General features: G+C 31.6%; 7 protein-coding genes across 8 annotated transcripts; 1 reads left to right on the top strand and 6 right to left on the bottom strand.

Annotated features, from left to right (window-relative positions):
• LOC109346935 (mavicyanin-like) lies at window positions 6880-8032 on the bottom strand (the record flags this gene model as incomplete). Its single annotated transcript, XM_019586675.1, has 2 exons — window positions 6880-7202; window positions 7786-8032. Coding segments are annotated over 2 exons (570 nt in total), but the record flags the coding sequence as incomplete, so codon positions are not given.
• Window positions 12515-13062, top strand: LOC109346934 (BAG family molecular chaperone regulator 2-like). The gene is made up of 2 exons (XM_019586674.1): window positions 12515-12734; window positions 12836-13062. The coding sequence occupies exons 1-2, from the start codon at window positions 12515-12517 to the stop codon at window positions 13060-13062; spliced, it is 447 nt and encodes a 148-aa protein (XP_019442219.1).
• LOC109347431 (putative protein TPRXL) lies at window positions 16323-17013 on the bottom strand. Its single transcript, XM_019587281.1, has one exon. It carries the CDS (start codon window positions 16884-16886, stop codon window positions 16443-16445), a length of 444 nt encoding a protein of 147 aa, XP_019442826.1. The 5' UTR covers window positions 16887-17013; the 3' UTR covers window positions 16323-16442.
• On the bottom strand, window positions 22305-23425 carry LOC109347138. The gene has a single exon (XM_019586861.1). The coding sequence runs from the start codon at window positions 23361-23363 to the stop codon at window positions 22992-22994; it is 372 nt and encodes a 123-aa protein (XP_019442406.1). The 5' UTR covers window positions 23364-23425; the 3' UTR covers window positions 22305-22991.
• LOC109347430 (elongation factor 1-alpha-like) lies at window positions 25677-28511 on the bottom strand. The gene is made up of 3 exons (XM_019587280.1): window positions 28425-28511; window positions 26941-27413; window positions 25677-26816 (listed from the first exon to the last, which is right to left on the bottom strand). The coding sequence occupies exons 2-3, from the start codon at window positions 27400-27402 to the stop codon at window positions 25935-25937; spliced, it is 1344 nt and encodes a 447-aa protein (XP_019442825.1). The 5' UTR covers window positions 27403-27413; window positions 28425-28511; the 3' UTR covers window positions 25677-25934.
• LOC109347429 (pre-rRNA-processing protein ESF2) lies at window positions 37108-42610 on the bottom strand. 2 transcript variants are annotated; one of them, XM_019587279.1, is made up of 8 exons: window positions 42164-42610; window positions 40929-40992; window positions 40747-40814; window positions 40489-40578; window positions 40276-40406; window positions 37762-37887; window positions 37363-37429; window positions 37108-37308 (listed from the first exon to the last, which is right to left on the bottom strand). In XM_019587279.1, exons 1-7 carry the CDS (start codon window positions 42549-42551, stop codon window positions 37412-37414), a joined length of 885 nt encoding a protein of 294 aa, XP_019442824.1. In that variant the 5' UTR covers window positions 42552-42610; the 3' UTR covers window positions 37108-37308; window positions 37363-37411. The 2 variants fall into 2 exon arrangements, with proteins under 2 accessions (XP_019442824.1, XP_019442823.1); XM_019587278.1 differs by having other exon boundaries at window positions 37108-37429.
• LOC109347428 (pentatricopeptide repeat-containing protein At4g35850, mitochondrial) lies at window positions 49082-55881 on the bottom strand. Its single transcript, XM_019587277.1, has 13 exons — window positions 55764-55881; window positions 55530-55680; window positions 54964-55126; window positions 53990-54055; window positions 53792-53889; window positions 52955-53072; window positions 52662-52871; window positions 51606-51682; window positions 50888-50981; window positions 50450-50515; window positions 50282-50359; window positions 50068-50169; window positions 49082-49694 (listed from the first exon to the last, which is right to left on the bottom strand). Exons 1-13 carry the CDS (start codon window positions 55792-55794, stop codon window positions 49593-49595), a joined length of 1356 nt encoding a protein of 451 aa, XP_019442822.1. The 5' UTR covers window positions 55795-55881; the 3' UTR covers window positions 49082-49592.

The following is a 60948-nucleotide window of genomic DNA, read 5'->3' as shown; positions in this document are numbered from 1 at the left end:
TTCTTGACCTAAAACCTTAAAGCATCAGATCTATGAGTTCATTCACTTATATGATCTTCAACTCATCTACTTCTATATAATATGAGACTTCTCCTTCACACTTGAAATACTCAACAAGCTACTAACTAGCTTATTCGGGAATTGTGTGCTATGAATTAGTGTTTATTGTTATTGCATGATATATATATATATATATATATATATATGAGAGGGCCATTATTTGCATTTTCAACCTTTTAATGCTCGTGCTTGTGGCTATTGTATTGCAGTTTCTTTGATGTTGAATTAGAACTTATGTTTAGGAAGTGTGCTTGGAGTAGTGTCTATTATACATGGTTCATTGGGTAAGAGAAAATAAATGAAAAATATGACTCAATTAGAGCCATCGGAAATTATCAATGATGAGGAAGCTATAGAAGTTGTTGTTATCCACTCCAATTATAATTAATAATAAATGTGACTACCACAACCACAATTAAACAAGTACTAATGTTGATAAAGATGTACATTGTCTCCCACAAAATGAGAGAATGTGATGCAAGTACATTGTTTTTTATTCTCATCAATTCATGTTTCACTATTCATTTCTTTATTGTGAAAATAATGTATGTGTTGAGATGTATGTGCCTTTCATATATTATTTGGAGATCAAGTTAGCAACGCTTGACCTCCAAGATATTCAAGCTTAGCCTCCAAGTTTCCAAAATTCTTCTTCTACTATAAAAGGTCAAGAGTTGTGGCATATTTATTCATCACAAAATCTTCACAGTAACATCAGCAAAATACAAGAGTCTTGAATGTATTTTGGTGAGAATTTTGTTCCATTTGAGAGAGTATTTGTGAGAGAAAATATTATTTGCTCGTGATCGCCCACAATTTTTTACCTCTCACACTGAAAGACTTTTCCATGTTAAATATTGTGTGTTATTCTCTTGCTCTTTTATTAAAATGTTCTATGGTATTATTAAAAGCTAGCTGAATTGGTAGTTTATATGTTATGCAAGGATCTGTTGTGATAGGTTCAACAACTATATCTTCTTCTATGCCTGATAATGATGTCACCAAATTATGACACATGCACCTGAGCGATATGAGTGAAAAATGCATGCATCTTTTGAGCAAGCAATGTCATCTTAGTAAACATGACATCGGTAAGTTGGAGTTTTGCAAACATTGTATTTTTGGGAAACAAAAAAGGTTAGTTTCTCCAATACAACTCACCGTACCAAAGATATTCTTGATTATCTTCATTCTGACCTTTGGAGGCCTTCTAAAGTTCCTTCCCATGGAGGATGCCGCTATATGATGACCATTATTGATGATTTTTATCGTAAGGTTTGAGTTTATTTTCTACAGTATAACAATGACACATTTTCCACTTTCAAGAAGTGGAAAACTCTTGTGAAACCCAGACATAGAAGAAAGTGAAGAAGCTTAGAATAGATAATGGATTAGAGTTCTGCAATAGTGACTTTAATGAGTTTTGCACAAATAATGATATTTCTATATATAAAACCATTCCAAGGAATCCCCAGCAAAATGATGTTGCAAAAAGGATGAACAAGACTTTACTTGAGAGATCTGGTTGTATACTCTCAAATGCTGGGTTATGACATCAGCATGAATTTTGGGCCGAAACAGCATCTACTACTTGTTACTTGGTCATCCGTTCTCCACATTCAGCACTTGACTTCAAAATACCACAAGAAACTTGGTCAGGTAATCCTGTTGATTATTCTATTTTAAGAATTTTTGGACGTCTTGCTTATGCACATGTTAATTATGGTAAGTTACCTGCAAGAGCTAGTGAGTGCATATTTCTTGGTTATGCATCCGAGTGTAAATGATATTGCTTATGGTGTTCTGATTCAAAGTCATGAAAGTTAATTCTTAGCAGATATATGATTTTTAATGAGGACGCATTATTATCTTCTGGAAAACAATATCTTGTATCTTCTTCTACTAGTACAGGTAATCTGCAGGGTACTAGCGAGAATGTGGAGTTGATAGTGAAGCCTACAACTCCTAATTTTGATGTTCCATCTTCCTCTACAAATCAATGTAGCATTGATGATTGTTATGTTGATAATGATGACAATGCCACTTCTCCTATTCATGAACAGGAAGATGATTATTGTATTGTCCGAGATAGAACCAGAAGACTAATTAAAAAGCCAACTAGATACGTTGATGGTGACAATTTAATTGCTTATGCATTGTCAGTTGCATAAGAGGTAAACAATGGTGTTGAACCAGCCAGCTATACATAAGCTCTTTCTTGTGCTGATTCTTCATAATGGCTAGTAGCTATGAATGAAGAAATTGAAAGTCTTCATAAGAATGGTACTTGGACTTTAACAAAGCTTCCCAAAGGCGAATGATCACTGATATGTAAATGTGTTTATAAGAAGAAAGACAACATTCCTGAGGTTGAATATCCAAGATGCAAAGCACAACTAGTTATTAAAGGCTTTAATCAAAAGGAAGGTATTGACTTTAATGAGATATTCTCACATGTTGTTTGTCATAGTTCCATTCATGTTTTGCTTGCTTTTGTTGCTTTATTTGATTTAGAGTTAGAGTAATTTAATGTAAATACAAATTTTCCACATGGAGAGCTAGAAGAAGAAATTTACATGGAACAACCCGACAAATTTATTGTTCCTGAGAAGGAGCATCTTGTCTGCCGATTGGAGAAATATTTATATGGCCTTAAACAAGCTCCTAGACAGTGATACAAGAGGTTTGATTCTTTTATGATTGGGCAAGGCTATTGCAGGAGTCAATTCGATGACTGTATTTATTTCCAAAAATTTCTAGATGGATCTTTCATATACTTGTTACTTTATGTTGATGATATGTTAATTGCTTCATGTGACAAGTCTTTGATCGGGAAATTAAAAACTCAACTCAATAATGAGTTGAAGATGAAGGAATTAGGTGCAGCCATGAAAATTATTGGTATGGAGATTCGTAGGGATCGTCAAGCTGGTAAACTGTTCTTATCTCAAAAAAAGTATATTGAAAGAATGCTTGAAAGGTTTAATATGAATGATTACAATCCTGTTTCTACTCCACTTGCTGCACATTTTAAGTTATCTTCAGATCTTTACCCACACAGAGGAAGAGATGGAGCGTATGTCACATATTCCTTATGCTAGTGCAATTGGTAGTCTTATATATGCTATGGTGTGCACTAGATCTGATTTAGCATATGATGTTAGCATGGTCAGTCGATATATGCATAATCTTGGAAAGAATCATTAGAGTGCTGTAAAATGGATTTTTATCTAAAAGATACTTCTGACATTGGCTTGGTATTTGACAGAAGCAAGGCTACAACGATGATGTTGTAGGTTATGTTGATTCAGATTATGATGGTAATATTGATAGAAGAAGATCTCTTTCTGGTTATATCTTTACTCTCTATAATAGTGCTATTAGCTGGAAAGCTACTCTTCAGTCCATTGTTGCATTGTCTACAACTGAAGCAAAATATATTTCAGTAATAGAGGGTTTGAAGGATGTTATTTGGCTTCGAGGTTTTCTAAATGAACTTGGTCTAACACATGGTGTTCTTATAGTGTTTTGTGATAGTCAAAGTGCTATTCATTTGACCAAGAATAGTCGTTATCATGACAAGACCAAACACATTGATGTAAAATGTCACTTTATCCGAGATATTATTACTATTGGTGAAATAACAGTGGAAAAGATTCATACATCAGAGAATCCAGCTGATACGCTTATCAAGCCTCTTCCAAATACCAAGTTTCAGCATGGTCCGGACTTGGTTGATCTCTACAACACTTGAGCGCCCTTTGGGGCTTTATTTGGCGATGAGCAACTTATCAAATTCGAGTCAAGGTGGAGATTGTTGAGATGTATGTGCCTCTCATATACTACTTGAAGAGCAAGTTAGTAAAGCTTGGTCTCCAAGATATTCAAGCTTGGCCTTCAGGTTTCCAATGTTCTTCTTCTACTATAAAAGGAAAAGAGTTGTGGCATATTTATTCATCACAAAATCTTCACAACTACATCAGCAAAACACAAGAGTCTTGAGTGTATTTTGATGAGAATTTTTGTTCCATTTTAGAGTATTTGTGAGAGAAAATATTATTTTTTGTCATCATTATAAGAGGATTTGTTATACTCTTTTTTTTATAGTGTAACTTTGCTCGTGATCGCCCGTGGTTTTTTACCTCTCACACTGAAAGGTTTTTCCACGTTAAATTTTGTGTGTTATTCTCTTGCTCTTTTACTCACTTCTTTTTTGTTCCTAATTGATTTGATCTCGTGCTTCCACTTAACGCTCTATTCCTAATAGTATGTACCGCTTGTGTATAATTTTTATATAATAGCACTGCGTCATCTACTATTCAAGTTTAATCAACATTGACTTTCCAAAAAATAATAATGTAAATAAACGGTTAATAATATAGTGATTGTGTATGAATCTTTACACTAACAGTGCGCATATATTATTACACTTCTCTTTATTTGCTTCAAAATTAATTCTATATAAATATTTTTAATATCCTTTTTAATAATAATAATTAGATAAATAAAAGTGTTTAAAATAAATTAATTTGAAAATTTAATAGTTAGATTATGACTCGTGTCATATCTTATTTTCTTCTTCGAAGTGAGAAACAATTTTGGTCATTAATATTGTTTATCAAAATGAGGAGTTGTTTATCTTATTTATCAAAATGAGGAGTTGTTTATCTTATTTATCAAAATGAGAAGTTGTTTCTCAACTAATACAATCTCTTTTGTATTAATTCTTCTTATAAAATAAAATTTGAATAAAAAAATATATTATTTTGGGCATTTAGTAGTACAATTACAACTTGTATCATATCATACTTTCCCCTTTAGGGCGAGAAATAATTGTGGTTATTAATTCTACCTCTACTATTTATTACAACAAGAAGTCTGTTCATGAGCAATATGTTGAATTTTGCTATTAATCTTCCTTCAATTAATAAAAATAATTTCTTTAATTTAAAAATCAACCCATTAAACAATTTTAAACTCAGAATTATGTAGTTTTGATTTTCCTATTTGAGCAGAATAAACTAATGTGAATGTGAGACACAAAAAACATATTACTTTGTTTTAATAACTAATGTTTATCAAATAGATTAAGGGTATAAAAGTCCACGAAATTAGCAATGATACCATTTTAATAGTAACAAACGAGATGCTAATACATTCATCGATCCATAATTGTCTCTGGAGTTCAAAAGTTAGGTTCAAATACCATATTTTCCAAACTAAATATAAATGAGAGTTTATTACATTATAACTGCAAAAAAGTAATGACAATATAAAATTACTTTCATAACCTTTACATGTCCCATAAATAAAAAAACAAAAAATTAGTGTTATTAATATGATATTGATTATCATACCATTCATAGTATTAATATGATATGATTCAACAACTGCTTCACTAATTAAATCGCATATTGGTTAAGTTATATATCTATTAACTATATAATAAAATAAACTTCTTTCACGTCATCACTTGTTATTTCGTCCTTAATTTTTCGCTCCTAAAAAGTTTCATGGTACTACTATGTACCTACTCACACTATATAATCAAATCTATCGATTGAGATTAATTTAAAATCATACCTTATATAAAACAAGTTTTAAAGAATAAGTATAATTTTGCTAAACATATATAACTAAAATCACTTATTTACACCATAATCTATTAAAAAATTACTTATTGAGTTATTTGACACAATCAAAAATCACTTATTCAACTATCCTGGAAGTTGTTTGAATTTTCATATATTTTAGTATCACAATTTTGTCGCTCTCTTACTAAAAGTCATGTTGAGTTTTGATAAAGTTATTAGGTTGTATAATAACTCTATCAATTATATGAAATTTAGCCTAGAAAGAGTGGATATAAATAAAGTACATTGTTTTGTTACATGATTCTTAATGACATTAACATCGCAAGTATATGGCTTTTCGAATATATCATAGAAGAGTTTATGACGATTTTGTTTTGTTGGTGTTTTCTTTGTAACATTTTTAATATGAAGTTTCACAACATCATTGTCACTTATTTTCTTTATGTATTTGAATATGTTTGATCGATCATGTGAAATGTGCGAGTAACATGTATGTTATAAATCATCTAAATACACAGACTAACATGTATGTTATTAACCATGTAAATGCATGGGTAATATGTGTGCTTAACCATGTGAAAACATGGATAACATATATGTTTTTAACCATACGACAAAAAATTATCCTCTCATACAAATGCACATGTAACTTACTAGTTATAATATAAATATTATTATTTGTAAGATATAACTTAATTTTAAAATGATTACAAACAATTATCAAATTGAAGGTTTAAATCATTAATATGTTATTTAAAAAATATAGAATTTTTTTCATGCTCAACCCAATATTGATCCATATGATAGGACTTAACTGACGTTTTTCAATTTTAACCAATTTTAGTCACTTTATTTATATGTTTGGTATCATACTGATATGAAGATAGGTTCACCAATTTTTCAGTTTAACTCATCCATATGATATTTATAACTATGCCAAAAACATCATTGAATCGATAGTAATTTTGAATGTTACACCAAAGAATACTAGTTAGAGCATGGTGCTGCTTAAATATTATAGTTAATTATAATGGAGTGCAATACGTCAAAAGTGTAGAAATATTTGTCAAATGGGCTTTAGAAAAAATAAATACAAATTTTTGCATGCCCAAGATCTTGATCCAAGGAAGCAAATAAATGCTGAGAACACCACAAGATAATTTTTACACAAACCATGCAATATTAATCCAAGGTACTCTATGACCATGCAATATTCCTAAAGTACTTAAATGACATAGGAAACAACATATTCCAAAACAAATTGAAACAAAACCATTCCAAAGATCCTAATTGGTGAAACAGCATCATGGTACCCAAAGGACTTTGCATGATGAGGAAGAGATTCATCTTGAACCATGACCCTAACAATCATCTTCTGTCCCTTATCACAGTGCCCTGATGCACCACTTATGAAGTAGAATGTCCCTGAGTGGTTCAATATGAACACAGTGTTACCAATGTTGGAGAAGAATGTTGGGTGTGTTGCATTGCAGTCCTTGTAATCTTCCTCACTCACCTCCATCACTGAGTCCTTTTTGTAACTAAAATCTTCACAACACACATAAAATGTATTACTTAAATAACTTACAATTTCCTCACAAACAAAGCTGAATTTATTACATGTTAAAGTTATATTGTTTGTACCATATTCCTAGACAACTTTGATTTATGGGAGTAAGAGAATATGAAGATATTGTGTATTTCAAACTAGAATAAAAATATTAATTTGTGTCAATATAATTTATGTTGTCTTAAAAAATGAGTTTTATTATATATCTAATAAATATTGTAGAAATAATATTTGAAGACAACATTTGATGACGTGAGGAATGCATAAATGTACAAATAATAGTTGTCTTGGAATATGAAAGATCTATTATTTCTATATGCATATAAACTTAGGTTGTCACGAAAGTTGAGTTTATTATATACAAGAAATATCTTTTTACAATTTTTTCAGACAATATTAGAACAACATTTGATGTGTGCAACTCACATTTGTGTATTTTAAGATAAAATATAGCATTGTATGAGTAATTTTCTCAAATGTTGTTCAAATGTACTGTATATATAAGTAATAGAACTTTGCATGTGATATGCATGAGAAGTGAGAGAGTGATGAAGTGCATACGAATAGTGTCACCAACTTGGAACCTATTATTGGAAGCCCAATCATTATAGGTGTTTGTGTCATTAGGAGGTGGAACAATCCACCCTTTTGTGCCACCAACTTGGAACTCAAAAGAAGCCACATAGAAACGTTGAAGACCAATGAAAATGGCCAAGAGAAGCACAAATAGGAAGAACATGGAGGAGCAAGAAGAAGCCATATTGTTGGAAACTATGAGTGCAAGAGAGTTTATGGTGAAAATGGCATAGTATTGTAGACAAATTGGTTGGTTTTTAATGTTATATAGGTGTTGATATAAAGAGTGGCAAAATTTGTATTACAAGAGTTGGATGAGACATCATGGAGATAGTGGCCTTTTACGGTTACAACTTACACACAACTCATATCTTGGACCCATGAATTTGCTTATTAATTTGAGGGGACATGTATATATAAGAAGAAATAAGAAGATATTCAATGTAATCATGGATTATTTATAGGCTATTACTCACTAGCTGAATAAAAGTTATGTGTTTTCTTGCTTTCATTGATACTTTTCATGTTGATGTTTATCCCTTGGATTAATATCACTTCACATATTTTTGAGAGGAGATAAAACTAGATACAACTAAACCATAAAAGCTTTATAATATAAGATGATGTATATAACTATATATAAATGTTTTTTTTGTAATCATATATAAGTGTGTTTGACATTGTTGCTTTACAAGAACAATGTTTTATGGGAGTGAGACTCCTTTCCACTAATTGAGAGAAAAATGTTTTTTCTTTGAGTTTTAAGAGTAAAAGTGTAATCTCACTCTAAATAAAAAAACATAAATATAATATATGTTACTTTTTCTTTGATATTATATAGTATTCTCCTCTCTCTATTAATGGAGATGAGTCTCACTCGTTTTATGGCGTTACTTTTGAAAGCACATGTACTCATGAAGAATGTTTGGCTATTGGTCAAAGGTTACATTTCATTCTTGGTAAATTTCTCAATAGACTCATAGTCAATAAACCTCATAAGTGAAAAGGGAAATGTGATGTGATGAAAATATTAGAATGTCTATCTACTTAAGGGCATCAAGAGACTATGGTTGTATTTTGCTGGAATAATGGCATATCAATTAACCCAGAGTGAGTCTGAATACAATTATAAGGTTGCACCTACTAACCTTGTCCACTATTTCCTTTTAATGGCTTGTCCTTAAATTCTGGTTGGTTTTTTCCATGTCAATGCCATGAACAAGTAGGTGCAGGTGTAAGACAAACAACCAGTGTCACCAGATACCAAATTTGACACCAATCCTTACTTTTAGTGAACATTATTTGTCAATAGACATAAAATATTAATAGAGTAAGGGTGTGGGGTAATAAATGCACAACACAGGCCCATAATTATTCGGAACATGGTTGTTTTATATATACAACTAAACTAATTTGTGCACCAGACTTCTACTTAGTAAGGTATAGAGATAGTTGATATATGTAATTATCATTAGTAATTTGGGCAAAATCTATGTGTTCAGTCCGCCCACCCGCACTTATTGGGCAGACAGTGCATGAAAATTGTGTTCATTCACCTTAAAATGTCTGTCCAACATGCCATATTCGTCCGTAGACATTTCCAATAAGCAAAACAAATGTCATGTATGCATTATTAGATAGAGTATTGAATATAAAATATACAAATGCATATGTATTTTGTCAAATGTGAAAAAAATTGTTATATTTGTTATATATGCATTTGTATATCTAAGTGTTAAGAAAGTACTATCATTTTCTAATTATATATATGCATTTTTATTTTGTACATTATATATATATATATGTATATATACTATTTCTTTTGTATTTTATATGTAAATTATGTACTATGTATATTTTGTATTATATATTGCATTTATATTTTATGTGTATTGTTCAGTTTGTATTATTGTTTATTATGTTAAACATATTTGTATGTAAAATATATATATTATTTATTTGTACGAAGTGTATATAAATTTGTATATATTTTTTCAATTTTGTTTAGGGTGGTATGCAACTCTGCCCTACCCATGTCTAAGGTGGGCAGGACATGATATCACGCCTTATTTAAAAACGAGCATGTACATGCCTGCCCTAATTTAGTTGAGAATTGAGTGGGCACGAGCAGAGCAGTTATAATTGCCAATATTATATGCAACCATATCTTATAAGTAGAGAGATTGTTTTCAGGATTTAAAAATATGACTTTATGATTATTGAGCAACAAGAAAGTATATATAATCTTTACTTCATCATAATTTATGTGTCCATCCTCATAATAGAGTCCAAAAAGAAAATCCGTATAACTCTAGCCCAAGTATAACATTTTAGCTGTAATAATAACAAGAATATTAAGGATTGACCTGATAAGCAACAACACCTTTATAGGCATCAAATGATACAACTGCCATATCAACTATAACAGCCAGAGGAAGATAAAGCAGTCTGAATCAAATCAATTACTATTTCATTATTTCAATTTAAAATATGCATTATGTAATTTTGATTATTTTTATTGTAGATATGGTGACAAAGATTCCGAGTCACAAAGAATTAAAGATGAGCATAAAATTATGAATCTTGATTGATAGAAAACATGTTAATTTTTAGTTTTTGTGTACTTTGTGTGAACTCCAATTTAATTTTTCATTTTTCAGTTAATAGCTAGTTATTGTATTCATTTTTGTGTGAACTTCTGAGTATTAGCATGTTGTTGTCATTTTAATTTTCATATGTTTTTTAACATTTACAAACACTACAGCTTATGTTAACCCTTGTCAGTTTAAATTATTTTAATATTTTGAATGTTTTCTATAATTTTAGTCTCGGAACAGTCCCTATCTTGACTCGTCTTATTTTGGATTCATCTCTCACGCATCCCATCCTAATTATAAATGAGTTTATGTTCAAAAATTAATCGGATCAATATTTAGAAATAGATGAGAGACATACTTAACATGTCATAACTTGTCTTATGCTCACCCCTAATATTATATTATTTTGGTTGGTTCATTTATTTGGCTTTGAGAGGAACCAATCATAAAATAATTCTGTATAACGGCGTAACATCAACAGTTCATATAACATTTAAAAATAATTCAACTACTCATATAAAGAAAAATCTCACTCTAGGGTATGTTAACTAACATGGGATTGTCTTTCTCTAAATTCAAACGTGACATAATTTTATAAACAAAACTGCAGTTAAATAGTAAATTTTAATATAGAACTTTATAATTTTTTTGTTGTCAAAACATATCAGACGATTATAAATAATTTATATATTTTGTGTACATTTTAACCTGGTCATGCTTTGCCTTGTCATTTAAACATTTTTGTTGTCAAAACATACTTTTGATAAAATATGCAATTTGTTTTGAACTAAACATATATGAAGCTAACTTATAATGAGAATTAAGTAAAGTGAAAAGGACAAAATGAGAAACAAATGTGGTTTTCTTAATGGTCTACGAGATTATCATGTTATATTTATAATATTAAAGTTAATGAAAGGATATGGTTTTCAATTTCTAAAGACCAACCGACCTAATAACTAATTGATTCCATTTGAGTTAGTTCCACTAATCAAGCAAAGTTGTTCCTAAGCACTCACTCCCCATGTGCCCTAGCACTTCACAAAATCAACATAAACTATAGTTAGCAGGTAAGGTAGGTGTTTCTCTTCGTAGTTAAAACTTATAGTTCAAACTTATGAAAATTGTATCGTATCGGTCAATTTAATTAAAAAATGAGTGAATTGGTCCACATACTTATATGGTATAATAATAATATTAATCATACTAATCAAAACTGACAAAAACAATCAAATTAATTATACCTACCTATTTTTATTTAAACTATATTGGTCATACAAATCAAAATTCATTTAAAAATATAAAATTCCTATGGAAATGACTTATTTGTTTTTTTTATCAAAATAGTCTTGAGGAGAATTTAACAGAAACATTTATACTTCTAAAACATGTATTCAAGATAATCACACACTTTCTTTTACCAAATAGTTTAAATAAAAATATTTATTCCATTCTTTATAAGTTTTTAATAATAATATATTAATATTAGTATAATATAAATGTATATTTAATTTTAATAATATGTGGTTTAATTAGTGAAATCTTCTCTATCATATAAATTCTTTGATTTCTTACATGTATCCTTGCACTAGAGGCAATCATGTCCGAACTGAGAATATCCAAAGGTCTGTGGAGCTAACTCTCCCAGTGAGTATTTTTCCCCTCCACAAGACTCGAACCAAGACCTTGCTTAAGAGGAATCAAATATATACCACTTCAACCAACACTCATTGGTACGATTACCAGGTTGGTATTAATGAAACTGTTTATCTTAATATCAGTTCATATACTAATACAATTTTAATATCAGATCATATAATAATATAATTTTGAAAGACCTTTCTATGATGAATTAGGTATGCAGTAGAAAAAGATGAGAGAGAAAATACAAATACCCATATTGTCTGCATAATTATTGGTTTTCCTGTTCCCTCCTCAAGTCTTATTTTTTTGCAACATAAGGGAGGCTTGTATTTTATTCATGCTTTCTATGTCCATTGCAACCTTTATGCAACTATATATAACTCTTAGCAACATGAAAAAATATTCATTTTCAATTATTTAAGAGAGTTAAAAGAGGTTGAGAGAATAAAAAAAGAGGGTAGCAGAAAAGAAAAATGATAAAGTTAAGGTCAAAGAGTTTCTTCAAGGTTGGGAATGGAAACAAAGCAGCATCCTCAGCAGAAAAAGATTGTAATGAAATCAAATGGGAACTTAGGCCTGGTGGTATGCTTGTTCAGAAAAGGGAGAACAATTTAGGAGAAGGGGTGATCATAATTAGAGTATCAACTATGTCACATTTGCATCACATTTCTATTCAACCCACTTCAACTTTTCGTAAGTCTCAACCCATCTCATTTTATGACTAAAAAGTTTGATTTTTATGCATTATAGACATATTCCTGAAATGGGTAATTTACAAATTTTGTAACTTGCAGGAGAATTAAAAATGATACTATCACTTGTAACAAGGTTGGAGCCTAGAGAGCAAAGGCTTCTATTCAAAGGTAAAGAGAGAGATGACAATGAATTCCTTCACATGGTTGGAGTTAGAGACAAGGACAAGGTTCTGCTGCTACAAGATCCAGCTATCAAGGAGAAGAAGCTGCTTGCTATGGCAAGAAGCCAACCCATTAACAATCTTTGTTGCACCATTGGAGTATGATGTTAATTTGTTAACCATAGTCACATGATTCTCTCATTCTATAGATCGAGTTTGATATATCGAATACTATGTTATGTATTTCTTAAAAAAAATCTTATAATTTAAAAAGTAACAAACCACATAGAATTGGGTATCGTGTAATGAAATTGATACCACAACCTATATAGCTATAGTATTGACTATAGAAGGGAAAGTGAAGGAAGTTTAATGTAATATTGGGCCTTTCTTTCCTTTTTGGTTTGTCTTAGAATAGAAACTTAATTACTCCTATGTAATTTTCTGGTGGATGGAAGCTTGTAGCTTTCTTTAAATTATAAATGTGTAAGCTGATATAATTCCATCTCATTTTGCAATTAGCTCTATTAATAGAAGTATTGGTTCCTTTTGTATAGTGCATTTGTTTGTGTTTGTTATGATGATGGTTTCTATCATTTTATTGGATTATATAAATACATGCGTGAGCACCTGACACAAAAATATAAAAAACTAAAAGGGTTAACAAGATTAAAATCATAGTCATATAATAAGCGGTTCTATACGATAAGTTGTATATGGTATATTATCTTATCAAAGTATCGGTACATTATAGGTATACTTAGTTAATATATTCAATATGTTCTTTATACTTATATTATTATAATTGACTATTAATTAACAATATATTTAAAATATTTTATTTTAATTTTCTTTGATTTAATTCTATATTTAATTTGAATCATTTATAATCTAATATAATTTAATAATTTGATTATTTTCACTTAAGTATATTTTTTATTAATGAAAACTAAGTGAATGAGTCAATTTAAATTTTTAGAAAAAAATAATTTAATATTTTTTAAAGAAATAAGTTTATTTAAATTGAGCCTATTAAAGTATTTTGAGTTATCTAAGGTCAACACTCTACCCAATACTACCAAAACTTAATTTCATTCAAACCCTAGCCTCTATCTTCTTCTCCCGTTCTCTTTCTCTGTAGCGGCTCTTCTTTTATCTTCTCCTCTTTCTCTATGTTTTTACTATGGCTTCTCGTTCGTATTTGGTTGGTCAGAGTTTGAAGCTCAAGGATGAGAAAAATTATACCTTTAATGGTGATTCCAGTGTAATAAAAACGTATCGTGTCGGCTGGTTCAACTGGAAAATCAATGAACCGAACCCCTTACCGACAAGATATGCTATTGAGACCGGTTGTACAATAGAACCGGAGTAAACATATCAAATCGGTCGATTTTGATGAAAATCGGCCAATCGGTCAATTACTTTTCAACCGGTCGGTTCACTGTTATTAAAAGAAAGTAAGAAAAGAAACATGTTATATCATTTATTCTGAAATCCCCACGTCTAAGACTCTAAGAGGATGTGAAATCCATAACCCTCCACTCTATAGTTGTGTCCCACTTTCCTAAAAGAAAAGACATTTATGTTCATTCTCCATCTTCATCCAGTTCATAGTCGGAGAACTGTGAACGAGAAAAGGAGGTGTTGACATGTCATGTATCTTCTCCATCTTTGGTGCTTTAAACAATGTTCTAGAAGAATGAGAAATTTTTTTCAGGAGTTTTTTCTAGTTTGTGACTGAGGCACCTTGCCTTCCTCTACGAGAACTAGAAAACCCATTCTCCATTTTTTTCAAGTTGATTATCTCGTGCAATGTGGCATTGTGCAGAGATTATATGATATTCACTATCCAATTTTTTATATTACAAGAAAAATAGGTGTAGTGGTACCATGCAAAGATTATGTGTGCCTATATAGCTTTTATCAGTTTATGTATTTGTATAGATTATATTACAAGAAAAGAATAGGTGTAGTGGTCTAGAGAAGTTATAGAACCTAGGTTTAGAGAAGTCATAAATTTGGGCGTTGTCACAACATGGTGGATTGCCCAAAAAAATGTCAGAACATTAGTTTTTCCTACGATTTTTGAATGGGACCAAAAAAAATAGAGAAATTTTATTTAGCCTTTGTCTGAATTTTATTTAAAGTGTCAAATTTATAGTACAATTAATAGTAAATATAAGTATGTGTATCTGGTTTAACCAGTATGTGCTTTAATTACTGAACCACCGATGATTAAACCACCATACCACTATACTAGTAATCTAATCGAATTGATGACCAGTACAGTATTAATAACATTGGGTAATTCGCTTGGAACTGAATATCAATACACGAATTGTAGCGTTTTGAGTCATCAAAGCACGGCGAATCGGTACTCACGAATCAATTTGTGGTTCTCTGACCAAACGAGTAAATCTGGTTTCTATGGTTAAAATAAGGTGAAGTACTTAGAAAATACATTCTCTAACGGTTGAGCCATAGACAGATATGGAGACATGTGTCATTAAAAAAATTATAAATTAATTAAACCAACTTTATCTCACATTCCAAAACTCTCAATTATTAGAGACGATAGTTAGAAAATATCAATTTCTCGCTCTTTTTTGTGTGGATGACTATCATCTTTTTTATGAAAGCTAAAAATGCCGAGGGAGAGTCTTGTTTCCAACGTTATATATGATTTTTCAGAGCTTTAGAACTGAAAGTGAACTTGGGTAAGTCCCATTTAAGTTCTGCCTTATAACATATCTTAGTGCCAAGTTTTATTATAGTATCTCTTCTATTTGGAGGATTATGAACTTGGGTAGATACTCACCCTTTTAAAAATATCTTGTTGGATTCCTCCAGGAATTTGTGATGCTATACCATCTTTTTTTCACAATTTCTTTGGACAAATTCAGAGGATCCAAGGATCCTATATCCCAAGAAGTTTTGTCCTCGTATCCTTAATAAATTAGATTTTATAAAATAATATAAAAATATTAATTTCTATTTTTATGATTTTTCTCTTTAATAAAATAAGTTTTTCTAATTGGGTGAGAATAAAGTATAACATAAGAGCATGTGAGTCCTACCTAGAGAAATAACTCTAATAGAGAGAGTGAGAAAACTCTCACTCAATCATACTTCTAATGTCAAAATATTAAAATAGTTTAATTTTAGTGATTTGGTATTGTATATAGTTCATTATAGTGTTTTAAATTATAATTACATTATGTTTAACCTATAATGAAACCATAATCGCAATTGTAATATGAACAACAATCTTATCATTACAATTATGACTTCCTAGTAAAATTTAAAACATTGGTTGCCACCTTAAACATTTATACAGATAAAACATTGGTAAGTAATTTTTTTTTTATTCATGTGAAGCAAATATAACCTGCACTCTTCCAATCATATACACATATATATAAATATATGCCTAGAAGATGGATGAAGCGTGCAAAAAGCACACCATTACCACAAGTTGCAGTACAAAACATCTCAAAAACTGAAACAACAACAACATCAACAATATCACCAGCTATATCTATAGCTTAGAGGGCAAAGACACTAGCAATGGCAGTGGCAGCAACAACAGCAGAAATCTGAAGAGCTGAGGCACCTGAGCTGGCATCTGCAGGTGCAGCCTCGGCGGCGGTGATGGGCTCTTCGGCGACTGCGGGTTCGGGAGCAAATGATGCCTCAATGGCCTCACTGGATGGAGCTGGTGGGGATGAGATAGCTTCATTAGATGATGGAGAAGAAGCGTGGGAGGCTGAAGGAGATTTTTCTTCTTCGGAAGGTGGTGATAGGGTTGGTGCTTGTGCTGATTTAGGTGATGGTGATGATGACGATGAAGCTTTAGGTGGTGGTGATGATGATGGTGATGTCTTTGCTGATGGTGATGTTGATGGAGATGCCGATGGTGACTCGTCTGCTACGACCATGCCAACGATGGCAACAAAGATGAGTGCAAAAACAACAACTTGACGAGCCATTTTTTTATAAACTTGGTTTGGTTATTTGATAATTATTATTCTTATTCTTAGCGATAATGGCAATTATTCTCTAATTGATTAATTAGAGAAATAATTGCACTTATTGTTTAGAATGTGATGAGAAAATGGGTTAGCATTGGGATTATTTATAGTTGATAGAAGGATGTAAGAGAAGCTAATCATGGAAAAGTTGTGGAGGAGATTAATTTAGATGGATAAAAGGAAAGTTTTTTTTAGAATTGGGTTAAATTTATGGATTGAAAGTTAGAGGAAGAGATTCAATTTAGATTTTTTAACTTAACCTTTGGCCATAGTTCAATTAGGGGCGAGTCAATGGGGAAAGGAATTGGTTAAGCTATTTTCTATATGAAACACTTTCTCTATGTTAGTTTTTACTACAAGATGGTTGCAATCTCATAAGGGTATTAGTTTGTAAATTATGGTTATTCTTAGTTTTGTCAATGCAAATTAGAAATGGATTATTAAAGAAAGGAGAAACCTAAGGCTACAAAATAGATAATGTATTAATAATGTAAAAAATTATATTATTGGTGTATAGAATATTTTCTTTTTTCTTGAGAGATTAATATTTCTAAATACTTGATTTTTTCCAACCTATTTTTTTAGATAAAAAGGTCAAAATGGCATTTTGTTTTATTTTTTGTTTTTATATAGTCAATTAATTATTTTTAGACATTTATGAGTATTGCATAATTTTTGGAGTTTTATAGAGTTAGTAATGAGTTTTTGCGGAAAAAAAATAGTCTTTTAGTCTTTTTTGTAATTTTACTAAGTCAAAAAAATATTTTTACGTGTTACATTAATTTTTATGGCTTTGTAAGTTATTAAAATATTTGGTGAATAGCATATTTTTAGATATCTTGAAACCAATTCTACCATTTTTGAATATTTGAATCCTAATTAACTATCATAAAATCATTAATTATCGTCGATTTCATTTTTATTAATTGAATTTTAAAAATTATTTAATGAGACATTATAAATTCGTTTAACTAGAGATTACGAAGACATTGTTAAACCATTTGAAATATCGTAAAATTATACGCTCTAAGTAATAGAGAAGTCCAACCAGAAAAGTAATACACAAAAATTAAAAAGAGAACAACTGGATAATATATAAAGGGCAAAATCAATTTATCAAAAAAGTCATATATATATATATATAGGACCATAATATATGTATATTTATTTGTCCATTGGTAAAAACTGAGTTTTCACAATGTCCGTGTTCTTTTCATTTTCGCCTTTTAATAAAATTTCCAATTAAGTTTTTTTCCTCGAATAAGAATAAGTCATTCAGGTATTGTAAAAAATAATAAATTTATTGGATTAGTCAGTCGTTTTTCAGTCATTCATTGAACCAAAATTTTCTACAAGTGATTGAAATTCTCAATTTAAATACAGGAAAATCCAATATTTTAAAAATCTATTAAAAGTTACTAGAAAAAAATTGGAAGTGATAACAATTTTTCTATAAAATTTGTGAGAATAATAAATTAATGAATGATTATGATTAAAAGTTAGTTATTGATTATATGATCATTTATTTAACATTGATCACTCAAATAAGATTCAATGATTCATAATAATTGTTCTCATTTCTCATAATAACAACTATTATTACATAAATCACTACCCATCTATATATTTAACATTTTAAGGTTGTATTAGCTTTCACCATATCTTCTATAAGGTTGAAGTCGACTATATAGTTATCATACACCAAAAACTAAGTCTAATTCTCAAATTATGAAATTTAAAATAATCATATTAAGAATAAAGTTGTAAGTGTTGTTGAATATGTTAAATGTGAACTTTTAACAACATACAGCAAAAACTATTGATTCTCGTAACAATATTATTTGATATAATAGTTTATCAAACTGTAATGTTATATCAAACAATTCCTACATATATAACAAACACATTTAACGATATGATACAAAACATATATATATCAAACAAATTCAACAATTTAAAGCAATACAACACATATAACCAATCTCATTTATTATTGTAACAATAAGTACATTATCTATTTCCAAATCTATACAATCCAACTATACAACTTATCTACATTACTTGTATGTCTATCTATACTAATTAGTCTTTACTAATATGTACAAACACACAACATAGTTAGCCCAATTTCTCCTAAGTTATGTAATCTAATCATCTGCACACGTCAATAATATTTCGTGAGGCACTTCTAATTTAAGCTAAAAGTGGACAACTAATTGAAAAATAGTGTTTATCAAAGTTTTTGAAGCTACAAAAATGTCTTAAGTATCTTAATCATTTCTAACATATAAACAATTCTAAATCTTGAATGGGTCATAACTAAAGTTCTACCATGTATAATATAAGAAAACATCCATCATTAAAGATAGAGTTTATTTTTATGAGTGTAGAGTTCAAACCCTCATAGGCTCAAAATCTTATATTTATTTCTCAAATCAATGACAAAAGTGGAAACACGAGATATATGCTAATTTTTAGTTTTCAAATGATATTTTTAATTTGGTCTTTTTAAAACGTGAATTCTTAATCAAATAGTGACTTCAAAAGTCTCAATCTAATCAAAGATATAATTATTACTCAATACAAGTAGCCAATTCTTTCCATTTAAGTGCTTCAAAAAATTATAATTTTAAATTTGTACACTAGAAAGCACTTTGCAAATAAATATTTCATTCATCGCTTTTAAAATGAAGCATTTTTCCATAATGTTTCCCCACACCTAAAGCATAAGTAGGCAATTTAGAAAAATTCTCCATGGTCTGTTGAATATGATAGCATGATATCCAAAGTCTTATTGAACCAACTCCCACCTTCAATGCTCCTTATGCCTCATATTAGATATTTTCTACACAACAATGGAGATTTATTTTTCCCTCTCTTTTTTCAATAATAAATACATCTTCCTACAAAGGCTCTAAATTTGTGAATACAGGTACGCCGACACAAATAAAAGTTTAAAGTAACACAAAAATAAAGAAATAATTTAATCCTAAAACTTGGATTGTCTCTTAATAAGCACTCGTCTAATGTCATCAGCTTGTAATTGAAGTCTTATAATTAGACTCCATTAAGATCTTATGCATGCATATGAGAGAATTTATTCCTTTAATATCATCATTTAATTTATATAGCTAGTGACCTTACTGTGCATTCTAAGAACCTTTACCAACTTGTTTCTAAGTTACCTTTTGTGATGGAGGAAGAGCTCCACTAGCATTTAGAAATTCATAGCTTGTATCACTTCCTCATCGCAATCATAAGAATTCCTTCTTAAAAGGCATCTTTCCAATGGGTCATTGAATATGAATTTTGTACTCTTGTCCTTAACTATTTGGTGCAAATGATCTCTTGGCCTAACTTACATGGCCCCGACTTCCTAAGGTGTGTTTGCTTTGACCATTTTATGTTTTCATTTTCAGTGAAATCAGAAAATGAGGGTGAAAAGATGTTTGTTGTGTTGTTTTCATTTCATATTTTTGAAAACATGAGCTTCATTTCCAGAAATTTGAAAATGAAAAAATATCATTTCCAATATTTTCAATAATAAGACAATGACATTTTATTGTAAATTTTGGGACTTTTATTACTCCATTCGATCTATATCTTTTGATGTTTTGAAAACCCAATATACATTTATATTTTACTTTCCAATTATACAATTATTTATTACTAATATTTTCTCCACATGTTTCTTCGTTTCATTTTTAATCCAGTTTTTTATATGTATTAAATGTAACTATTTTAATCAAAATTTATTGAATTTTTACTTCATTTAATATTTTTTGAAACTATATGCATAACCTTAAACATCAAAAGATACAATAACCACTCTAAATCACTTAGAAGAAGGAAGAATATTCTTTGAAATCGGATTGCAACAATATCTATGTACTATAAAAATTTTACATAATCAATATATTTTTCATCATATAAAATTTTTAAATAATAGTCAACAATTAACAAATGAATAATGGATAATAAGTTTACAATGTAGAAATACTCATAGATTGTAGACTATTTTATTTTATTTTCTCTTTTCCTAATAAATATATATATATTTATATATACTTGACTCATTAAGTGTAACAAGATTGGAAGACTAGAAGATGCTTGGAGCAACTTTTTTTGTTGACTTTTCAATTGTCTTGTAATGAAAGCTGATGTTTTACAAAATTAAGTCCTTCGTTACATTTGCAGATTGTCTTATTTGTAATTGAGATCAAATACTACTAGTAGTAAAATATTGTGTTTCCATTTTATTCATAATGTTTGATATTTTAAGAATTGCATAGATTAAAATTGACTTTAAATTCTCAAAAATAGTTTGAGAAAGAACAAAACTTTTAATGATTTTCTTAAAAAAAATATTCAATGTTACTATAAGTGCGTAAATGAATGAATTAAGTAACTATAAGTAGGACTAAACAATTCCATCAGCCACAGGAAACAAATATAAGCATTTACTCAAACGATGTATACATTATTAATGGATCTATGTACTGTCAATGTAAAAAATTATATATATTTAATGTATCATTCACAGTTCATTTATATTACTTCTTTTAAAAAATTAATAATGATTAAACACAAATAATAGATGATGCAAGGATTGTGTATCAAAATCATACAAGATATCCAAAGTTTTCAGATATATGAATGTTGTAGCTTGTAAGCCATACATTCAACTTGTATTCTTTCTCCAACAGTCTTATTTGGTGTGGCTCGTGACTAAGATTGAAGGCTAAGTGCACATGAGCAATTAACTGACTTCGAATTTTAACTATCCATATATGGTTGTATGACCCAAATTTATTGTTCTCATAGTTCTTAAATAAGAATTATTTTCACTTGAATCACTCCCTATATATATATATGTGTGTGTGTGCGCTCATATATCTGCACACTAAAGAACACAATGGCCTTTGTGTCCTAGGAGAGGATAGATGCTAACATAATATCTGGCAATGACTCCTGTGCCATAATTCATAGGTAAAGTATGAGCAGCCAAGACACAAATGAAACTGAAACTTCAGGATTAATCATAAGGCACAAGCCACACATATGAAAGTCAAAGGTGAAATCATACAGCAAAAGCAAACTTCCATTCTCTTACTGATATCAAGCTAAAAATTAGTCCCCTATGTATTGGATATAACCATAAAACTATGCACATGCCTTTGCAAAACTCAAATTTTAACAAAGCAATACACTTCATCCATCATAGACTCAAAATCAAAGACCTCATCTTAATGGCATTACTATTCAGCTAGGTTTTTCACCAATAAGCACAAGATCCTGTGCAAAAGACCCATGGGCCAAGCTCATAACATTTTTTGTATAAACAAAGTTTCATTCCCATAAGGCAAATTTAAAAACATTAAAACAATATCTTTATTCATCTCCAACACTAAGAAACATCAAGTAAAACCAGCAGCAACAACATTGTCATTAACTTATTATGACCACAAAAGTCAACAATAAAATATCTCATATAGAAAGAATTCAAAAATCCAACACAATGAGACTCCAAGTAATTGCATGAGTCAAGTGAACCTCCATATAATTTAAAGCACCTATTCCCCATTTTTTCCACTACAACATAAGAAATGCAAAAAATAGGAGCTCGGAGAACTTTGCCCCTTAGGTCTGTTCGCCAGAAGGGAAAATCTTCAGAGTCATGAAATACAATTTTGAGATGATCTCAAGTCTTTCCATTCACTTCATCCTCTCTAAAAATAAACTTGCAAACAAACACACTTAAATGCATCTCACGAAGCAACAATGTCTAGTGTAAGGCCCGCTAGATCCCCAGATAGACCAAAAGTGCAAGGTTCGAAAGCGGCAGTCAGATACCCGCGGAAGGGGTCAGTTCCTTACCAATAAGGTGATGATACCTTGGTAGTACAAAAAAATACATCTAACTAGCACAACTCGGAATAGTTGAAGTCCAAAGTGATTCATAAATAAATAAAGATTAAAATCATAAAAAACTAATTCATCTATTTCAATGCATTCTAAATGCCATGAAAAAACAAAAACAAAATAAACCATTGAAACCTTAACCTAAGTCTGTCTCCTCATGCGCTTCCTAAGCTTCTGATACTTATGTTTGTTCATCTTCTTCTTACGCTTCTTCTTCACACTATCAGCCCACATAATTTTCGAATCTTCCAACCCAGATTTCTCTGCCTCAGGGGGACAAAACCCACTTTCAAAAATGGGTTTTGAAGCAAACCCAAAAGGGAAACTTGGAAAAATCACGGTGGAACCTGGGAATTGTTCTGATGATGGAGTTGAAGTTGGTGGAGTTGGAGGGTGACATTCTCGATGAAGATCGATGATGGGGTTAAAGGGATTCGGTGGTTGTGAAGAGTGAATGGGAGTGATGAATCTTATTGGTGGTTTTCTCAGTAGTTTTTGAAGCGCCGAAGCCATTGAAGAAGAAGAAGAAGAAGAATTGAAGCAAACTTGGGGTTTTGCGATTTGCTACTTCAGTTATTGTGTTTATATTTTGAAGGACCCAATTTCTTTCTAATATTATGTTTTGTATTATCAATGATATCTTCACTTTTGACTAAGAAATGAATGTTTCTAGGGTTTCATGTTTATCTCTCCCTTTTAACAAGTGTCATTCTTGTATATAAAGATTAAATAATAATATAATTACTCTAAGAAACTTATTCTTATAGTATTTTAACTATTAATTCTAAAAAAATTTAATAGTTTAAATTTATTTATTGATTCAAATAATTGAATTTTTTTTACAATTGATCGCTAACATCTAAAATAAGTTTTTAAATTTATTCCCTCCCATATATAAAATTATGCGTACAAATTTTATTGTTGAAAAAATAATAACAAATAAAATAAATAAATTGGTAATGCAGTAGAAAATAGTAATAGATAAGATTAAAGTATCTCAGGTTTTATCTCATTGCTCTCATTGTTTTGTACTGATAAGTCACTATTGGAGGACCATATAGAGATGTGCAAGAGATCAAGGTATTTCCTTTAAATCTTATACCATAAGAGTATATGCAATCACTAAATAAAGAAAAAACTATTCATTATTGGGTTGTCTACTATGAGCATTTAAATTTCATTGAAGAATATGGGAAACTATACTTCTTTAACATTGTTTGGTAATCTATATCCTTTAAACTCTTTTTCGATTTATTTTAAATTTTCCTTAATTTTACATATCAGTCATTATTTTACATAATTAATTAATTAATTGAATCAATCAAAAAACATCGTCATGAAGGGTTGAACATTTTTATTATGTAGCTAAGAAATGGCATAATTAAGGGATTGCATGCATCAAAAGAAATGACAATTATTTGTCGACCAAGTCTCTTTGATCTCTCTAACAATTATTTTTAGTTCCAACGACTTTGGGGACCTTAGAGATTTGTTTAACTTTAGGTTTTATAATGTATAAACTTATATGTTTATTTTTCTCTATCACTCCATGAGTGTATATAAATGTTTGCTAAAAAATATGACTAATAATTTCATCACATGATTGAAGTATAAATATAAAAAGAGTAAAGAGTTTATTAAATCTTGTATATTCTCATAAGCCTTCTTCTATGGTTCTTCGCAGAATGATGAGTCAGAATCATGACCCTACATCAATGGAGAAAAGGGCCAAGCAATCTTGCAGTGGAGAACAAGAATTGGATAAGTATAAGTTGATTCATGAAGAGTCTAGTGAGATTGGTTGCATGATAGAGCAGGCTTGTACAAGGCACAAGTGGATGCACCATTTTCAGCAACTCTCAAGCAATATGGTGCATCATAATTTTACTAATATAGAACAACATCACCCTCTTGATCTCTCTGACAACAATCAAAGTGTGATGCTGATCCAATTCGCCAAAGTCACTCAGGTCAATACTCTTCAAATTCTCGATAAAGAACAAGATAGCATCTCATCCTCATATTACAACATTCACAAATCCAGGCTTGAGTCATCCAATGTTGGGCCAATCAAGGCTTTTGTGGCCTAACCCTACAGTTTCACTAAAATAATAAGTCTTTGTATTTTGTTAGTTATGTTAGTTAAGGCTTTCTGTTAACCTTGCTGTGTAATTTGTTTGTATATAAGGGCCTTTCCTTTTGCTTCTATAGCTATGAGATGTAATTTCAGATTCATGATTTCAATAAGAAAATGAGGTATTGTTTTTCTTTGTATGCGTTCTGCAATTTTGATACATTTCATGGAAGGTAACTTTCTAAGAAGTTAATGTTATCTTCTATTCAAAATATCCAATGCATGTATGTAGTGTTCATTCAAGCTTATATTCTATTCGAAATTTTCAATGTTTGCACATTGTGTTCAAATTTCTTCTCGTTGTTTGATATCGAATGTACGCTCTCATTACTTCATCTCTTTGCAGCAATCTGAATGAGTCATACACTCGAATAAACTCAATTCATGGGTTAAAACCTAAGGTGTCTCAAATAGAAGATCTCATATCGAAGAACCATACAATCGAATAAATTCACGATCATACATAGAGAATTTCAAACGACACTTCAAATGGAAAAACATGATACATAACCGATACTCAAAAACACTTCAAATTACCATATGCTATCGAGCCCATTGGCTTAACTTCGACTCAAGACTTGCCCACTAAAATTCACTGTTCCTGCTCATTATCCAAATAAGACAACCAATAAAAGCAAATTCCACACCCACATACCAACTTTTGATAAAAACTGAAACAACATAAAAGGGAATATAAATGGGATAAATAACCCTTGATTGAAGCAAAAAGTACTGTCAAAAACACAATAGCATGAAAATTGTCCACAGCCGATCAAGAACCCAGTTTTGAAAACTAGGGCTCATAAATCAGCATAAACTTGAAAACGGAAATGATAAATCAAACACCTAGGACACTGCAAAAGTAAAACTAATATAAAGAAACAACACTTTTCTGTAACCAGGACTATGATCACAACAACTGACAGAAGAACGGAGAGCATATGATGCGATCATTTCTTCTTTGCTGCAGCCTTGGTGACCTTGGCTCCAGTGGGATCCTTCTTCTCCACACTCTTGATGACTCCAACAGCAACAGTCTGACGCATGTCTCTCACAGCAAAACGACCTAGAGGAGGATACTCAGAGAAAGTCTCAACCACCATGGGCTTGGTTGGAATCATCTTAACCAAACCTGCATCACCATTCTTCAAGAATTTGGGCTCCTTCTCGAGCTCCTTACCAGATCGCCTGTCAATCTTGGTCAAGATTTCACCAAATTTAACAGCAATGTGAGATGTGTGGCAATCAAGCACTGGTGCATAACCATTTCCAATCTGGCCAGGATGGTTCATGATGATGACTTGGGATGTGAAGTTGGCAGCTTCCTTGGCAGGGTCATCCTTAGAGTTTGAGGCAACAAAACCACGCTTGAGATCCTTGACTGCAACATTCTTAACATTGAATCCCACATTGTCTCCTGGAAGAGCCTCCTGGAGAGCCTCGTGGTGCATCTCCACAGACTTAACTTCAGTTGTCAGACCAGTTGGACCGAAAGTAACCAACATACCAGGCTTCACGACACCAGTCTCAACACGTCCCACAGGCACTGTGCCAATACCACCAATCTTGTAGACATCTTGCAATGGAAGCCTGAGGGGCTTGTCTGTAGGCCTCTTGGGCTCATTGATCTGGTCAAGAGCCTCAAGTAGAGTTGGTCCCTTGTACCACTCAAGGTTGGTGGACCTCTCAATCATGTTGTCACCCTCAAAACCAGAGATAGGCACAAATGAAATTTTGTCTGGGTTGTAACCAACCTTCTTCAGGTAGGAAGAAACTTCCTTCACGATTTCATCATACCTAGACTTAGAGTACTTTGGAGTAGTGGCATCCATCTGTTACAAAAGTTCATTACCTTAGTCAACAAATCCGAATCTTATTGCAACAATAATTAACAATAAAAACCAAAATTTAACAACATATATTTTGAAATAATTAATACAAGGGAGATTAATGTACCTTGTTAAGACCACAGATCATTTGCTTGACTCCAAGAGTGAAAGCAAGAAGAGCATGCTCACGGGTTTGTCCATCCTTGGAAATACCAGCTTCAAACCCACCAGTGGTAGAATCGATGATAAGGACAGCACAGTCAGCCTGAGATGTTCCTGTAATCATGTTCTTAATGAAATCACGATGTCCAGGAGCATCAATGACAGTGCAGTAGTACCTAGTGGTCTCAAACTTCCACAAAGCAATATCAATGGTAATTCCTCTTTCACGCTCGGCCTTAAGTTTGTCAAGAACCCAGGCATACTTGAAGGATCTCTTGTTCATTTCAGCAGCTTCTTTCTCGAACCTCTCAATCACACGCTTGTCAATACCTCCTAGCTTGTAGATCAAGTGGCCAGTGGTGGTTGATTTCCCAGAGTCGACATGTCCAATGACGACAATGTTAATATGAACCTTCTCTTTTCCCATGATAACTCAGCTGAAATTTATTACAGTTCATCTAGTTAGAGAATTCATATGTGATAATTAAAAAACACATGAGCTAGGTAAAAAACACATGATTTAAGTAAACAGAACATTTCAAATATTATATCACAAGCAAGTGATTAAATCTTATTATAAAGTCAAGTGTATTACCATCATATCATTCACCCCTATTGTTTTAACTTCAGTAAAATATTTAACAATTAAACACAAAAGCAAAAATAGAAATGAAATTTTAAAAATCTTCTAAAGGATTGAAAACAAATCTTTTCAAAACATATATCTTGAAAACAGTATTTCTCACCCAGACAAAACAAAAAAGCATAAACCCAGCTAGTCAAATTTACAGAGAAACACAACAATACAAAAATCAATTGAAAGGAAAAAAAATTTGTCAAACAAACAGAAACTAAATCTATAACATCAAAAATAATTCCATCCCAACATATGGCTAACATGTTTTGGGAGCAAAAAAGTAATAATCTTTAACTAAATAAATTGATATTAAATTTAAAAATCTTCATGAAATATTGAAAGCAAATTTGTTAAGAACAATATAGTTCAAACAAACTTAATGTGACATCAAACAAAAATTAACATAACATCTGACATATCTCACTATTAAAGCAAATAACACATAACATAAACACAACAACAGAAAAAAATATAAAGATAATGACTCGGAAACTAAATATCTCATTTGTAACATTACAGATCCAGAATGAAACATTTAAAACTTCATAAAGACATAACTCCACAAACATTATGATAAAAAAATTCAAGTTTCAACACAGAAACAGTAGATCTATGATTACAAGACATATAATCCAAGCTGAAATTATTAAAACATCAAGAACCGAGGCTTATAAACACAAATCTGATAATAAACAAGGAAAAAACACCGATTGAAGAAACTAAAACATTGAAAAACATAGAAATCAGATTTGAAAAGAAAACAATAGACATAAATCGAAGCTATAATAGAAAAGAAAACGAAAAAATTATACCTAACGAAGAAGAATCGAAGAAAGTTGAGAATCCTCAGCCGCAGACAAAGACTGAGGTTTAGAGATAAGAAGCAGAGTGGAATGAAAAACTTAGGGTTCAGTCCTTTTTATAGTGAAGGAACTGCTTTTGTGTTTCCGGAAATACCCTTGGTTTTCGTTTGGATTTCCTTATATACCCCACTTCGATTATCGCTTATGTGAAAAATTGGTTGTATCCAACTCACCCGGAATATTCTTAAAAGAGAAAAATATATATAGATAAATTTTATCATTTATCATTCTATCGTTTACGATTCATATTTAATTATTATTAACTTTTTTAAAAAATAATTCAAATAAGTGATATATAATATAATGTTTGTATATAAATTTTTACATTAATACTACATAAATTTTACACTGATTATATAATTAGTATCATCTTAGTAGATATTATAATCTCTTCCACTTTAAAATAATCATAAAATTGAATAGAAAAAATAAAAATTATTAAAACTCTAAAATTTCCGTTTCAAATTCTTTCCGTCCAATACTTGGGAGGATAGAATTATGTTTCAAAATAATTTGTTTATTGATAATTTCAATATATTATTAAATAGTTATTTTTCAAAGATATCCTTATTCAAAAAGAAATGATTGAGAAATAAGAATAAACTTTAAAACATAAAATAGGAAACAATATTTTATTTTCTAAATCTTAATGAAATCAATTGCATCCCTTATCTGTAGTTATTTTAAATAAATAAATTTTATTTGGAGTAAATTACACCTGTGTGGCTCGTGCTTAAATTTGATTTTGGTATAACATAAGTCACGTTTCAAAAAAAAAAAAATCTTCGGCATGGATGAGTTGAAATCAAATTTGGTTCAAAATTTATTAAATTTCCTCTTTTATCGTAACTCTCAATCTCCTTAATATAGTAAAAGATTTTCTATTTTAATTTTATAATTTGATTCTAATTATTTAGAATTTCAAATTTTAAATCACTTGAACAGTGTACGACAGATTAAATATTATTTTTTATTTAATAGTTTATATTTTAATTTTATAATTTGATTCTAATTATTTGGAATTTCAAATATAAATCATTCAAAAACAATATATGGTAGATTTAATGTGATTGTTTATTCAATGGTTTATAATTTGATTCTAATTATTTGGAATTTCAAATTTTAAATCAATCGAGTAGTGTACAGTAGATTTAATGTTATTTTTTATTCGACGGTTCATATTTTATTTTAAAATTTAATTCTAATTATTTGGAATATTAAATCACTCGAATAATGTATGGTAGATTTAATGTTATTTTTTATTCAATGGATTATATTTTAATTTTATAATTTGATTGTAATTATTTGGAATTTCCAGTCACTCACAATAGTGTATGGTAGATTTAATGTTATTTTTTATTCAATAGTTTATAATTTGATCTGATTATTTTGAATTTTAAAATTTAAATTACTTGAACGGTGTATGGTAGATTTAGTGTTATTTTTTATTCGATGGTTTATAATTTGATTCCAATTATTTAAAATTTTAAATCTATGTATGGTAGATTTAATGTTATTTTTTATTCAGTGATTTATATTTTAATTTTATAATTTGATTATGATTATTTGGTATTTTAAATCACTCGAACAGTGTATGGTAAATTTAATGTTATTTTTTATTCAACGATTTATATTTTGATTTTATAATTTGATTCTAATTATTTGGAATTTTAAATCACTCGAACAGTGTATTGATAGATTTAATGTTGTTTTTGATTCAATGGTTTATATTTTGATTTTATAATTTAACTTTAATTATTTAGAATTTTAAATTTTAAATCGCTCAAATAGCATATGGTGGATTTAATGTTATTTTTTATTTAATGGTTTATATTTTGATTCTAATTATTTGAAATTCCAAATTACTAAAACAGTGTATGGTAGATTTAATATTATTTTTTATTTAATGGTTTATACTTTGATTTTATAATTTGATTCTGATTATATAGAATTTCAAATTTTAAATCATTGGAACAGAAGATTTAATATTATTTTTGATTAAATAGTTTATACCACCAAAAGATTATAGTTGTTTCATTATGGTGTTTATGTAATTTATTCACCTGGTTAGTAATACTCAGTTGTGAACCAAACATTAGTGAGTTGTCGCAATTCAAATATGTCAAAATTGTGACTTGTTTAATGTATCATTCTTTTGAGAAAAAATGTTTACTTTAATCGAATAAGTGTTTTTCATACTATTATTGTTTCATTCATTATTTATTTTCAATCATTATTATATTTCTTTAAAAAAAAAGTTCCAAATGAATAATGGTCACACAAGACCCTTAATTAATGCCTCAAATATTTCTATATTATCAATATATAGATATTAAAATTTTATACTCGACAAAAGTTTTGAAGCTTCAAAGCACAAAATTTAAACCTTAAAAGGTAAAGAGATATCAATGACAGCTTAAGCCGAATGCAAGGGGGCTTGTGTTGTGCATATTCTATTACTACTCCTTTGGGCTGAAAATTTTATCAGCATATCCTTCCATGCTATTAGAATGCAAGATCGAAGCAATAATAAAGTTGTTGTTTAATTTTCAAGATGCTACATTTTTAAATATTATAAATATTTTTTTTGCTTGTGGACTTAGGATAAGATTGCTTGTCTATTCTCCCTCAAACTTATTAGGTGACAACCTTGTGTGCTGCATTACTATAAATAGGGCCAGCCAACTATGCTGTAAGTGGGCTGCATAGGGCCCTTAATTAATTGGGCCCCAAATATTTTTTACTCGTACTATTAGTTTTATTTTTATATCACAATTATGCTAATTTTATTTTTTTTAAATTTGTTGTCTTACTAATTATTATTACTCTATGTATAAACTTGACATTCAATTATATGTTGATGATAATGAATATTGTTTGTATTATTATATAGTTGATATATAATTGGAATAAGAGTAAAAAATATGAGATAGTTTAACGCTAATTAAGAAAAATATTCCAATAAAATATATTGGTCTCAAGTCTCCAACAAGTAACACAGTCGCATCCGGAAAAAATATATTGTGTTTTCACATTTGTATGAGACCTCTTTTATTCAAAATTTAATGTAAAAATACACTATAATTAAATAATTTGATATTCAAATTTCATACGATTAAATTAAGGCCCAAACTTTCTTCTCACACCTCACCTACAAAATGCCATGATTAACTATTGACATTGGGAGCATGCATGGGAGGCATATAGATGGACTAAATGTTCAAAATTCAAATTGTATAATGAACATTACTAGTAAGAGTGATGGTGAGCAAGACTCGATCTTACCCGCTCATTCGATCGGACCTGAATAGGGTTAGATTTCATCGGGTTTATAGTCGGGTTTAGATTCAAAAATTAGACTCGAACAATATTTAGGATCGAGTCGGGGACAAAATAACTTTGTCTGACCCGTCTCTTGATCACTCACTCATCATGTTCGTTTGTGTCTCTATTGAATTGTGTACAAAGTAATGACAACTCTTTGATGGAAAGTATCATTAATTCTCTAATTTTTTAGTAATATTAAAATATAAAATGACTGTGCATTGTATTTAATCAGGTATATGGTCGAGTTTGGGTTCAAAGGCTGACTCAATCAGTATTTAGGTCAACTTAGCTTCAAGTCTAGATCCGAGTTCAAAAAATTCGCACGAGCAACATCTAGAGTCAGGTAAGGGACACATTTTTACCCAACTCATGATCACCCTAGTTGTAGGTTTTATGATAAGTAGAATGCTTGGATTTTCTTGTTATATATGCTTTTTGCCATTTAGAAAGCATAGACAAAAACTCTACATTCCAAATGCTTGCGATGTACAGTAGTAAGGAGAATGCTGATTGAGTCAAGATTGTGCAGCATGGTAGTAAATTGTAAAAGAAAAGTGAAGATGGTGAATGCAAAAAAAAAAATGAAGATAGAGATAGAGAAGTTATACCATTGATTAATGTATTGCTATTAAATTGTGAGAAAGAAGGTTTCATACTTTGTTTCTTTCTTTTTCACACGTGGTAAACACATACTTGAAGTCTCCAAGGGCATGCAATAACCAAATAGGACAATATAAATAATTAATTGTAGTTGCTTTATTTTTCTTTGGGGTCTGATTTAGAATGATGGGTGTTTTTCATGATCTACATCAATCTATCTCATGTCTTCATTGTTTTCTTTTTAGGTTAGTAGGGTTGAAATATATTATTATATGAAATATTATATTCTTTATTATTAGAATGGATGAATGAAATCAATGTTATATATATTGGATTTAAGTCTCTTGTTATAATATATATCAATTAGAAACACTTCATGAACTTTAGGCTCATGTGTGTGATAGAGTCTATAATAAACTTTATTCTCTAATAATATATTGATAGTCGTCTAATAGACCGAACTTCGATAACAAATTCTTCTATCTTATTCTCTTCGATTTATTTTATCCCATTTATTTTTTTAATAGTAGCCAACGCTATCCAATGTTCATTTTCGCTACACTAACAATTGGTATTATAGTTGATGACTCTTAGCTCAGACATCGTATTACAGTAAAGGGTGGGGAAAGACATGTTGACTCGACAAGGTACGACAAACGCAATATGCGAGGATAATAGAAGAGTTGAAGGAGAAAGAAACATAACAAGATTATGGTGAGGACCACAACCATGTCAGATCTATAACCCTGGAGGTCCATGTCTTCGAATGGGACCAAGGTGTAGAAAGGGACTAAGGTGCTCAATGAGACTTTGAGACAGGTGCTAACAATATATTTATAGAAGTTAGAGAGGATGATCTCATTTGAGATGAGAAAGTGGAACACCCTTATGACATGTCCGCACATGTCATGTTGAAGGATGTTAATTGTTAGAAAATCTACAAAAGCAGAGAGACACTAAATGACTTTGATACAGATTGTAACATAAGCATTGACTTGGATGCATGATATAACACATGCATTGATAGAGATGCATGGTATAGCACGTGCATCGGTAGAGATGTATGGTGTGATACAAGCATTGGCAAAGATGTATGGTGCGACATGGGCACTATTTGGATGCAAAAGTATGGCACATGCATTGTTGGCATTGACACAAGGGCATACTCCTTATGTTGGAGTAAGCTAGTTCTTTTGAATTATGATTGTCATAGTAGACAATGATGATAGCAATTGAGATTTTTTGAATCAACTCTAAGATTTAGATTGACTAAGTATTCAAGAAAGTGGTTGTCAGTGGACTTTGATGTAAAAGTTCCATAATATTGAAAGTTATCCTAGTAATAGAGAGCTATGTGGCGTGTTTTGTTTGATGGCGGTATGAGAAGTTGTTGTTGGAACTTGTTTTGTTGGAAGTCATTAGTGATTACTTCTGGGTGTTAAATCTAAAAGACTCTCAAGTCCCACATAGAAAAATTTTGAGAAAAAAAACTCACAAGTCCTGCACAAGAGATGAAGAACTTGGAAAAAATCTCATGTTATAAATAGAAGCATTCTCCCTTCATATTTTCTTGTCCCAAGTTGAGTACGTTTTACTTAACTTTTTTTTCTCCTCCATAATTTTGCGATGACGCATTTCCGACAAACTTTCCTATTTCTTTCTGTGGCACTAAGAATTGACAGAGGTAGCCAGATTACGAGAATTAACGCTATCAGTTAGATTATGGGAAAATAGATTTGACACAGATAGTCATACTATAGACATTTCAAGAATTGGCGCCGATAGTCATATTGTGGTAAGTGTATTCAAGATCGGTTCCTGTGGACATCGTGATTCATAATCTACTTGCACATTTTGGACAGCGGCACGAAACGTCTTAAAGAGAGAGACCTAGTCGTGACTCAGCTAGTAAATATTATTCTGTGTCATTTAGAATTGTAGCAAGTTACAGTAATAATAGTTGCACTACAAGTTTGGACAGTTAGACCCTTGGTAACTTCGCCGAGGATACTAAAAAAGACTTATGTGAAAGGGAACATGCTCTTATATGATGTTAAAGAGAATTAGTTATTAAGCAAAGTAGAACAAAATATTTGCTAAGGTGAAAATTATTGCGTAGATTTCCTAAAGAGTGATATATTCCTTTATTTCAATCAATGTGAAGATTGTTAGGATTGCTTGAAATATATTATTTTATGAAGTGTCACATTGCCTAATATTGAAATGAATGAGATAAACAAAATGTTATATATAATGTTTAAATGTGTTAGGTCGTTATTTTAATTAGTCAAATTAAAATTTAAATAAGTTGTACACTATAGACATGATTGTCATGAAAACTATTGTGTAAATATCAAAGTTCTCATTTATGTTTTTATGATAATGCAAAATTATAAATAAGAAAACTATGGATAATTCAAAATGATATCAATCATCATTATTAAAATGCTACTTTGATAAAATTACATTATACTACATTTCCTACATGTTAGGTTCTTCTTGTCTTTATCAAATCCAAGAAACCAATGGTGCGATAATTGTTTCAAGGGGTTGGGGTCTAGATTTAAATAATACTTATGATAACATAACAATTTTTGATGTTGCATTATGATGTGGTTAAAGTTTTCTGTTACGGTTTCAAGTTTCAACATAGGGATATGTGAAAGCTTTGCATCATTCCCAAACATCATGTTTTTTTAAGATTCCACGGCACACAGATTGTGTCATGCTATGCTCTTCTCTGCGATGTTCTGTGTTATACCCTACCCGGCCCATTCTAGCTTTTTTTTTTAAATTTTGTAAACGTTTTGTAAACCAAGGTAATTGAAGTGAAACACATATAACTTTACCGAACATTAGTTGTTACCGATTTTGCAAACCGAAACATTACTTGCACTTGTTATGAGAATCAGACTGTATTAGGTGGTTCGACCACTAATCTAATTTGAACATAACTCTAGTTTGCGGTCTCAATTGAATGAGAGTTGGATTATTTTAAATTAGGAAAATTCTGATACAACTGTGTTAAATCCAGTTAAAGCAGAATAACTTGAAAAGTAAACTGAACAGTTTACTTAAAATTAAAAAAGAATTAAACACTATCCTAATCTTTTGTTTAACTCCGATCCAAAAAATATTGAGAGGTGTTATTTTAATATAATTATTAATTATATAAATTCTGCATTTATATATAATTATATATTTATTGATAACTATTAATTATATATGAAATCACCATATCTAACCAGACAGTCTAACCATTTAAACCGGTTAAATCTTATACGGAATTTTTTTCACTTAGACGTCCGACTCGGATTTTACAGCATTACTCGTACCTATTCATACCATAAGGGTACTTGCTTGCAGAGTTTTCACAGGTTTTTGTAGATACAAGTTTTCTATATTAAACAAAATATAATGTCTACTTGTGGCAACTTATTAGCCCTAAGAGGCTTTCAATTAAACAAAATAAATAAAAATTGTTTAGTTAAAATTCGTTACTTGAATGAAAGTAGATTGATTTTAAAATATGTGCACTGATAGTGTAAAGTTTTTTACACTGTCAACACATCATCATCAATGGTGGATAATTTACTGACAGTGTAAAAACATTTACACTGTCAGTATGTACATATTAAATCCAAGTAGATTTTGTAGAATGATATTGAATATTTAACAACACGTTCATACCTTGCTAAAAAAGACAATCATTCTTTATCAAACATATATTGTCTAACCAAATCCAATTCGATCTAAAGATAGGAGGTAGATAAACATTGTGTGCTTTTGTTCCATGGGGTGGCTTGGTGAGAATCAAGGCCAAAAACTTAATCCCCTTGTGATCAATAAAAAGAGTCATCATCACCATTGAGAAATTGGTGTTTCTAGAGCTAATAAGTAATTCAATGAAGGGGAAGTGAACACCCCAAGAGGTTTCAACTTTCAACAAAGCTGGCTGCTACAGAATACATGAACTCCAACAAATAGCTCAAGAAACTATGAACTACAAAGCTCACTATGTAACTCAAAGTATTCCCTCTGAATCAACAACTTGTAGCAGCCAAAGTGCATTATTACAAATGAATTCTCAAAGGAACATGAAAAACAAGGTACATGCAGAGAGTTTTCTTGCTGGTGTTGTTTGAAACGTTCATAGACATGAAGATGTTAGGGAGAATGGAGAAATTAGTAATTTAAGAGGGCATATATATGTTATATTTAATGAGGGATAGTAATATAATTATTTATATCATGGATACGTGCATGTACCACAATAATCATACTTGCACATATATACGACACATTGAAAAAACTGTTTCTAAAATATGTCATTGTCCATTTGTGACTTGTATAGGGTTTGGGCTAAACCGGTGCGGAATAAAAAAACTTGTGTACAATTTGAGTATACAAAATTACAGCCCATTTTGGCATTCCATATGCAACATATTGCACATGCATTCCCGATGCATGCAACATTGGTTTCAGAGACAATGTCTAGTTGCTGTTTCAAATATTTAGTCCAAGTTGCTGAACATCAAATCTTTCATGTGATCAAATGACATTTTCCTCATGTATTAATGTATTTTATTAATTCATACCGCATAATAGCCACAAACCCAAAAATAGATTAGTTCATTGCCCAAAAGATGAAAAGATACCCTTGGTAGTACTAAAAAAATCTAGACAATGTATTTGGAGTCCACAATTCAAAATTGGACATTTTAGAGCACTGGAAGGAAAAACTCATTACAAACAAAATCTTGCCAAATCTAGGCATTTCAATTCCCCTTAACCTCATTTGTCAGGTAGCCAGATAACTTTAATTTTCATTTTCAAAACCTAGATCAACATGAACAATATCTTCTAAATAAATAATCATAAATCAATAAACACTTCATACAGAAAAGCATCACCACCCTTACTAAGGTGGTTGAACACAGAAAACTGCAACACATGCTTGACATTAGCTTGCTAAATTTTTGGCTCCTGATATTGAAGGTATGCATGGATTATGAACCACCAAATACCTGTAAGGGGCATAGTAGAAAACCTTCAATTAAAACTAATGATTTCCAATATGAAGTTATGACCTATTTGCATGAGAATAATAGAAAAAGGGAGAAAATAAAAAGCACAACAAAAATCGACAGCCCAGTTCACAGGACTACCACCTAGTGGGGTTTGGGAAGAGTAGATATATGCAACCTTACCCTCACAAGCGAAGAAGCGATTTCCATGATTTGAACTTATGACCTCCAGGTCACAAGGCAAACAACTTTACCGTTATGTCAAGACACAACAAAATGGCATGAAAGAAAAAGGAATTATCAGCTCTAATAAAAACAAAACTGATACTTACTGCATCCAGTAAATCATCAGAGACTGCAGGTTTACTTTCTTTAGCATTAGCAGCTATTGGCTTTGTCTGAGGGAAATGGCGAACCACTTTTTTCATTTGTACTGTATTTTGATCAACCTTCTGCTTCTGTGGAAGCCACATGAAATTCTATCAGTATGAACTCCTCAATATATACATAATATGCATTGAAAACTACAGATAACACAAAAAATCTGAATGCAATCATAAAGTGACTTTTTTTATTACCATATTTGAAAAGCAAATTATATAATAATTCGAGAAAAACATATGCAAAAGACCACCACATAACCAAGAACTGGTAGGAAGAGGAGATGAAGAGGGAATTGAGTTAGTTAGAATAGAAGTTAGTAGTTAACTGGTTACAATTATGTTGTAAATAAGTGTGATGTACTATAAATCTAGAGAGCACTGTGTAACCATAATTCAGATAACCAATTCAACAGAATTCAGATCAAACACTTTCTTTCTTGTTTTGTTTTCACCCCTTTCGGCCTTGGCCCTGAAACCTTACACAAACAAGTGCATGATAATTTACAAATTTGTGGCCTGTAGGAAAAAATAACTCTTCTATTATAGAACACAACACATTGAGCATAACCACAGTTTGCCAGTCCACCCTAGTTTTGAAGAGTTAATAGTTCAGGAAAGGATCGATTATATGATAAGAGACCAGTTTGTAGCAGCCCAGAGATCGGCCTAAGAAGCCTAAGAGTATTTACATTAAGAGAACAAAATATGAGTGTCTTGCTAATCAGTGTCCTAAGGGCACTTTGTTAAGGAATACAAAAGGAATGAGTTAGTGTTAAAAACTAAGTTCAATAGTTCTTGATAGGTTAAACACATCATTTCCAATACAAAACAACACTTTTCAGTTCGTTAAACATGTCATAAGGGCCATTGTTAGCATTCTCCAATATATAATTAGTTTCTGTTGTGCATTTCAATTTTGCATGTTGATACAACAATAGGGGAGAGTGAGATTAGTTGTGTAGGAAGAGTGAGCCAAGGGGGCATGACGATTCGTCTCTTATTCCTTTCTGCTTCTAGCTCAAGGCAGATATTTTTCTGAGGAGCATAGCTCTGGGGTAGGGAGTTAGCCATTTTTTGGTGTAATTTTCTTACAGTTCTATCTTTTCTGAATTCAATAAAAAATTTCAAACCTTTGGTTTCCATCATCATACAAGAAAAAATGATTCACCACAGCCAGTGGGCTGCGGAATAAAATTGCAGAAACACATTTTCTGTGGATTTTGAAAATGTGAGATTTACTGAATATCAACAACTGTACTTTATGTTCTTTTCTACTATTGTAAAAAAACAGGATAATCACCTATGAGTAGCTAGAAACTGCAAAACAATTCACAAATGCAAAAGCATTGGTTTTATACAGACTGATGTGACCGGAATTTGTATTCTGAACTCAGCAATATCATTTTCTGCTGGGATTCTAGAATCAGAGTTGAATTTTAAACTTGTGATATAAATTGCAATCCATCAAAATGCAGTCACTGTAAATTATAGTTTAATGTCTATTAGATAATTCCATCACTAAATAAAGGATTCTTTATTTTTTTAGATGGTTAGCATTTCCGGAAAGATGTTTTGAACATATTAGCATCAAACATCACCAAGAAGCATTTTAGTCTGCAAAATAAAGCGTAGAACTCAAAATATTAAATCCTGATGCCAGTTCTGAGCTAACCACGTACTCTGGTGATTTCTGCTGTTTGGTATAAGGAATGCTTTTTTAGCACATCCCAGGAATGTGACTACTGGGGACGTAAAGCCCGGTAAGTTGCATTCCCATGTTTGGCTCATATTTGGTTGGATATGAAACATTCCTATGAATGTGATTTACTGTTAAAAATTACCATTGACTAAAAAAACAATAAGAGAGATGAAGGAGAAGGATACAAAATCATTTTACACCAAAAATTAACATTCCCATCTAAAGAGGTGAGAATCCAACATTCTCACCTTCACATTTTAAAATTCCTGTATGTTATTTTCATTTTGACCGGCATTTTTTACAAAACTTCTACCTAACACAGGAGTCTCACATTCACAAGTGAGATTCCCGGGAATGTAAAAAAAATTCTAGTACTAAACCACCAATGGCTTGCAAGATTTGAACCAGCATCTAAAAGTTGTAGCAGGTTCCAAAAGCATTAACATTATTGTTCTAAAAAATGGATTTATTTAGTTTATCAACATTTCTCATTATTAATTTTTGGTTGCATCCGAAGTCTCACAAATAGAAAATGTAGTTTGACAAACTCACTTGTTAAAATTAAATTGATAACATCTGTTGCACTGTAACTTAATAACAGTGATAAAATAGACCCACCTCTTTCAAGTCACAAGAATTCTTAACCAATATATGGTTTCTTGTCATATTAAATGCATGAAGTGCAAACCTCCAAAACAATGCAATAATGGCAATAGTAACTTAGTTTACTTTTAAATTCATGAGAAAACTTAAATATAGTGTACCTTCTTTAGTCGCTCCTCTATAGCATTCAAAGCACGTGACTGATCAACTCTGGACATATAGAAGTCCCTCTCTCTCCTGGCAGCAGAAAGTTCTAAAGCTAATTTTTGATCCCGAACAGCTTTTTTGAAGGCTGCAACAAAAGCATATTGCTATAGCATACATTGCTTAAGCTCCACTAAATAAGAACCAGATACTGAACATAAAACACTTACCTAGTTCATCAGTAAGATCATCCCACTTGAACTTACTTAAGTATTTAATATTCCAAAGGTCATAGTGGAACGATGATCTCTTCTTCCCCCCTGAACATGAACAATACAAGCAAAAACGTGAAAACTGAATTATAACAGACAAAGTTGGCAAATAAAACGATAAGAATTACTCTACTTCAATATGATCAAAAAAGCGTTAAGATTTTCATTACAAGACTAAAGAATGAAGAGAAACAACTGGTTGATTGAAACACATACCCATCTGTTCACCATTTAACATATTGGCAACCCTCTTAGCAACACTTTTATTGGTGAACTCAACCCATCTACACAATCACAAAGAAAAACACATTGATATCCTAGTAAGCCAAAATCAATAACCAATTTAACAAAACTTATCTCAGATATCCAATTCCAATGACAAAAGAATAAATAAATACCCTTCTGTAAAGGCAGTATTTTGGGATCGGCGTGAGGGCTTAGAAGGTAGTTGAGCAGAAGAATCTGGCACATTGAAATCAAATTCTCCAATCAATACTAACATAGAAATGAACATAGATGTGTTGTTCCAAATCCTGTTCCATAGGTTGGCTCGCGCCAATGATAATGAAGCAATAATAATAATAATAAGGTTTAAAATTTTTAATTGACATGTTATTTTTCATTGGAGCGGGAAAGTGTATGAGACAAGATTTGGGACATAAGATTTTTGTTAACAAGATTTGGTGACATTAGCCCCTAGCACTAACTTCCTTCTATTTTTGTCTGTTCTTATGGAGTTTAATTCTTTGTTTTTGGTCATTATTAGTACATGTTCTATCAACCACATTGGTACTTAACAGAAGCAACTGAACTTCCGAGAACCAAAAATTAGATATTTCAAGCGTTTAATAAATAAACAAACATCTATCAAGCCTTTATCCCACTAGATGGGGTCGGCTACATGGATCAAACAACATCACAAAGTTGTATCATACATTATGTTCATTGATAGCCAAATGAACTGCACTAGATGCTATACATAGTCAGTCCTAAATCCGGATAAAATGTGAAGAAGGTTGTGTTAGGCAGTCCACAAACAACATAAAACTTTGTCCAAATCACCATACTTTAAACAAAAAACAAGCATTTGACAATACGAACAATCAAACCTCTAGATGAACAAATCTAATGGTAACAAACCAAGTGAAAGTGAACCATGATCACATAACAAAGCAACAAACCAAGGGAAAGTGTTGATGTTATGTGAAGAAACACGATAAGTATAAGAAGTAAGATCAAAATTAAGGAATCCATAACTGTTGAATATGTGTGCTTTTTTGCCATATTTTTTTATAGAGAGGAAGGAGGGTGCTTTCATTGGCCATTCAGCAAATCATTCACACCATCAAACAGAGATTCATGCTTATCAGGGATGTTCAGTTTAAACGGAAAAAAATTACATTCATTATCCTCAGAGCTAAATGTAACACAGTATCAGCATATTGGGACAAGATTCGGGACATAAGATTTGAGACAAGATTTCGGACATTAGATTTTTGTTCCACAGAAATAAAAGTAACACAGTAGATTAAACAATAACAACGCCTTAATCCCACCAGGTAGGGTCAGTTATATGGATCGAACCGAACAATATTATAATGTTATATCATAAATGGTGTAAATTTGAAGCTACCTTTAGGAGCAAGAAAAATCCTTTGAATATCAGCATATTGTGAGAGAATTTGGCGAAGATTAACATGATCCATATGAGGAGGAATTCGACTTAAATAACAGACACCACGTTTATCAGCTTTCTCTGCCTCCTTCAATAATCGTTTCTTATTCAATTTCGATTTTTTACTCTCAATGTTGGGTTTTGATTCTGGAATTGAGGTTGTGGTTGCTGAATCAATAACTGAGTCTTCCTCAGAATCAATTAACTCAGCTTCTTCTTCTTCTTCTTCCTCCAAAACTTTCATGACCTTCTTATTCTTCTCTGTTTTCTTCTTTACTGGCATATATTCAGGACCCTCTTCTTCTTGTTGTTGCTGAGATTTGGAGTTCAATTTTTTGGATTTCATGTTAGGGTTTGTGTGAGTAATGTGAGGGGTTTGGGTTTATGCGGAACAATAATATCTTTTTCAATTTGTGCAAATCTAGGGTTTTTGTGCAAATCTATTTTTAATTTGTTCCTGCTCTTTTAAACTCCATGGTAAAAATCAGTTCAGAATAACATTAAATTTTAGGATTTGATATGTATATATTTAACAATGTAAGTATTTTTTATATTGTCGACAAATTATTTATTATTCACATATTAACCATGATTGACTATTAATATTAGATAATGTGCTGATGATATAAAAAACTTTACAAGAAAGTGCATAGATTTAAAAATCTAAATTTTATTATATTTTTATTTTAAATATATAATATTTATCCCTTTAATATAGAAAAATTAATATGCTTTAAAAATAATAGTTATTAATAACGAGAATCAGTATTTAGATGGAGTATTTTGTTCTTATTAATAATTTAAATTTTATATTATATCTTTTTTATATAATTTTAAATTTTTTTAAATTTCACTTACAAGTCTGCTCCCTACCATAATCATTTATGGTCCTTGTATTAAACTTTTAATCATATTAAGTAACACATGAAGTTACACTTTGCGGAATAAAAAATATGCTCACAATAAAAACCTTGTACACTAAGTGGTCTTATCATTTTTAAAATATAATATTTATCTATATAACTTTTAATTAAGTATTAATTAATAATAGTAACATTATTAAATCTAAAATAACGACGGTTGATAAGCATGCAAATGCCAATCAAAATGCTAGTTGTGATAAAAAGTATTTAAAATATGGATTTTGCTAAGGACAATATATGTCTAAAGAATCCAAAAACCAAAGAATTCTAATTAAGAATATTATTTTAGGCTTCTTAAACATTATTATAATGGTAATAGTAATTCCTTATTTGTTTGGAATTACTAAATGTATCTTCTCACATCAGGTAAGCAACTAATTCATTTTGGGATGTATGATTCCCTATTCTAACAAATGTTCCTCCCAAAAATTAAACTTTTGATATTTTGATCATTTTAAAGATCTAACGGGCTTTTACATCATAGACTAACATCTTGCTTGACTACTTTATTTATTACTTTATCATATAAGAAATTTTCAAGAAATTTACACACCCCTAAAATATTATAAATTGACCATTAGAAATCTAAAATAACAAATATTTATGTTATTTAAGGCTAATGAAAGGGTTCTTACTTTGACACAATTAGAAAGCTAAATGTCAAAAACTAATTACAACCTCCTTGCGACCATTTATACAAAAACAAAACCCTACTTTCCCAATCATGAAGCCTAGGACAACAATAGGTAATCTTTGTAACAATCCACTTTGAACATCTACTCTCAATGATGTTTTTTTATTAGCAAATTTTAAAACCTACCAAAGTTTCTACCCATATATTGAATAAATTATTACAATACTCAAATATCAATGATATTAATCATTTAATTTGGAATAAATCCATATAATTATGTAATAAAGTATCACGATATCATTCTACCTTGTAACCAATTATACCTAATGGGACTTTAAAGCTTTATTGTTGTTATAGGTTTCGATATGATTTGTTGGACAATTTGTTTTTTCAATAGTGATATCTCAAGTTTTGCAAATTCATTAAACATATTAGAGGATCACAAATAAAATCTTCATTCTTATTTATGTTTTATATATTATTTTATAATTTATTAGAATTTACCATAAAATAAGAACAACATATTTTTTTTCCCACAATAGCAAACATTATATTTATTCTTATGTGGGTCCCACAACATCTATATTTTTCCAACAAAATCTATCTTTCTCCTCACTTTCCATTGGCTAAGAACAATTCTTATTTAACAACAAAATGTAGAAAATAAGAATGACACAGTGAAAAATATAATAAAAATGTTCTTATTCCATTAAGAAAAACCATTGTGGTTGCTCTTGGTGTTGAACTATCTTATGAAATTCAAGAAAAAAAACTTTTTAGTCCCAATGTTATTGATAGTGTGTTTATACATGTCCATTATGACAAAGATGGTATCCTTTCCCTTAGATTTAAGCAATCCTGTGATAAAATTCATTGAAATGTCTTGCCATACCCGAGTTGGTATTGACAGAGGTTGTAAGAGGGCCCCTGGTGTTAAGGTGATACTTTTGTCTTTGACACACATCACAAGCTTCAACATACGACTTCACCTACTTCCTCATTCCTTCCCAATAAAAGAAACTGGACACCTTTTTGTAAGTCCTGAAAAATCCAGAATGCCCTCTAAAAATGATGTCATGATGCTCGACTAAGATAAAAGATAGCTTGTTAGAATCTTTAGGTAGTACCAATCTGCCTTTATACAAAAATCTGCGAGCTTGGAATTGGAACCCTAGGTGAGAATTAGGATCACAAACTAAATCTTGAATTATCTTCTTCCACTTAGGATCCTACTAAATCTCTTGAAACCACTCTTCATCATCTGTCATATTCACTACTGAAACAACATCATACATGACCTTTCTAGAGAGAGCATCAACCACTGTGTTCTCCTTCCCAGGTTTATATTGAATCTCAAAGTCTAATCCAATCAACTTGACTGCTCATTTAAACTGTTCCTTATTAAAAAGCATTTGGTCCGTGAGAAACTTTAAACTCCTTTGATCAGTTCTAATCACAAAATGCCTTCCCATCAAATAGTGTTTCCATTTATGAACTGCTTGGACTAGAACCATTAACTCCCTTTCATACACTGATTTAAATTGAGCCATGCTCGAAAGACTCCTACTCCAAAAAGCCAATGACCTTCCTTCTTGCATCAACACTGCTCCCAAACCTTTACTAAATGCATAAGTCTCAACAATAAATGTCTTAGAAAAATTGGGTACTACTAACAGAGGTAGGTTGACCATAGCATCCTTAAGAGTTTGAAAAGCCAAAACAACAGTCTCATTCCACACAAAACTATCATTTTTAAGTAACTCAGTTGAGGGTTTGACTATTTTGTCATATCCTTTTATAAACCTCCTATAGTAACCTGTAAGTCCAAGGAATCCCATCAATCCTTTTAAATCCTTAGGAATAGGCCAAGAAGCCATTGTTTCAACCTTGGCTTTGTCTTCTGCAACCCCAGAATCAAATATGATGTGGCCTAAGTATTCCAAACTGTTTTGAGCAAAACTACACTTCTTCTTATTGACCTTCAGTGAGTTCTTTCTCAACATTCCAAGACTTCCCTTAGATGACCCTCATGAGCTTTTGTAGTGTAGTTATAGACCAAAATATCATTAAAGAAGACTAAGGCAAATTTCCTTAGAAATGGTCCCAAGTACCTCATTCATAAGGGCTTGGAATGTGGAAGGGGCATTGGTCAGCCCAAAAGGCATGACCATAAATTCATAGTGCCCTTCATGTTTTCTAAAGGCTGTTTTATCAACGTCAGATTCTTTCATCATGATTTAATGGTAACCTGCCTTTAAATCTAACTTAGTAAAAGTGGTGGCTCCTCCAATCTCATCCAGTAATTCCTCTATAATTGGAATATGAAACTTGTTGAGTATGATCACTTTATTCAAGGCACGATAATCAATACAAAATCTCCAACCCCCGTTTTTTTTATTCACCAGAATAATAGGAATGGAATATGGGCTAATGTTATGCCTGATTACCCCAACCTCCAACATCTCCCATACTAACCTTTCTCTTTCAGTTTTTTGGTAATGAGGATACCTGTAGGGTCTGAGATTTGGAGTTGAAGCTCCTTCTATCAAGTGTATAACATGGTCTTACTTCCTGGTTGGAGGTAGGCCTTTAGGTTCTAAGAACAAGTCCTCAAATTCTACCAATAGATTCAAAATAGAAGTAGTTGGAACCACCCGAGTCTGTAGATTGCAGGAATTCATTCGACACTGAATTAACAACCCTTCCCCTCCCTCCTTTAGTATTTGCATCAATGCTTCATATATGAGTTTGGTCCTGGCTAAATGTGTATTCTCTTATATGGCAATTAGTTCATCCCCTTTCTTGGCCTGAAGTTCTAGCTTGCCAAAATCCACCTTGATTTCTCCCAACCCTGCTAACCAATCCAAACCTAAGACCATATCAACTATTTTCAATGTGAACAAATAGAAGTCATAAGATTATTGCATTTGAAACCTCAGCTTAGCACACTTCCCTCTACATTTCACCTTGTGACCATCCCCTACTTCCACACAATAAGGAGGAGTGTCCACTATTGTCAAATTCAGCTTCTCTAGTAACTCAGTGGCTATGAATTTGTGGGATGCTCCACAATCTATCAAAATGATCAATGTCTCACCCTTGACAACTCCTTCTACCTTCCATGATTTGGCAGTTGTAAATCTTGATATTGAACACAAAGATAAATGTAAGGACTTGAAAGATTGTATGATGTCTTCTTGGCCCTCTAACTCCTCCTCCTCATCTTCTTCTAATAGGATCATCCTAAACTGTCTGTTCTTGCATCTATGGTCCTTGTTATTAGGCTCATCACATCTAAAACACAAGCTTTTCTCCCTCTTTTCCCTGAGTTCAACATTGGTCAGTTGCTTATACTCTCATCCTCTAGTTTTGATTCCCTCTCCTCCTTGACTCAAGTTATTTCCCCTACTAACTTCATTAGTAATGGAACTTTCTCCACCCTTGTCCATATTAGCTTTGGACTCTACTGTGACAGTCTTAGTATGAGGGCTATGCCTATAACTTCCTTGAGGTCTAAAATTGTATGTATAATTATTCTTCTTACTAAGTATCATATTATTCTGCTCAATCAACAACACTTTTTGAATAATTTCAGAAAGGGAATGCAACTCATAAAGCTTTACCTCACATTGCAGTTCTTCTTTAAGACCATTCAAAAATATACCCCTCACAAATTCTTGGTCTATTGACCTCAATGCTCCCATATACTTCTCAAAATCTTCAATGTACTCCTCCACTGCTCCTTTTTGTTTGAGAGAGAGTAACTATTCGAAAGGATTTTGGATAATTAAAGGTTGAAACCTTCTCACCACAACTATCTTAAATCCTTCACAATTTGGATTAGGATTACACTTCTCCCACCAATGGTACCAACTCAGAGCTTTTTCTTCTAAGGCCATAATTGTGGCTTGCATTTTCTCCCATTCACTCACATCTTTCAGCGAGAAATATCATTCCAATCCATGTGTCCAACCAAAAACATCTTCTCCAGCAAAGATTGGAATCTCTAATTTCCTTCATTCCTCATTTCGCTCTAATTCTTCGCTTTTTCCTCCTGTACTTCCTATTCCTTCGTGAAAAAAGACTTTTTGGATTGCGAGTTTGGTCAACCTTAGCCACCAATTTCGCGATTTGTTCTTCATGTATCTTTGCCAATGGTTCCACGAATTCTAATCGAATTCGCATCTCTTCTCTTTCTTGCTCCCAATCCTCAGCAAATCTCGCCATGCTTCTTGTCTTCATATGCAACACTAATTGAAGTGTGGATTTTTTCCAGGGCACCAAAAACGGTACTCTGATACCAATGTTAGTATTGGTAGTGAATATAGAAAGAATTTAGGAATAACACACACAAATTGAATAAAATTAAAGGGATTAGGAACCCTAAATCCAGTGCTTTTATTGATTGTGTGTAAAGATTACAAGTTAGAAATGGAAAAGAGTAACTTCTCTAACTGATTTCCAGAAATCAGTTAACCACTTACTTCTTACCAAAAGACTAACTTCCTCTTATAACCCTTTCCCTCCTTTTAACACTTCCTATCCTAACTACTTTTTCAAAAGTGAGTTGTTTCTCTCCTAAATGCCACATTGGCACCTAACATATACTTTGGTAATAGGATGTTTTGGTCTATTTCCTTATTCTATCAATCTTCCTTATTCTATCACAAGTACATTTCACATGGGGATGACAAAGGGCGTGGGCGAGCGCGCCTAGTGTTTCGCATGCCTAAACTCACAATATTTACAGGTACCCGTGTGGGTAACGGGTATTTACGGATACCCAACGAGTTTTTTTATTTTAATTATATATTTTTATAATTTATAATAATCAATATGTAAATTGTCACGTGAATAATATAATATTTATAATCATACTCAAATATGTGTAATTTACTATAAAATAATAATAAAGTATATGATATATAATCTTAAAATAATAACAAATATATATATAAATTTAACTAAAAACTAAATATATAAATTTGCAAGTACCCACGGGTAAGTATCACAAAACCCGCTCCCGCCCATAAGCTATTATTGCGGGTACCAGTTGCAGGTATTTCCACAGATACCCACGAGACAAGTTTTTTTGCCATCCCTAATTTCACAAGTTGGTTCCAAAATTTGGACATTTTAAAGTTATGTTTGATGAATAAAGTGTACATGATTATGCCAAAGAAAGTCAACCATTCATGTATAGAGCTCAATAATGACCAAAGCATGGTTTTTATTTTTCTTAATTGTCTCAGCAATTAACTAATAACTACAAGTTTAAGGTATCTACACCAAATGTATCTTATCAATATGACAAACATCAAAGCAAAAGAGTAAATTTCTGTATATATATTATTACAATGCAATGCAACTTCGTGTACTTAATATTAATACTCTAGAGCAAAGGAACCATACATCACAAATATGTGAGGATTGAACCAAATGGTGGGGAAAAGTTTGCATGGAAGAGGTTAAGGTCAACTTCCTCAACATCAAAACAAAATTGCACTCCACAACCACAATTGTGCAAACAATATTGCGATTTCAGGAAGTCTCTGCAACGACATCGTGGCTGCAATTGCAGCCACATTTTCCCAAAATATTCTACAATTGCGGTAAGCACACCGCAACCACAATTTAAAACAGTGTATGCGTGAATCCATAGAATCCCCATACCAACTCATTCATGAATCAAATAAATAATACTGGCAGCGTATGGATTATCTTCCGTCTTCGCAATAGCAAAATCCATCAATAGCTAACAGAATTCGTGACAATAAATAAAAGGGCGGTCCAGTGTACGAAGCTTCTACCTATTAAGCATAAATCATTTCTATGCATTGTAGTTAATCCTATTCCCCAATCTACCGCGGAGGTTGTCGTAAGTTCGGGTAACCAATAGAAGTCTTGGATCATCTTCAGGTATCTCACGATCCTGCAATACCAAAACAATGCCGAAACAGTTAGTGTTCGAAGAGTTTGATAATGATAATAAAATCCATGGTTAGTTTAACTACCCCATCACCTAATCATGTATATGCAACACTACTAGAAGAGTTTGATAATGATGATAAAATCATAATTCAAACTCATAGCAAATAACAAGATTGGACCATAGTATAAAAAAAGGTTAAATACCAACGATGGATAAAACTTAAACTCATCTAATTGTTATCCTCAATTGATGATATGAGAGAATTTGCAACCTCTTGTACAGCTTTTCATGACTAACAACAAATAGTATACAAATTATCAAATAATATTTCAAGGCACAAAAAAAGTCGGCATGGCAAAGGTGAATAACTCACTTTTAAGCCCCGGTAATATGCTTCTACAGCAGGGAATGAAGGGGTAATATTACGAGCTTGCATCAAGTCCCATATGTAGTTCGCAGTAGTATAACCACCGGTCTGCCATTTAAGATACAACATCAAAATACAGACAGGTAAACGCGAGGAAGGGAATAAAATCGATCTTGTATCAAGCACGTAACGAGAGGATATAACTGAAGAATCTGCATACCTTTTCACGAGCAGCTAAAAGCAAGAGATCACTTCCCATTTTGTTATTCAAGAAAAATCTCCTTTCGTTCATTCTTACCTACATTTATACATCGGAACATTGAAGTTTTTAAACAGACATAATATATAACAATGCAGTGAAATTGACAATAAAGCTATGATAAATTACCAATATATCTTGAGCAATTTGCATTCCTTTTTCACTGTATCCAACCATTGCACCCTCTGCTAGTGTCTGCAGACATTTTGGTTCATATAATTCAGTATGCGTTGCATTTTATACAAATTGTAACAAAATTAGCATTTCAAAAACAGCAGCATAGTTCAACAAGGCAAATATAGTAAGACTATAGCAGCAAAATTTAAAATTCTTGTCGGAAAATACAAAAAACAAACTTTAAAGCACGTGTACTATGATTGGAGGTTGAACATCATATGCTATATGGGAAGATATTAAGGAGAATAATAAGCATTTTATTCCATATAGATGCCACAAAGGTTCTTATCCACATTACTCATTTCCTCCAGGTTGTTTGAGCAAATATAAAGGATTCAACTAGACGCCTTGGCATCGAAAGTTGGAGAAACAGAACAAGATCAAACTCACCACAAAAAGTTCGGCAGCAATAAGTTTCCCGGAATTATAGTACTCCTCAAAAGTTTGAAGACCACGATCAATATTTCCTGCATTACAATAGCACCTGCACAATAATAGCAATCAGAGATAGCCTGCATTTTACCATAACGGAATTGGAAAACTAATAGAGTTGAATGAAACAGCAGCAAGGTAGAAGGATCTAGTCTAGAGAAAAAAAGTTTCAAATTGTAATTCGCAACTATGTTTGCATACATCATCAATCATAACACCACGGTGAAGTTGACCAAATTTGCCGGTTACAAAAGTATGCCTCTTTACAAGCATTTCATAGTCTATTAACAAGAGTGTCCTCGAACTGGTTAGATTCAATGGTTGTGGCAAGTGGAGGATCCTCAATCAAGGGGTATCGGCATGATGCCATCGTCATACACCATTGACAACACTAAGACACATACAAACCTAGACGATGAAATGCACCAAATGCAAGCAATACAGAACCAACCAATCAGGTTCATATAGTTAGGACTTAAATCTAAGCATAAAATCAATCACATGCCTTGGTTAATTTGCATATCAATGCAAAGTTATAGTTTGGTAGTGTGCATGTCTTCGAGTATACAGAATATTTAAAGCTTAATAATTTTTTGGCCTAAACCACAGGTATCCTTCACCAACCGGGGGAATCCTGCTTGAGCCGGGTAATAATGAATAAGCAATAATTTATTACCTGATTACTTGCATCAAAATATAGACATCAGGAGTTTTCCCATCCTTGTTCAACACTTCCAACAGTTTTTCCGTCAACTGCACGATCAGATACCACCATCCAAATTTTAAAATACTAATAACAACAAATAGTAGGCACAAAAAATGCAAAGTGAAAATAAAATCAAATTTGAATAGGAAAAGAAAATGGATAATGTTAGGCAGTAATCAATTAAAAAAACTAGATTACCCTTTATCAATAACTGAACTGGAAGAAAAATATATTTTAACATCATAACAGAATTGTTCCCTTTTTATGTTTTATTTTCCCCACCTGGAAATATAAATATCTGCAGAGCATGCACCAGTATAATGAACAAATTTATATATTGATGCTGTGAAAATATTAATTCTAATCAAAATAGAAAGTTCTGCAAATTGCCGCTTTCTCGTTGACAAACCAGAAAAATCATGCAAACACGCATACAAATAATGGCTAAACAGACACCAAGCTAACTGAAGACGCATACACACAATTCCATCTTGCCCTCATAAATATTCATTACGGATATTCAGAAAGTAAACTATAAAAAAAGCTCCTTATCCTTATGCCACTCTAACCTTGAACGCAAATTTCTTTAACCATAATGTATTGTTCCCCGTTTTATTTAAAAAAAGGTGACTATGTACTATGGTAATATACAATACTAAACCAGGAAAATGGAAACCATGACTTAGCTTAAACTCCTCAAAGACGTTCAGATTCGTCTATTCAATGTTCATATCAGAAACACCATATCTCTTATTCAAACTGGTCCAGTTCTAAGAGAAAGATACAATGTTAACCAGGAAAATGGAAACCATGATTTGACTTAAACTCCAGACAATCCAGACTCAAATATCATGAACAACCAATTTCTGAAAGATTTATACTGATAATTTGATCCAACATAAAGTCCCATAGTTGAACGATTTCATGTCACACACCAACAGATAGCATTAGAAAAAAAATATAAGAAGCATAGCAAGAATCATCTAACAATAGCACCGAAATGCCAACAGACATGATGGTTCATACCTCAACATTCTTGACATCTGCAGCAGCATAAAATGCGGTATGATATGCAGCAAATGCCCTAACCAAAAATGCTCCGCGCCTATGAACATATTCCGCAGTTGGTAAGTTGTATAACTCCTCGTCTGAAACACCGATCATCACATTCTCAGCATTGGCACCGTTGGTTTCAACTGAAGACCACATCTTTGACCTCTCCACAAACTCAATAACCTTTTTGCACAGAACAATAAGTTTTAGAATCACTGAAAAACTATGGCATAAATGCATGGTAAATAAAAAAACTTGATAACTACTTTTGCAGCAAAATCGGCAGGAATGGGTGTTTTGTTCTTGAGTGCAACTATAAGTCCAGCATAACAGAACTTGTCTAATCCCAGACCAGCTGCAGTCATATCACGGACAACTGCATACCTGGAACAATAAATTTAGATATTAATTAATTTTTCCAAACAAATGAACATAGAAGAGTTTGTTTTGATAAACTTTGAATGAAAGTGATTTTCATGCAACACAAAAAGGTAATTTTCTACAGATTTTTATGAAAAGCAGAAATAACTTTATTGTTTGTATAGGATTATAGAAATATTGTTATGATAGAAATGAAGGATAACATTTGTCATTTGAAATGATATAAGGATATTTTCGTTCAGAGAAAACTCCAACTCCTTAAATGAAATTCTCTTTCCTATAAAGATTCTCTATTGTTCGAAATCTACTCATAAGTCTTTTTCTTTTAAAAAGATAACATAACACAAAACACTAAAATTTTGTAAAAATGATTATTCCAGTTACAAAAGCTTAAACAAACCACCCTGAAAGGACACTTGATGATGTTGATATGCACTTGGGTAACAAAAAGAACAACTGCAAGTAGGAAATACACCTACCCGAACGGGTGAAAAAATAAAGGACCAAACCTTGGGTATTACGGGTGTGTTTGTGAGTTTAGTTTAGGAGGGAATGAGAAGGCTTGGACAGATCTTGTCTAATCCTTCTCCTTCCCTGCTAAACTCACAAACACGCCGTAAATGATGCCAAACTATAAATTGGAAAAAATAAGCAGTGGAGTACTGGAATCCTTAAGGGGAGAATAGCAAAAGCAATTTCAATTAAAGGAAGTAGTAGCATACACTCGATCTAAGCGTCCATGGGCTGCAAAAGCATGTAGCAAGCAAATGAAGGTTTGCACATTTGGCTTCACTTCCATGCTTTTCATCTCCTCCAATATCTTCATTTCAAAAGGAAACATATTATACGTAATAAGCATTTCAAATGCAGTTATTCAGTAGAATTTTCAAAGCATGTCTATGAGAAGACGTGAAAGGTACCTTAACAGCTTGATCAGAGTTCTTGCATTTCCCACAAGTTGAAATCAGAAAGTTGTATAAATTAACCTATTCGTTGATGAGACAAGTCAATGATTAGGAAACATAAAAACGGGAAAGTGGAAGTTTATACAAATAAAATTTCTACAAATTTCACTTGGTTTACTGCATGTGACCCACATGAACATTTCAATGATGATTCTAAAATACTAGCAGCCACTGCAGTGCATACACCATTACACCCTAATCACCTTTTCATGCACAAATGTACATAAAGCAAGACTACTACTACGTTGTAAATTACGAACTGCTTGCCTCTAATTTCAGCCAATTCAATTCACATTTCTTTTTTGTAAAGCCATGAAACAAAAATAACCAAAGTAAAGTCGAACTCATGGAGGAATTGGAAAGATTGTAAAGAAGAAAAGAACCTGCATAACTCATTATCATGCAAGATAATCCACACACTACAAGCTATCAGCCTATCACAATAGTAAGCGACAGGAAAAAGAACAGGGTTTAACTTAGCACACTTATGATATAGAACTAAAATGATTCCGGTATATACTATTTTCCCAGTTTTTTATTTTAAGACATGTACATCATATGCAGCAACAACAAATTTCAAGGCAACCAAATTGGTGTTTGCCACTAATCAACAAAAATAACTAAAACTGAGTCGTCTGTTCTCAGCATTAGACCGCAAAACTCAATAACTTCATCCAAAACCAATTATATAAGGACTCTATAAAGAGTTAATTGTTATTCGCTGTAAGTGTAAACAGATATTATTTTATCAACCAAATACATTGGCACATCATTCAAAATATTTGACTCTTGTAATAAATAATTAAAGTCACATTGGTGATGATCAATAGTTTGACAATGTAAAAAACATTTACCATGATGGTGCATCAAAAAGTAAACTCATCATATTAACCAAACCAATAATGCAACCTACTAGTACTAGTACATACATCAGGAACCAAACCAAAGATTTTCATTTGATCAACGAAGTAAAATGCATCTTGCATTCTTGCGCCTTTCATGGTCCCAGCAACAAGCGAATGGAAAGTGTCACGACTAGGTTTCACCCCATCAAGCATCATATCATCATACGCGTCCCTCAGCAAGAAATACCTAGCAAAAATAAATAAAAAATTAAAATTTAACACACATTAAAAAATGGGCATGTCTCATATCAACCAAAAAACTAAAAAACTCTTATACTCTTACCACTTTTTCTTACACTCTCATCTATACCTTATATATCTATCTTTTTCTACCCTTCACATCATCAATCACTTCTCTCTCTTCCCTTCCTACCCCTCTTCCCTAAAATTCCACACTCAAAAAAAGAGTTTTCAAACTAAAAACTCCTATACTCTCACACTAATTTCACACAACACCATATAGGGTCAATGTTAATGTAATTTGTTAATCTTACAGGTGTAAATAATGGTGTAAAAACAATAACTTTCCAATCTTAAAGGCGTAAAAAATGACGTAAAACATAGTGATGTAAAAAGAGAGAAAAAAAAACCTTCTTTGAGCAGTGAGAGAACCCAATACAGTATTGTACTCAGAAACATTGTTGGCGTAATTTCTCTTTGCATATTGGTCAGTTGAAGGAGCAGAAGCAGAGTAGTATCTAGGACCCACTACCCTAATCAGTGACCCACGACGGATTTGGGCTGCAAAAGGGTTCAATTGAATGTGAGAAATTGAAATAAATAAAAGTAGTAATGTGATTAATAAATAAGAAGAAGAATGGTACCAGTGAGAGATTGAAGAAAATGATGATTCATAGTATTAGTGGAACCAGTTTAGAACACTTGTTTTTTTCTCTCTCTTTCTTTCTCTGTGTACAACAACGTGTGTTTTTGTTTCTTGGTTAAACCCTTGGTTTTTGTCTTGTTGTTTATTATGTTTGTTGCTGTTGCTGGATAGAACTGTGATTGAGCCCAACTATTGAGCCCATACAAACACAAGTCCATTATCATTATCTACATCATTATTTGCTTTCACTTATGCTACTTTTTGCTCACCATATCTTTTCTCTCGTAATATTTATCACTTCATATATCATGAATTATGATTGATTGAAAAATATATATTTAATTTAAAAATATATTAATTAATTTTCAGATCAATTACAATTCGTAAATATAACAAAAGATGTGTTCTCACTTTCACTTGGAATAGAATGCTTTTCTCTAGAAAGGGAAAAAAAAGAATATACACTACTTGCTTGTAATGGATATGTGGTTTTTCAAATATATTTTTTAGGGTTTTATATTTTATATATTTTAACTAATAAATAAAAGAGTGAGTGCCAAGAAAGAAATAAGGAAAATAAACAAAAGCAACTTCCTAATTTAATATAAGATATACCAAATCATCAATAAAAAGGAAAGAGAGAGACTGCTTCCTATTTATGTGTTCCACAGTAAAAATATATGCATGTTATATCCCAGGTTAGAGACCAAGACATACAAGATCTAGTTTATATGATTGTTAATCATGCCTAAGCGGGCAAGAGCTAACCTATATGATTATCAATCATGTCTAGGTGATTGACCCAGCTAAGTGAAAGAATGATAACAATGGTACAAGACAATTCGCATCAGCTATATTGAAGAACTTTCCTTCATGCTAGGGATGGCAACGAGTACGGGTGGGCACGGGTAGTAGCTACCCGGTACCCATTTCAAAATAGAAGAGCATTACTCATACCCGCCCGTACTTATACAGGTACCCGTGTGCGGGTATTTATGGGTATCTGCGTATTTCTTATATTGTAAATGAATTTTTTAATTTTTAATTATTTTTGTACCTTTTGATTGAATATTTGGTAAAAATGCTAAATTTATTGGTGTTTTCTATTTGTGTGATTTTTTGTTCCCATTTCCTTAACAAAAAATATATTTTTTCTTTGTAAAACATGTGTGTTTCTACACATGTAATAATATTTGTAGGGTGTTTCACCACAAAACTTAATAAAATATGTAAACAAAGTAAAAAGAAAAAATGTACATAGTGTAATGACTGTTAGAATAATGTATTTTTTATTTTAATTAAATATAATATATTAATAATATAAATAATAGGTATCCGCAGGTATGAGTACCATAATACCATAACTGCCCGTATGTACTACGAGTATTTTTAAAAACCCGTTTATAAACCTGCGGGTATCCATTTGTGACCTGTACCCGTGTCCATACGGGTTTTACCCGCGAATACCCACGGGTACAGGTTTGTTTGTCATTCCTACTTCGCGCTAAAGGTAAGGACATGTTGCCTAGGCACCAAAAAGGTTCATATTGCCCACAAGACAAAGGTAGCCCAAAATCACAACATTGTGAGTCTCATAAGATATTAAAATGATAAAGTCATGACTTTCACAGTGATGACACCTACCCTAGGAGTGCAATCCACTCCACTCATTGTAGAAATAGGTGGAAACATCAATAAGGGAAAGTCAACAGTATTCTATATACTTTCCCTCTATACATACTCTTATGTACATTAACTTGAATGTTGGAATCCATTTTCATGTACCCACTTTAGACAGCCTGAGGTAGACAACTACCCAATTTTGAGCTAAGCTCAAGCTCCAACCATTCTCCAAGACTAACTAGTGTTTAGATTTAGCTAGACAACTCACATATTAACAATCCCTCTTCTACATAAAAGAACAAAATATAATAATTATATTGATTTAGATGAATTGCTATCTTTTTACATTACTTACGTGAAACAATAAAGTATTAAATAAACATAAACATGGAAAATAGAAATTAATACGTCATTGAAATAAATAAAAACACACACATATATATATATATATATATATATATATATATATTTATTTATTGTACAATGTTTATATGCACCAATAAGGAATAAAATTATGAAAATGAAGTGCACCATTGGAGATTGATTTATGTTTTGATGAAGACAAATATTAAGTCAAGTGGTGACTTATTAGACTTAGGTTATAATTTTTTATTATCATTTTAGAAGTCTAAGATGCTTGCCATAGATATTGAGTCTAGGTTAGGTAAACCTAGGTGTGAGTCTCACAAGAATTAATAAAGTAATTAATCCACTAAAATGAGACATCATCTAGAAATATATGATAAATAGGTTCATGCATTTGAATAATTAATTTTGTGCATTAAATGTATTATATTTGGAAATCATGTATTGCATGAGCATATGTCATATAGGTAGTTTAGCATTAACAAGCTGATTTTAATTGTTTAATGAATTATGAATTCTGTTAATCCATTAACTTAATCGATTATGAATAGTGTTAATCGATTAACAGAATCACAGTTTTCACAGAAAACTGAAAAACTGAAAACAATTATGTTCAACAACCCGTTAATCAATTAACTGGGACTTTAGACACCTTTTTATTTAAACTGAAATCTCAGCATATGTGGCATAAAGCCATACATTTTTATATCATTTTCTCTGCATATTTTCGAGTTACTCACTATCATATCTAGGAGAAAATATTGCATGTTGCATTAGGAGAAAGATTAGATCATGCTAAGACTTTAAGTTTCATATTCATATTACATGTTCTTTGAAAAACTTTCTTGCATCATTCTTGCGTTTCTTGGAAAGAAAATAGATAGTTTTTAATGATTGCATAATTTCAGAAACCTCATGCATGTACATTCATATTAGACTAGGAAGTCTTGTGAGTTCTTCCTTAGGTTTTAGTCTTTGATCTTTATTGTAAAATCCGAGTATTAAGTACTCATTCATAACTCAAAGCATTGTAAGGTTTTCTTCACAAAGACTTGGAGGTTTTGGGATAAAGAGCGATACCTTGGCTGAGGCTGAATCGCGGTAAGAAATGTTTTCTTTGGAGGCGATTTTAGGAAAGGACAAACTAAGGGTGACGAAGTTCTTTGGGTTCCAAGAAATGAACGTTCGAGTCTTGTAATTGAAAGCATGTATGTAACTATACATTGTGTTTTATAGTGAAGAAGAAAATCTCCCAAGATCAGAAGGAGAGGCTTGGATGTAGTTTTGCAGTGGACCACAAAATGAACCAGGATAAAATCATTGTGCAATCTTTTCTATCCCTTTCTCTTTTACATTTCAAGTTGTAATATTGCATGATATAACATGATAATTTGTATATTGGTTCTATGCTATAACTAGTTTAATTTTGTGTAAAAATATATGTTATATCATTGCCTGATTTCTCGTAACCTGCCGTGCAAAAGAGATGTTAAACAAGATTTTATGCATTCTGTTTTTTTCTTTGTTTAATCGATTATGAACAGTGTTTAATCGATTAACTGTGTATTTTTCAGCAAGTGTGCAAAAACCCAAAAAGTGTAACTTGAGCTCCGCTGCACCTATTCAACCACTTCTAGGTGTATTCTATCACTAGTACCTAACAAATTATATGCATGGGAACCACATTCTCAAGGATGCTTTTATCGAAATTGTTATTCACGAATATTTTAATAAACATGTTTGGTTGAAATTTGAGAATTCATCAAAATGACTTTAAAGTTTCTTTAGTTGATGATTTATATTCCTGAGAATATATGTCAAAATTCCTAAAATACTCTTATTATAAAATCGAGTCTTAGGTGGTTTAGACATGTGTGGAAGTGACCGTTATAAGCCCGTGTAAGGAGACTGAATCAAATAGAGATTAGTTCAATTTATAGAGGAAGATAGAAGAACTGTGGGCAAAATCATTTAGATATCATTCTTTGTCAATGAACATAATTTATGTAGAACATTGTAACATCATTCGATTCATGTGATTGATCTCTCATATTAGTATAAATATTTGATTATTTTAATTGTTTAAAAAATTAAATGAAGAATATTGCTTTTAATTATTTTATTATAATGCATTGTTGTTTAACATTTATTAAGTTGGTATTCTTAAAATGTATACAACAGTAGAAAAATAATACTATACAAAATATATTTTCTATTATTATTAATTATTATCTTAATTTAATTTATGTAACATGATTATTTTATTGTCACACTAGTTATATATATATATATAGTGCTTTTGTAGAAAATTATTATTTTTAGATTGAGAATATACGGTGTGGGTGGAATGAAAGTTAGAGTTGTATTTTCATCATACTATTATAATTAGGCATGGCAAAATGGGCCGTCCGATCAGTTTAGCCTGCGCTCGCAAATGCCCGTAATTATTTAAGCGGGTCGGGCATGCCCGCAATTGATTACGGATAAAAAGCCATGTCCTGCCCGTTTTAAAACGGGCTAACGCGCGGCCGCGGGCATTTTCCTGTTTACATTAAAAAAAGCAACAATAGTGAATGCTAATGAGAGTTGAAGGAAGAAGAAGAAGTGAAAAGGAAGATGGAATGTGTTGAGCTTTGAAGAATGAAGATGGAAGTGAAATATGAATGGAATGGAAATAAAATAAGAAAGAAGAGAATTTGATGTGTGGTGAGTGAATGAAGAATTGAAGATGGAAGAGTGGATTGATGTAGAAGTGTAGGACACTAACACTGTGGCTGTGTGTGGGTGAAAGGAAAGGAATTGCAAATTATAAACGTAAATATGTAATAATATAAAGGAGTTTGGGCCACTAGGCCAAAATTAAAATTTTAAGGGGTTGAATCTAATGCCCGCGAGCAGCCCGCAGAGCCTGTTTAAAATGCCCGCTAATAAAGCGGGCAAATGGGCCAGACAATATGAGCTAACAGGCAAAAATACCATGTCATGTCCATATTTTTTGTAGGCAATGTAAGCTGGTCCGCGAGCAATGACCATATTGACACCCCTAATTATAATGAAAATATAATATACCAATATTTGGAAGTGAGAATGAAAAGAGAGCAACATATGTATAAATTACTTTCGTGTGACTAACTCTTTTCTTGGAATGTTTTCTCAAAACTTGAAATGAAGATGAGAACATTTTATTCCCAAAT

The sequence above is a fragment of the Lupinus angustifolius genome, chromosome LG05 (genome assembly GCF_001865875.1).
Source record: "Lupinus angustifolius cultivar Tanjil chromosome LG05, LupAngTanjil_v1.0, whole genome shotgun sequence".
Taxonomy (NCBI): Eukaryota; Viridiplantae; Streptophyta; class Magnoliopsida; order Fabales; family Fabaceae; genus Lupinus; species Lupinus angustifolius.
The sequence above is the reverse complement of the archived record's forward strand: the minus strand, read 5'-3'. Positions and strand labels throughout refer to the sequence as shown.

Excerpts from the sequence above, each read along its gene's own strand:
- LOC109346934 (XM_019586674.1), top strand. The coding sequence starts at position 12,515 with ATGATAAAGTTAAGGTCAAAGAGTTTCTTCAAGGTTGGGAATGGAAAC. Across the intron at positions 12,735-12,835 it reads TCAACCCACTTCAACTTTTC|GAGAATTAAAAATGATACTA; the intron begins GTAAGTCTCAAC and ends TGTAACTTGCAG.
- LOC109347431 (XM_019587281.1), bottom strand. The coding sequence starts at position 16,886 with ATGGCTCGTCAAGTTGTTGTTTTTGCACTCATCTTTGTTGCCATCGTT.
- LOC109347138 (XM_019586861.1), bottom strand. The coding sequence starts at position 23,363 with ATGGCTTCGGCGCTTCAAAAACTACTGAGAAAACCACCAATAAGATTC.
- LOC109347430 (XM_019587280.1), bottom strand. The coding sequence starts at position 27,402 with ATGGGAAAAGAGAAGGTTCATATTAACATTGTCGTCATTGGACATGTC. Across the intron at positions 26,817-26,940 it reads TGATCTGTGGTCTTAACAAG|ATGGATGCCACTACTCCAAA; the intron begins GTACATTAATCT and ends CTTTTGTAACAG.
- LOC109347429 (XM_019587278.1), bottom strand. The coding sequence starts at position 42,551 with ATGAAATCCAAAAAATTGAACTCCAAATCTCAGCAACAACAAGAAGAA. Across the intron at positions 40,993-42,163 it reads GATTTTTCTTGCTCCTAAAG|ATTCTTCTGCTCAACTACCT; the intron begins GTAGCTTCAAAT and ends TCAATGTGCCAG. Across the intron at positions 37,888-40,275 it reads TAGAGGAGCGACTAAAGAAG|AAGCAGAAGGTTGATCAAAA; the intron begins GTACACTATATT and ends TGGCTTCCACAG.
- LOC109347428 (XM_019587277.1), bottom strand. The coding sequence starts at position 55,794 with ATGAATCATCATTTTCTTCAATCTCTCACTG. Across the intron at positions 50,516-50,887 it reads TTGCTGCCGAACTTTTTGTG|ACACTAGCAGAGGGTGCAAT; the intron begins GTGAGTTTGATC and ends AAATGTCTGCAG. Across the intron at positions 50,170-50,281 it reads TTTTAGCTGCTCGTGAAAAG|ACCGGTGGTTATACTACTGC; the intron begins GTATGCAGATTC and ends CTTAAATGGCAG.